This window comes from Zeus faber (assembly GCF_960531495.2).
Source record: "Zeus faber genome assembly, chromosome: 14".
Lineage (NCBI taxonomy): Eukaryota > Metazoa > Chordata > Actinopteri > Zeiformes > Zeidae > Zeus > Zeus faber.
The window spans coordinates 15,433,683-15,501,182 of record NC_137200.1 but is presented as its reverse complement, the minus strand read 5'-3'; the positions used below and the strand labels follow the sequence as shown (position 1 = coordinate 15,501,182).

The window sequence follows — 67,500 nt, the reverse complement described above, 5'->3', positions numbered from 1 at the left end:
AGCTCTGCAGAGCCTGAAACGGGAAGCATGGGGCTTTTCTGCATCTAAAATACATCTGAAATAATTCTATTGAGAAAGGGGAAACGCGGACGCGCAGCAGCGCAAAGATCGCGCCCTCTCTATAACGCATTGACGCCACTGCTCTACACCTGCCTGTTTTATGAATTATCAGTCCTAATACATTTTAAACTAAAAATAATTGTCTTACAGGATTTAAAGTGTTCGATATTATTGCAAAATTGTAAAAGAAAAGGAAATCCTTGGCGGGGGCTGCGCCGGTGCTCTGCAAAATCTTGACGGGGCTGTAGCACAGGCAAGCCCCGGCGTAGTGCCACTGCTGCAGATGCCTTACCACGAGGCAAAAGAATAGAATTACCGTAGTTTAAATTCTTTTCCCAATGTGTTGTCACGTATGAAAAGACCCAAAATGAACCCTGTTAGCGCATTATCTAAACAGCATTTGTATAGGAATGATTCTGTCCCAAGCTTTTTGATCCATATGAGCTGTTGATCAGTGTAACGTGATCATTATAAGCGCTTTCCACTGTACAGTGATTTATGCAACTTCAGCCGATCCCCACATTATTTGAGAGACCTTGCAATTTTGCCCAGTCCCCGCAATTGTCCAAAAAAGAAAGATGGCCAATTTTGCCAATTGCCACTTACTAAACTATTACTATGTGAGTAATATGTTATTACTCAGTTATTAGAGTCTGCAATGTTAACAGTTTTTTTACACTATTGTTATCATGCAAAAACAATTTCCCAATGTTTTTCATTAGAGCGAGGGTACGCCACTGTTTTGTGTCCCCAACAATATTGCCATGGAACACAAATGAAAAGCCTCAACTCAGCTGACCTGCAATTTTCAAACATTGAAAATGCTTGTCTTGCAAAGAAATAACCGCAATTTGCGTCGCAAATTTTGATAAAAAAAAAAAAAAAAAAAAAAAAAAAATCAGTCATTGGGCCACAACAATGTAAAACAAAATGGGATTGGATTGATTGTGATTGGGGCTCAGGTTTAGGTCAAAGATGAAATTATGGCCTCGGGTTCAGTGATGGTTAAATTCAAGGTGAAGGGGTTATTAAGGATAGTGGTTAGGTTTCGGTAAGGTTTTAATTCATGGTTGGGTGTTGGGTGACGGTTGAAACTCATCTGAGCCCTAGGGTTAGGGAGCATCGATAGGGACTGAAGAAACAAAGAGTGTACTCATATTGTGTCTAACAAGCTCCCTGCGTTCGCAGACGCCCTGGGCATGGACGGCCTGCAGCCCCTGTCCTCCGACTCGGCCACGCTGGCCATGCAGCAAGCCATGCTGGGAGCCGACGACTCCATGGACGGCACCGAGGAGGACGAGGACGAGGAAGAGGATGAGGAGGAGGAGGAGGAGGAGGAGGAGGAGGAAGGGATGGGGGAGGAAGACGAGGAGGAGGAGGATGGAGACGAAGGCAACGACAGAGGGAGACAGTTGGCCAGCGGGGGAGGAGAACGAGGGGGGAGGAGAGATCTGAGCATGGAGCACAGAGAAGAAATGGAGTAGGAAAACAAAAAAAGAAAGAGAGGGAGGGAGCGGCAGGTCGGGAGAAAAAAGGACAACTGGCAATGAACTTCGACCTCCGCTCACCCTCCACAACAAGCGTCCGATCGGAGCCGTCGGGGTGGACTCGGACCGGCGACGCTTCAGAACGTCGGAGGGCACAAACGGGTTTCTGCGGATGGACTCGGAGACTCTGGGGAAGAGCCGTTACGTAGACCCAACGACCCGGAACAGATCTCAAAAATCTATATGTTTGATGGTGAATACTGTCACTATATCGTACTCTGCCAACACAGTGAGAGCCATAGATGTTTGGTTGGTGAGCATTTCATGAAGGCTGTGGGATGCTTGCTCGGTTTGTTTTGACTCTCGCAGTGTCTTGGGGGGTTGAAGTACACACGGAAATACTGCACTCGTACCCATGAAAAAAAAATAAAAGAAAAAAAAGACACCCTAAAGCCGATACCAACGTAATGTTTATGTAGCTGCATCAAGTTCCTGTTCCACGGTTTATGTTGGGACGTCAGTGGCGGTTTTCATGTCGGTGAAGCCAAGCGGCCAACCTTCATTTTGCTGAATCGGATGAACACGCGGGGCCTCCAAAGTCAGTAAAATCACCACAACAATCCGTCTGTTTTGCCAAACTGGCATTGTGAGATACACTGACGGCAACGAAAACCCGTCCAGCTGTGGGATGCAGCCTCCTAGTGGGGTGTCGGGTGAACTGCATCTAAAGGTTTGGTATCGCGCTGACTTTCAAACTCTTCTTGCATTGTTTTTTTTTTTTTTTTTCATCTTTTTCCAAAACATGTCTTTGCCATTTTCACTGAATGAAAGGGTGAAAATAAAACACCCTTTATATAGTGTTTGAAACGAACCCGATTAAACTTTTCTTTTTTTCCTTTTAACACACAACATGCATTCATAGAATACTAGATTTATTGATGGTGAATGTGGCAACATCCGACATATATCGTTTTATCAAAAAACAGAACTTAATCTAAAAACAATGGTATTGCTCATTTACGTTGTTGGCCATCTTGGGGAGTTAAAAAACGAAGTAAAGTTAGGTGACTTGCTATTTTATCCGTCTTCTTACATGTTGTTCTCAAAAGCGTTTAATACATTATGTGACGTCACACAAGGGGTACGAGAAAGAAACCCTAAAAGGCGCTTTGTGATACACTAAAGGATGGAAAAACAATCCAATCGAAGCCAAAAGACCGGCCAGACCACCCTGACCAAGTACTTTTAATCTTCCTCACATTCATTATTTGAGTCATGTCACCCGATGTCAATGCGCCGAGCGCTCCTCTCCGTGACAGCACGCCAAGAATGTTTACCTGCATGAGACGACTCGTGTCTCGAATGTAGTCTCGACCTCTCTGTGCCAAAACCGTCCCCCGAGAAGGGCTGGAGCTTGTCGCCCGTACGCCCAAGATGGCGCACGACAACGGCGACGCCGCTGAGACTGTCGGACGTCGAGGCACGGTTTGCATCCCAAACAGAGCCAAAGCCAAAACACCCAGAGTCCAAATATCTATGGTTCTCACTTCCATTGCTCACGCGTTTCAGACGACTCAGAGGTTCTCAGGTTGAACGACGCTGCGTTCCGTTCGTTTCAAGCATGACTATTAGGATACTTTTTTCATTTTGGGTCGTTTTTCTTTCTTCTTTTTTTTGTTGTTGTTTTTGTTTTTTGTTTTTTTTTTTTCATTTTTTTCCTTCCTCAAGCAAAGAGCCGTAGTGAACCAGTGAATGCTGACCGCACAGTGTATGTATATTGGAGTTTTCATTTTGCCGCTATTGAAGGCTGTTCATGTATATTTATTCGGTTTATTTTTCCCTCGATCTCGACTTTAGCGGCAAAGGCGATGACAGTCGCTGCCCCAGAGAAGGAAGTTCCTGAATGAGGAAAATGTGTTTGGTTAATGAGCTGGCAACCACACGTATACTTGACTTCAGCCATTTATTGTTATTATTGATATTATTATTATTATGAACTGACATCACAAAAAGGCGAGTGGGCTTTTTGCGATTTTTTTTTTTTTTGCAACTTTGTCACCCAGAAAGTCACTGACAAACTCATCTCAACAATGAAAAGCGTCACACCATCATAGAGAGGATCAATGGCAGCGTAGACAAAAGTGAGACAATTTGGAGGGAACGGGACAACTGGACTCGAGCCCTCGCTTCTCTTTCAATTTTTACGCAAAGGATTTTGAGGGAACTGTGGAATCTGTTCAGTTTCCCCCTGAAACCATGACTCCAGCTCAAACATGGAATCACTCATTTTTTAAATGTGAAAGATTGTCTAGAAGAAGAAGAAGAAAATCATGTTGTTGAATGTTTTGATTGTTCATCGTGAAGTATGTCCCTCGACCCCCCCCCCTCATTAATATCCCTCTTTTTTAATGGATCTTCCAGAGCAAGTGATAATAGGGAATATTTTTATTTTGTTTGTACACTTTGTTGTCATAATCTATTGTGTTTCAATAGACCAATTTTAATAATTAAAACATGTAAAGGTACCGATTTGGCTTTCGTTTTCATGACCGTGCCGTGCTGTTTGTTTAACAGAAGCCCGGACAGACATTCCAGACGAGTGGAAAAGAAGAAGCGGGTTTGAATTGAAAATGAACCCACGAGCATTAACTGCAAGCCACGTCTCGGACATGGAACTCCAAGAATAATGTACTTTGGTTTGCACATTTTAGCAAAGTTTATCGTGGATCTTTGACGCTCTGACTCTCTCCCTCCCAGGGCTCGGCCTCCGTGTAAAAATGCAGCGTTTCCAGATTACAGAGCCTGCCGTCTTAATATCGGCCCAACTTCCCTTATTTTCTGTCATGTGGCGGGTCTCCCCACCCACTGGTGAGTGCTCACTTCTGATTTTAGCTTTCTGGAGGACGCCGCCTTAAATGCCCACCTACCTTTCCTTTTCACCCTGGCAGGATAAATCGCATGAATCTAGGACACAACTCTCCCATGGAGCTTTTCCACCGACCTGTCCTGTCTATTATGTTCTATAATTCAGTTCCATCCGAGAGTGGCGCTTGGGATTTGTCGGGACTCAGTAGGTATTGGATAAAGAAATATATAATACATTCATATATATGTGAGGGTTTATTGAGTGTTTATTGATTGAATTATTGTGCGGTACCGACCAGCACTGTGACATTGGATGGTCAAGAGTTTTTATCTCCTTTCATTATGCCCCGAAGAGCCGCTGCGGTTTCTAACTTTTTGAATGTGCGACTCGTGGGTGTTGGCAAAGTACAATTCAATGAATTATATATTTTTTTATTATTGTTATTGTTGGAATGTGTGTAAAGTAGTTAATTTTTAGTGACCACAACACAGAACAACAATCCAGTCATAACCACATTCATATTAATAATAACAAATATATCATGATAATTAGATGCGGTAGATGTACCCACACATAACCACATTACATACACCAGTCAGCCACAACATTAAAACCACCTGCCTAATATTGTGTAGCTCTCCCTCGTGCCGCCAAAGCAGCTCTGACCCGTGGAGGCATGGACTCCACAAGACCTCTGAAGGTGCCCTGTGGTATCTGGCACCAAGACGTTAGCAGCAGATCCTTTAAGTCCTGTAAGTTGTGAGGTGGGGCCCCCATGGATCGGACTTGTTGTTCCAGCACATCCCACAGATGCTTGATCGGATTGAGATCTGGGGAATTTGGAGGCCAAGTCAACACCTTGAACTCTTCGTCACGTTCCTCAAACCATTCCTGAACAGTTGTTGCAGAGTGGTAGGGCGCATTGCCCTGCTGAAAGAGGCCACTGCCATCAGGGAATACTGTTGCCATGAAGGGTTGTACTTGGTCTGCAATAAATGTCTATGTAGGTGGTACGTGTCAAAGTAACGTCCACTTGAAAGCCAGGACCCAAGGTTTCCAAGCAGAACATTGCCCTGAGCATCACACTGCCTCTGCCGGCTTGCCTTCTTCCCATAGTGCATCCTGGTGCCATCTCTTCCCATCCACACAATGTCAAAGAAAACATGGTTCATCAAACCTGGCCACCTTCTTCCATTTCTCCATGGTCCAGTTCTGACCCTCATGTTTCCATTGTAGGAACATTTAGTGGTGGACAGGGAGCAGCATGGGCACACTGACCGGTCTGTGGCTACACAGCCCCATACTAAACAAACTGTGATGCACTGTGTGTTCTGACACCTTTCTGTCATAGCAGCATTAACTTTTTCACCAATTTGTGCTGCAGTAGCTCTATTGTGGGATCAGATCAGACTGCCAGCCTGCTCCCCATGCACATCAATGAGCCCATGGGTGCCCATGACCTTGTCGCTGGTTCCCTGGTTGTCCTTCCTTGGACCACTTTTGGAAGGTACTGACCACTGCATACGGAGATGCTCTGACCCGGTCGTCTAGCCGGCACAATTTGGCCCTTGTCAAAGTCACCTAGATCCTTATACTTGCCCATTTTTCCTGCTTCCAACACATCAACTTCAACAACTGACTGTTCACTTGCTGCCTCATATATCCCACCCCTTGACAGGTGCCATTGGAACGAGATCAGCAATGTTATTCACTTCACCTGTCAGTGGTTTTAATGTTGTGGTTGATCGGTGTATAAAGATATAGAGTGGGACTTGCGACTCTCTATAAAACTTCTAAAAGTCCTTAATATCTATCTTCATTTTCAGCACACAGTCCAATAACATGCATATTTAACACTACTCTTTTTAAAATGGTCTGTGTTGGTTTACACTAAAAGTCTTAAGAATTCAGTTCAAAACCGCAACTTTTTTTTTTTTCCAACATCCGGGTTTACGATCAAGTTATTTTCTCTAAAGTTTGTCTTCTTCTGATCAATTGTCACTTATGGTGGTGGGGATATTCATTTATTTTACCTTTATTTTACCAGGAAAATCTCTCTGTAAAAGTGTCTTTTACAGAGAGAGACCTGGCCATGGTAGCAGCTGTACAAAATTCCAAAATATTCAAATGAAACATGGTCATTGCATCATCATTATCATCGACATGTTCATCCATATCGATAGTTTACTGAACAAACCAAGCTATGCCACTTTATATTCTTATATTCTTGCCGCATGTAGAGGAGCCACATGCCATTCCATTCAATGGCTGTTTCTTATAAAGTTTCCAGCTCAAATAAAGTATGAAATCTAGGATTTTTTTTTTTTTTTTTTTTTAATTTACAAAATAATCTTATGGATTACCTCTTTAATATTGATTGTTGACTATGAACTGTATGTCACCATTAAGCTTCTGTGATATCGTTGCGGTTCTCCGCATATGGAGTGGTGTGTTGAATCGGCTCAAACCAAATGGGAGATTTGGAAGTTTGAACATGACTGAAAAGGTCAAGCCGATTTTTCATCACTGGTGTAGGACAGCATCCAGCAGATCTGAGACCGGAGCGCAGTAAAAATAGTCTTGGAATAACAGAGGCAGCATAAGCCACTGCCGTTGGTTTGCTTGTTTGAACTGGGCCACAGCCACAGTGCTCCGCAGCATGGTAGACCAAGGACACACACACACACGCATACACACACACACGCGCACACACACACACACATATAAACGCACACATAAACACACAATTCTCAGAGCTCAGTGCTGGAGGTCTGCTGGTGCTGCCATCTGGGCGCCTACATGGGCCCAGATGTCCTCTCTTTAATTACAGGCGAGCTTGGCCCGGCTCGGTCCAGCCAAGATCCACCCTCTCATTTAGCAGAACCCACCCTGAATACTTAAAGCGCTCTCCAACGGCACCCGGGCCTTTGGAGGAACTCGCGGAACGGAACATTTCCCACTTTGAATCACAGAGAACTGGTAGACTTTCCGGTAAGTATGTTACACCTAATACCCATTATCTACAGGTATTTTAGCAATATTCCTCTTCTTATTGTTTGTTTTATGTTGTGTGTATTATTATTATTATTATATATATATTATTTATTTATTTTTTTTAAATTATTATTATATAATAATAATAATAACCTTGATTTGTACAGAACCTTTTATACATCACGATCATTCAGGGCCCCCTTTTCAATGGATTCAATGGAGTAGATGAGATTGCACACGTGCAGGGAACTGGGGAAGGGGAGGGTTGGGCGCGTGAAAGGTCAGAATTACATTTCCAGCTCATCATCAACGTGACTGACGGTCGAAACCTCAATGTTTCCCTTGTCGCGTGTCGCAGTCGGCCAAACATGTCCATCGCCAAAGAGGCCGCCAAGGCCATGCTGTCGGACGCACTGCTGCAGGACGACTACGGCACCAACCGCCTGGGCCGCCTGGAGCTGGAGCTGCCGCTGGACAAGCTCATCAAGTTTGTGTCGGTGGGTCTGCCACTACTGCTGGTCTCCATGGCCTTCGCACGGGAGGTCTCCCTCGGTGAGCAGCCGGGTCTTTATCGATAGCGTTGCAAATATTATGTTTAGGCTTTTAATTACATGCCGGTTTAATCAGTTTTGGTTTGGTGGTGACATGTCTGGTGCTCCTCCCTAAGTATGCAATTATTCACTTGCTCATGGATTCATTACACCTCGTACATGCGACTGCAACTTGTTTATTTATGGAACCGGATTCAATTGAGTCTCTACTAAAGGTTAATGCTACATGAGCTACAAACGCGAGGATATAATTTATTCCTGAGGCTAAGTGTAGCTGTATTAATATTCATGAACACAGAGGACACTAAAGGCAGGAGAAAATTGGACAGTTTCATCTGTGCCGCTTCGGGATGAACAAGCTGGCGCAGCTTTGAAAATGTGGAGTTTAGTGGTTGGACAGTTTGGAAGTTGAACGCATAACCACAGCTGGTTGGGTTGGTTTCCACGACAGTTGGTTTTTGGCGACACGTTCCCTGATGCAAACAGGGGTCTAAAATTCGGAGTTCACGAAAGTCAAAAGTCCTGCCAGGTTTTTGCTCTGATCCAGCCGATTCCGCTCCAGAGCTGGACTTCTGGGTTGACGCTAATAAGCAAATACGCACGGTCAACTCATAATCCTGGGGTGGAATTTAACTTTCTGTACCCAAATTGTCCAGCGCTGCACAAACAATATCTAAACAATATAACGGACAGTTACTATTGTATAAATGCCGGTCACCCCATTTAAAATAAGTGCAAGTGGCGGGAAACTTTTGTACAAATGGCCATTCCAAAATAAATAGGTTTGAACTTGGAAAAGTACACAAATTAATACCCGAGATAGCTGACTCCCATGACTCGGGAGTTATTGTCTCTCGGCGGCGCTGGTCTGCAATCAGCGCGCTCCTGATGTTAATTGCCATGGGGATGATTGAGAGTGGCGTTCCGCTAACACCGGTACGGCTGTAATTACAGCCGCGCCAAGGCGGAGCTGGCTTGCTCCATTCCAGTCGAACTAGAGGATGTGTTGATTAACCATGGGGGCGTAGAACATGGAGAACATGACAGAAGCGATGGATCTTGGCCGCCTGTCTCCGGGGGTTGTCAAGTTTAACAACAGTTCCTGATTGCGCTGTCTGGAGTCTGGCTCGCTCGCACCTGGAGCCGGAGCCAAGATTCCCTCGCACGACGCTCGCATACGCCGAGGAGACGCCGGTGTTAATTGGGAGTGGGTGTGCGAGAGAGGAGCCGCGCCGGAGACTCGGGCACACTCTTTGCTTTTGCCAAATTGCTTGCAGGAATGATCACTTGTTGGGAGGAAAATATTTCACAAGATATGACCGGTGGAAAGCCAGATGGAAGGGGAAAACGGGGGGGTGGAAGAGATTCATCAGTATCCACACTGCCTTTTTTGTTTTTGTTTTTGACTCGTCGACTCCGATGAACGTGCCAGCGCGTGGGCTTTGCCACGCACGCCCACGCAGAATAGGAAAAAGGACGACGAGCTCAGATCGATATTAAGAGGGACAAAGTCAAATTAGAACCTTTATGATTAACACTTACATTTATATACACACACTGTTGTCCGAGCTTCAGTTGGGTTTTACCACACAGCGTTTAAACAGACGAGCCGGCTCAGTCGCCCCACGGCATCCTAATAAACCTCTAATCAGCAGCAACACGGCTCCCATCACTGCCTTTACCGGGGATAGTGAGAGCGGATGACATCCGAGTCAACAAACGATAAACACAGTATCTACAGCCACACGGATACCTTCTCTGTGGTTGGTATGAAGGACTTGACGTGTTGTCTGGACTTCACCAAAGCTCCGGCCCGGTGCCCTCACCTGACGCCATGGCCTGGGTGCCGCCGTTAAAAAACCAGCGTAGCTCCGGATTAGAAACGACCCTCAAAAGAAAGACCCTGTCCGCTGCATAGCGTATAGAGTTCTGCCTTTTATGTGCCCGCGCTGTACAGTGAACGAGCCGGATTTACGGGGAGTTCCTTTGCTCTCGTGTAAGCGTTCTTGGTCCTCCGATTCTATGCGACGTATTGATGCCAGCGACTGCTCGGCCAAATCATCAGTAGATATTTAGCAGTGTCAAAATGTCCAAAATCTATGACCATTGGATTTAATTGACGTATGTATTTATATAGGATAAGGGAGTGCTTTATTGATTCGCTGTATTGGCGCTGCAGCAGCTCAGTGGGGAACATGAAGTACAGAGTGACAAAATTCACAAAATATACATGAAAAAAATAAGTGATAAACAGCTCAACAAAGTAAGTCAGTCATAAAGTAATAATAAACAACCGACGAATATGCAGTGTAGTTTCAGTAAAACAGAATATTTTCCCTGGCTTCAAAGTTTAAAGTAGAGCGAGAGAGAGAGACACGCGCACACACGCACACACAAGCATAGACGCATAATGCCATGTACAGTGTGGTTGTCTGTAATGAGGGAAACCAGCTGGAGGCAGTAGATCGGTGCGTCTCTACTTTTAGAGCTCCTGGCGAATGTGGAAAATGATCAAATTAGAAGCCCCACTTTGCAGAGGGGCCCACACCCTCCAGGCTCCAGCCTCTGGTTCCTCCTCCACCCATGAGAGCTGAGCGGAGGGATGGGTGTGGAGCGCCGGTCTCGGCGGTTTGGACCACATGTGACCTAAACCAAGGTGAACTAAATATACAGATTTAAAAATGACTTGTACAGTATAATGGCAGGTTCCCACTAGCAAACAACATATGATTTGTGTGGAAGAAAGACTGTTGAAAGAAATGAAAAGACATGAGCTACCAGCACTGGCCTCTGGTGTAGATGGACTGATGCTTTATTCATCCCATGAGGGAAATCACAGCTTCAGAGCAGCTCACATCAAATGGGCAACAGGAGTAAAGCAATGGGATAAAAGATATAACAAGGAAAATATGAATATTAAAATATTATCAATATTCTGGTTGGAAAAATGTGAAAATATACAATAAAACCAGTTAACTGTGTTAAATATACACTAAACCTAATGACAAACAAATATGTACAAAAACAATAAAACATTTAATATTGGTCATCTACAATAACTTGCTGCAGGCAGCAATACACAGAGTCCACTTTAGTCGGGCTGGACCCCTAATAAACCTGACACTGAACCAGAAAGAAAAGATTGGTATTGGTAATGTATAATTCTCGTAATGTTAAGCATTAAAAATAAGCAAACAAATCTGACACAGTGGGAAAAGGGCAAAAACACTGTAAACCTAAACAGTGAACGGAACAAACCTTAAAAAATGAGCAGTGAACGTTTGTGCAATGGGGTTTTTTTTGTGTGTCGTGTTTCCAAAATGTGTCCGTATGTGTGCGCGCGCGTGTGTGTGTGTGTGTGTGTGTGTGTACGTGCGTGCGAGTTAGAGAGGTACACGCCTGCCCGTGGTTAATTTGGAGTTGCAGACGCCGCCAATCTCGCAATCTCCGTCCCCCGTGCATACGGGGGGGGGGGGGTGTAACAGAAACACATTTGTTGACTCTCCAGGGCCGCAGATCAGCTGCTTCCCCCCCAGCAACTTCACGGTGAAGCAGGCCAGCTACATCGACACGTACTGCTGGGACTCCCTCATGCACCACGAGTTTGACAGCAACGGAAACTTTGAGGAACGTTCTCTCTGGGTGCACAAAGTAGGTTTAGACATTTGGTTTTTGACTCTGTATTTATTTATTTTTTCCTGGGGCTCCATTTTGACACTTTCAGCTTTTGTCGATTTTATTTCATTATTTTTTTCTCCAGCTTGTAGCCGGGGAAGTGGTAGTAGTTGTTATTGTTTTCCTTAAAACGTACTTACAGCGCCAACAAACTGCTTCTGCAGCGTGGCTGATGGAGGCTGGAACAAAGATTCAAAACGTCAAGATTTTTCTTTGGTAAAGAAAAATAGACGCTCTCTCGCTTCAAACGCTCCTTTTAAATCGTGCAATAACAAACCCTGACATCCTCAACCCACTTATTAAACACTGTAATGAGTATGTCCACAAGCAGAACTTGAGGATGATGGTGTGTAATAATAGTTATGAAAGCCTGTGTTTTAGAATCCTTAGCTCATGTTTTTCATTCCCCGTTTCTTCCCCGTCTCCCCTCCGCCCGTCCAACCCAGATGTTCCCCTACTCTCTGCTGGCCATGGCCGTGCTCATGTACCTGCCGGCTCTGATCTGGCGGCAGCTGGTCATGCCCACGCTGGCGTCCGACCTGCTCTTCATTGTCGACGAGCTGGATAAGTCGTACAACCGCTCGGTCCGCCTGGCCCAGAGCATCCTGGACATGCGGCAGACCACCAAAAACCCGCTCACCTTCCAGGCCGAGCTGGACAGGTGAGGAAGCGCCCGGATCGCCGGGCGCGCAGCGCTCATGTCCAACTGCCCGATGTTTGCCATACGGTGCTCCCGCGTGAGCTCGTTCTGTCGGACAACTCGACGGCGCCACACGCCTCCGTGCCCGTGATATCGGCCGGCCTATTTGAGCAGCCAATCCCTCCTGCCCCACCTGCTTTGCTGCTCCCCCCACATCCCATGTTGTTGGGCTCTCTTCTATCCAATGGAGGGATTCAAGCTCATCATTCCCATATGTCTAAGAGTTAAGATTTATATAGTTATATAAATATATTTTATTTATATATTTAAATATTTTCCTTATTTTTTTTGCTATAATTATTTTACTCCCAACAAGTGAATATGTATATATATATATATGTGTGTGTGTGTGTGTGTGTGTGTGTGTGTGTGTGTGTGTGTGTGTATATATATATACTGTACATATATATATAGTGTGTATATATACATATATACACACTACACATATAGACACACACACATACTGTATGTACAGTGTAATTATATATACAGTATATATATGTGTGTGTGTGTCAAATCATCTTCTTTTTCTCTCGGCTAATCTGCTCAAATTTGTCCCTCGCTGTCAGTTAAACTTTGATCTGTTCAATTAATTTAACGTTTTTTGTTTTTGCAGCGGTATATTCTCTTTGACGTGGAAGACTGATCAACATAGCGATCCACCAGTCTGTGCTTAGCAAAATGTCACTATGTGCAGTTTCCTCCGATAAAACTGAAAATTACGATAAAAACGTAATAATAATAATAATAATTATAATTATAATAATTATAATAATAATTACAATCTTCAGCGTCTAGGCAATATTCTTCAGCTGGATTGTGGAAAAATTAAGGGGGGCAGGACAGTCAAATCCAAAGCCAATAACACTAATTTTGTTGTTTTTCCCAAATGCCTCGTGTTCATTGAGCCTCTGTCTGTTCCAGGGCTAAGAAGAAGCGTTACTTTGAGTACCCCCTGCTGGAGAGGTACCTGCAGTGCAAGCACAACTCCTACTTCCTGGTTAGCATGCTGTTCCTGCGCGGCTTCCTGCTGCTCACCTTCATGACGGCCGCCTGCCTCTACCTGGCGTACTTCCACCTCTCCGCCTTCCTGCAGGACGAGTTCAGCTGCTTCGTCCGCACGGGGATGCTGCGGGACCAGAACTGGATCCCCGAGCTGGTCCAGTGCAAGATGACCGGCCAGCTGGTGTTCCAGGTGATCAGCGTGGCCAACGGCGCCATCTACGTGCTGCTGGCTCCCATCGTGCTCTTCAGCATGGTGCGGCTCTTCGTCTGGGACACCGCCTTCCTGTCGGTGTACGAGGTCCTCCCGGCGCTGGGCCTCATCAGCGGCCGCAAGCTGGGCTGCCCGCTCAACGACCTCAACGTGCTGCTGCTCTTCCTGCGTGCCAACGTGGCCCACCTGCGCTCCTTCGGGAACGTGCGGGCGCTGTGCTCGCTGGCGCCGCCGCAGGTGGGCAGCGGCGCGGGCGGCCAGGGCCTGGGCGCCATGCTGACCCAGGAACAGATGGAGGAGCGCGAGGAGGGGGCCATGGAGCTGAAGGAGGAGCTGGAGGAGGCCAAGGAGGAAGGGAAGCTCAACCTGGTGGATATCATGACCATCCTGGGCGCGGCTCAGGGCAAGGTGGTGAACTGCGACGAGCAGAGGCCTCTGGTGGAGCAGGGTATGACTCTCGGTACCGTCACTCTTATCTACATTCTCAAACGCATTCTCCTCGTGGCTATTTTCGTCTACATCATTTGGGACGTCCAGAAAATAATCAAGTGAGCGGCTCTCGGCCGCGCGTGCGCTGGGAAATGAACAGCGGGGTTCTCAGGTGCTGGAAGGGGTTCTTATTAGGGGAGGACCGTGTCTGAATTACTGAATGAAGTCGGGAGAAGCGAGGGATACATTTTAAAGAGGGAGGGGAAAAAAAACCAAAAAAAAACCCCCGTGGTGAACAAATCCAAGGGTGATACTTTATAACGTTCTAATGTTGTATGGATGTTGTACAGGCGAGCCGCGTCCTTCGCGTAACCGTCCGTCGAACTTCTTTTGCTATTTGACCGCTTTTCTTTCTTCCCCCCGCGTTTGGAAATCAAAGGGAGCGGGCGGTTTCTCCTCAACGGCCTTTTTGAGAGCCGTGGGGCTTAACGCGGCAGAGCAGAGTGATTTCGTGGTACTTCCAACCCCCCCTAACTGCCCTCTCCGTCTCTTCACAGAGCCAAACCACCAGGGGTACCATGAGTTGAAGGAGACGCCACCGTTTAGTCGTTACTAGGCCACCTATGGACCGAATCAATGTGAGAGCAGTAGGGGCGGTTCTGGAAGAGTACTGTAGTCACTGTAGTCACGAAGACTTTGGAAAGCAATCCATTTCATTTTCTTCCTTTTTTTTTTTTTTTTTTTTTTTTTGTTTGTTTTCTTTCCTTTTTGTTCGTGGCACGAAGACAAAAAGCCTCTTTTTTAGAATTACACAGCGAAGGCTTTGCGGGAGCAGAGCGTCAAATCACTTTGACGCGTTAACGTCGGCGCCTCCACCCGCCCCTGCAGTCGCGAAGCCCAAGTCTCGACGTCGTATCTACTTCTTAGTTATTCCCTCACGCAGGTTTTGTTTTTTTTCGTTCTTTTTGTTTGTTTTTCAAACAACTCTCTTCACAACTTTACCTCTCGCAATGAGAAAAGACTGTGACGTGGAGCCTTATTTTCGGGCCTGTCCAACCGGGCATAGAAACGGGACCGAACGGGTAAAACAGAGCATCGGTTGGTGCAAAGTGACCAAATCCCAAATGCAAAATCCAAAATGTTATGAGCTGCAGTTGTTGTCGTCGTCTGGCCGGAGATGTGCGACGCTTTCCCCGATCATTATCACACGACTTTTCATAACCGTGGCGCTGCGGATGCTTGATGGTTGTGCTCCTCCCGTCCGTGGCCTTGGTGTGGAATGGTTGCTGCAATAGCATAAAATGTAAATCTATACATTTCAAAATAGCTTCGGATCGATTTTTTTCTTTTGTTTGTTTTTGTTTTTCTAAGTCAGCATCATTGTCTCTCTTCCTTTTTGCCCCGGTGGGATTCTCAGTTTGTGTCACGTCGTATCAGAGGTTTTGGGGTTTCGTGTTGACATTGTCTTTGTCTCGCCATGGAATTCAAACCCCGAGACTCTTGTATTGAGTTCACAAACATTTTCTTTCATGCAATATTTGTATTTTATTATTATTATTTTTTTAATTCATATTTTGTTTTTTAAGTGTATTATTTTAACCTCTGTTTCTTTTTTTTTTATGTCGCAATGGCCTCATATTGTGACATTTTATTTATTTCAACTCTGTACACTCTGTCTTCCAACTGCTTTATTAAAATAAAGATGATGATGATGATGATGATGATTATTATTATTATTATTATTGTTTTTATCATTGTTGTTATTATTAGGGGTCCAGCCCGCAGGGGGTTTATGATTATTATTCTCCTTGGCATTTTTCAGGCTAAAAGTGTCTGGCCCACGACAACCGCTGGACCCATGGACATGGCTGAGGTCTTGATCGAACCGGGTCGTCCCCGACATCCCATGGTTCAAGTTTGATTCATATCCATCTACATTTGGACCAGGGATAAGTGAAGAAACGGCGATAAAAATATACCAGAAGCTGCAGGACGTTCGCGCATTGCTGACACGCCGACTTTCTAAAACGTCCAGTCGGTGGTGGAGCCAGATGAGTTTTGTTGAGCAGGACGCTCTGTGACATCATCATTCCTTATATGTGTGCAAAATGTGGCTCTGGCCGCGCATTTGCATCGTGCAAGGTGCGTGATGTGGACTCTCTGTGGCTGAGTATGAGTGTGTGTGTGTGTGTGTAAGTGTGTGTGCATGAGCATGTGTGTCTGAGCTGCTTGACGTCGGCAGGGCTTTTCGTTTGATATTTATCTCTTTTGCCCTTTTTGTAAATAAACGCATTCTGTAGGCTGTGTAGACCGCGTAGTGGTTGCTCCTGGTTGCTCCGTAAGACGAGCAGCCAGGAGATGACAGACAGAGGGAGCCGATGCGCGGTGCAATGTAAACTCTGAATATTGCGCTGCGTTTCAGAGAACTCGTGAAACTGTATTATGTACCTAACGTGACTAAACTGGAACCTGTGTATCGCTGCCTGCAGCTATATTTATAATAATAATAATTATTATTATTATTATTATTATTAGTGGTAGTAGAAGTAATATTGCTATTATATTGTGATTCAGTATTCAAATAACAATAATTGAGGGCCCTTCTGAAGTTATTCAGCCGTCTTTGGGCATCTGTGACAAATTAGCTCCTCTGTGGCATGAGCACATTTTGTTTCCTTAAAAAAAAAAGAGAATTCAATACGCACACACACACACACACACACTTGCTGCTCCTCCTAAATGACCAACACGTCCGACATTAATTTGCTTTCCACGGAGCAGCCGGAGCCAGGGCGAGCGGAGGCCTCGACAGACGCAAATTAGACGCCGCGCAGAAACGCAGCCAGCCAAGATGTCCGTCCATCTGACGCGCCGCCACTTGATGAACCAACACGTTTTCAAGGAGCTGCTTCATTTACGCCGACGAGCCTCGCTCGTTTCAAAGCGCTGCGAAAGCCCAGGCCCACACACCCACACACACGTAGCAAATATGCTGCAATTATTTTGATGCATGGCGAGACTAAACGAGCCAGAGACGTTCCCCCAAAGGGAACGCTCGCCGGGCTTTGTGATGGAAATGCTCGATCTAAGCGAAGGCCCTTGTGGGCTTTATCAATTGCCATTTGCGAGTCAAATGATGATGGATAGATGGATGGATACATGGATGGATGGATGGATGGACAGATCCGATAAAGGACAAAAGAAGGACAACCCATGTCATTACGTCGTCTTTCTTCGCTGCAGTTCTAGTTTTGGGCCGCGTGAGGGCACCAGAGCGTCACAGTCCAGGGCTCAGTGGGCTCCGTCTGAGCACAGGCTGAGGTGGAGCAGCGTCATATTCACTCATAACCCAATTCAAACACCTCCTGACCCAGATGCTTGCATTCCTCAATTGTTCCGTCACACTGTTACTGTTGGTCCCACACTGTCCATCCCAAGGCCTGGGTTGACCCCGACTGAAAAGGAAAATGATTAAAATAATAAATATGTTATAATTTATATAATTAATGTAATTTTTTTGCCGTCTTTTTCGTAGTTTATATATGTGCCTCTTCTGATCCCTTGATTTCTTTTTTGGGGTTTTTTTTTTTTTTCTTTCTTGGTCACTTGAGAAGGTCGGGATATTTTGAGTGATTTTTTATTTTATTTTTTTTTGTGAATATTCATCCACGTCGAACAAGCATTCAGTATGGAGGAGCGCATGCGTAACTCAAAGATATCGAACGGCTGTTTCTTTCCAGCTAAAGAAATAGATACGGAATAGATATCAAATGTGGTTTTTTTTTTGGTTGTTTTTTTTTTTTATAATCTGTAACAAAATAATGTTACGGATCACCACTTTCACACAAGTTTGAAATATTGGAGCTGATTCTTCACATCCGTTATACTGTATATCACCCCACGCCTTTGCGCGGTGCATGTATAAAATTCAAAGATTCAGGAGTCTTGTCATATGCTCATACAAATGCCATGTGCGGGGAGTAGCACCGCCCAGCGAGTCATTCCTGCCTCATCCTCCTTTTCATCCCGCGTCTCGATGTGACTCGGCCTTGCTCGACACATCTACTTGAGGGCAAACGGGCAGCGCTCTCCAATTAATTTGCTCTCACGCTCTGTTTCTTTCGCGCTCCTCGGTAGCCGGAGCTTCCAGGGCGCTGCATTGTGACGGGCTACACCACGACACTGCACCTCCTTTTTCACACAGCTCTCACGTCTTCCAGAGGGCGGGAAATGGCCAGCGACGGTCTAGCGAGGCAAGACGGGCGCCACGATTGCGCTCGTTCATTCCAGAGACATAAACATGAACAACGCCAAACAATAACCACGAACGCAGGCGGCGCTCTCCCTCCTCGGAGCTCGATGCTCATTTTCACTTTGCTGGCTGAGCAGGCGCTGCAGCGGACGCGTCGTGTAACCCAGGTCACGGATGGCGATGCCAAAAATTTAATTAGTGTAACAGGGCAGAAGCTTGAATTCCCATGGAGGAAGATCTCTCGCGGTGCAACGGGGAGCCAATCAGAGATGGCTCGGGGTGAAAGGTAGCTGAGGCTGGGCAGTGGCTGGAAATGCGGTGCGACCGCCGGGGAAAAGAGCTGCTGCAGATGTCCACCCCCGTTACGTGAAACCTCCAGATGCCCCAGTAGGCCAGTTTTTGGGGTTTTTTTCCTCGAATAAAATTCAAGAAAAAACCCGGCCGACGAAGAACTTTGGTGGCGAGCCATTCCAACTGAGAGCCGGGGCCCAATCTTCAAGAAACGAGGATCAAGCTCGGCGATGATTATCGGTTTTCCCCCGCCGGGGCGGCAGGACACGCTGCAGCCAGAGAATCAGCGTGCACTCAAATCCCCAAGTCGCACGTTGCCCAGCACATCCCACATCCCCAGCTGACTTAATGGAATAATTGCTTGGACTTGGGTTCCTTGCTTTTCCCCGGTGCTGGTGAACAAACTAAGCAACTGTGTTGTGTAGCGAAGGGGGGGGGGGGCACGAGTGAATGTCTCAATATTTTCCTATTTTTGGATCCAAATCACCTAAAGCACCTAACCTTACACCAAACCAATCAAATTTCAAATGGCCATCGTGGTTTGCCGTGCTTCGTTTGTTGTTCCTTCCGATCCTCCTAGACTCGGCGGCTGCAGGCCGGACGCACAGGAGGAGGTGAGACTCCACTGGAAGGAAGAAGAGCCGAGCGCCCCGAGTCAAGAGTCACGCATGGACCCAAGGCCACGAAGCAAATCTTCGAGGAAATGGTGATCAGGTTGTGATTTGTGAATTCCACCCCCCGACTCAGAGGCGAACCGGCTCCTCCGACGCGTTACACCGTCTGAATCAAACAAACAACGAGCCGGACAAATTGAACGGCTCTTTTTTACAGAGTCACTGGTAAAGAGCCGGATCTCCACGAAGAGCCGAGCTTTTCATCACTAGATTGAATGCGGAGAACGGAGCTGGGTCTTGAGTGCGGCGCCAGGGCCCTGGGAAACCGACCAAACGCCTAATGGCGAATTAATGGGTGTTAGGCTGTAAGTCCTCGTCATGTTGATGGTCCATAGCCTAGCATGTCTGTCTGTCTGCCTGTTTAAAATCAAACAGGTTCCGCCATGCTTAGCGGCGTCCGGAGGGATATTTCAAAAATGAAAACCGAAAGCTCCGTTTGGTTTGGTTTGTAATTCGACAGATAAATATGATAAATAGCGACGGCTGATGCAGCGGCTGCGTAAACGTTTCATCGGATTTGGGGAGAAAGGGGAGCGGGACGTCCAGGACAGAAACGGACGTTAAGGGAAACTGAAGGCGCCATCTGCGTCGGCTCCGTCCGTCTCCATCCTGCGTGTGTGTGTATTTGCGCACATATTATCATATTTCCATGAACGTTCCAATGTTTGAGGCGTTTAGCCAAAATGTTTCAGTGGGATGAATGGCCCATAATAGGAATAATATTAGGTTTAGCACTAATCATTGATTAGATTAAAACCACCACTAAAAACCACTAATACTGTGTAGCTCCCCCTTGTGCCACCAAAGCAGCTCTGACCCGTGGAGGCATGGACGCCACAAGAGCTCTGAAGGTGTCCTGGCACCAAGACGTGCGCAGCAGATCCTTCCAAGTTCTGTGATACCTCTTTTCCAAAAAACCCGGTAACACCCGCCAACATCTGACATTCGTCATCAGTGGGGAAAGGTTTCACCCGGGTTTCAGTCACGGGACAAATGACCCGGCAATAGACGCAGGTTTTTTATCGGCTCCAGCATCCGAACGGCTCCGATGGAATCGGGACACCCGGGTCGACCCGCTCATTTTGGCCACTTTACCGGCGCGATGCGATGCGCGTTGAAGTTCCGTACGTTGCCGCGTGAATAGAAAGGAATATCGGTGCATCATTCCATCACCTCGCGTCACATTTAGAATCCAAAATCCCAAGTGAATGACGTTTTTCCTGCATGGGGGACGATGAAACGTCGTGAGTGTGGGGATCACCCCGTGGCGAGCACAGCAGAGAACCCCCACGCTCCCCCTCCGGCACCGCACCCAAGCTGGTCTCCAAACCGGAGGAGCGTCCCCTTCCCCGCCGCCGAAGGACCGCATGGATACTCCATTCTGCTTCTACTGTGGTGCGAGGCCTTTCCGTGAACGATCAGATTCTTTTGAACGGCTCAAAATACTCCCCCCCCCACAAGTTTTACAGTTTTATGTTTGTTTAAGTTGCCGATTTCTCTACTGTTTTGTTCCCAATTACGCTGGAACATGACACGTGCCCATTGTAGGCGCTTTTAGCGGCGGACAGGGGTCAGCATGGGCAGATGTTCGACACTTACATCTTCAGGTCCTGCTGGAAAAGCCAAATAAAGAGGAGCCAGGCAAGTGACAGTAATAGCCGATTTTCAGCGTCATTTCTGAAAAGGGTTGCGAGTGGGTTAAGAAAGGGTTCAGAAAAAGCACTTGGCCAGGCGTGAGTAGGGACTAAAGCAAAGAGCTGTTTACAGCTTCCGTCTGCTCCACAAAGCATAATTGTAAGTTATTACCAGCAGCTAATTTCAATACATTAAATTACATTAGCTCAATTTTAATATAGTATAATGGAGGTTGTTTTTTTTGTTTTTTTTACATCGAACTGACAATTTGGATGATTTTTTTATTATTTTCTTATTGTTCAACGATGAACTCAATTACTGGTTGTCACCGCAAACCAACAACATCCAATTTCTAAATATTGCAAAATTTAACATTGTGTATATATATGTAAAATACTTATAGAGACATAATGATGATAATGAATGTTTTCAAAAAAAATTATAAATACAGCTGCAGGCAGCAACACGCAGGGTCCAGAGTAGTCGGCCCTTCGTTAAAGTTCAGACAAGTGTCCTCTGGCTCACTGCATTAAATGTTGTCAGCGATTTTGCAGCAACTTTTGTAGCCGTTTTTCCAGTCCTTCTTTTTTTTTTTCAGAGTTTTCAAAGTTTTGTTCAGAGGTTTCGGAAAGTATTTTAGGCTTTTTTTAAGAGGGGAGAGTGGCTGACCTCTAAAGCAGCACAGACCATTCTCTTTTTGCTGCCTTGGAATTTGGGCTTCTATGAGCAACTGGAAGGGAACCCAAAAACACAAAAATAATGGAAATATTTCAAGACACATACACAATTAATACATGTTCCTTGTATTATGTAATGTGTATGTGTATGAATGTGTATTATGTAACTGCTGTTGTTGTTACTGTTGCTGCTGCTGTTGTTTTTGCTGTTGTCATTGTTGTTTCTGTTGCTGCTGCCGATGTTGCTGCTGCTGTGGTTGTCGCTGTTGTTGTTGTTTCTGTTTCTGTTGCTGTTGTTGCTGCTGTTGTTTCTGTTGTGAGATTACAGTGAGAGGATCATAAGAAGGATGTGTTTCTCAGAGAGAGAGAGAGAGAGAGAGAGATCGAGGGAGAGAGAGAGAGAGAGAGTCAAAAGGATCTCTCTCCCAAGGTTTGAATGAAATCTTGACCCGTAATTTACGGACTTTAATTCAAGTCCCGTGACTGGATTGAGATGAGACTCAGTACAGACGAGGAGATTCCCGGTTCCAGTGAACAACTTCCAACTTTACCTGATTTTGGATTACAGATTTCAGATTGTTCGCACTGTGATATCCTTACTATCTCCCAGCTTTGACTCTCGCCTGAACTGTTTTTCAGACTTGGGAAGGTGGATTGTGGCACTAGCACTCCACTAGCGCTAGTTGCTCCTGCTGTTGTTGCTACTGCTATTGCGGTTGTTTTTGTTGTTGTTGCAGCTGCTGTTGTTGTTGCTGCTGGGGTTGTTGTTGTTTCAGTTGTTGCTGCTGTTGGTTTTGCTGCTGTTTCTGTTGTTTCTGTTGTTGCTGCTGTTTCTGTTGTTGCTGTTGTTGCTGCTATTTCTGTTATTGTTTCTGTTGTTGCTGTGGTTGCTGTTGTTGTTGTTGTTGTTTCTGTTGTTATTGCTGCTGTTGTTGTTTCTGCTGCTGCTGCTGTTGTTGTTGTTGTTGTTGTTGTTGTTGTTGCTGCTGCTGCTGCTGCTGCTGCTGCTGTTGTTGTTGTGTCTGTTGTTGCTGCTGCTGTTGCTGCTGTTGTTTCTGCCCCTGATGCTGTTGTAGTTGTTTTTGTTGTTGTTTTTTGTTTTTGTTGCTGCCTGTGTTAATGTTGTTTCTGTTGTCGCTGCTGCTGTTGCTGCTGCTGTTGCTGCTGCAGTTGTAGTTGTTTGTGTTGTTGTTTTTGTCGTTTTTGCTGCTGGTGTTGATGTTGCTCCGGCTGCTGTTGAATTGTGCTCTATAAATAAAGTGACTTGACTTGACTTTATATACGGGACTCACTTACTTAGTTTTAATCCCAATTCCAATAAAAAAAAAAACAACTGAAAAACTTGAACGTATCCCAGAGCCACGGAAGAAATCCAAAATCCTAGAAATGAATGTACTTCCGGTTTGTTCTTACCGTTTGTCCTATTTGGTGTGAAGTGGGATTACCCGCTGCCATTCTGTTCTGGCCTACACCTGAATTTCCCTAACAGAGATTAATAAAGTTTTATCTGATCTGATCTTATCAACTCACTCAGACTTTCCTACTTTTCAGTTTGAACTTTCATGTCCTCAGGGAATGTCAACAAGTTAATAATAAATAATGTTCAACGCAGACGTTCACTCCCAGCCACGGGAAAGGGTTTTTTTTGTTTTTGTTTTTTTTAGATTATCAATTACCCGAGGTAATAGGTTATTGTTTTATGGCTCGTTCCCATAAGCTTGGACATTAATCTAAGTCAACTGCCCTGGAGCGTGTCTCGCAGGTATATGCAAATTATCTGCTCTTTTTATTATTTTCTTTGTCACTTTCTGGAAGCGGCTTTAGACTTTTTTTTTTCCAGGGTTTCTTTTTAGCCTTCTCCTGACGTTAAACATCCCATAATGTTTGAAAGTGAACCGGACCCGGAAATCCCAGAATGGCTTAAAAACTTTGAGGGCGAGAGACAGAGAGGGAAATAGAGGGGAGGGAGAGAAGGAGGAGAGCGCGTGTGAGAGAGAGAGGAAGAGGCAAAGAGAGAGGGAAATAGAGGGGGAGAGAGAGGGTGGGGAGAGAGGAGAGAAATGAAGAGAGAGAGAGGTAGAGAGGCGAGAGAGGCGCACAAATCACACACTGTGCGTCAGGGTCCTGGAAAGTGATATTGCCGAACTGTTACTAAATGTAAGAGGCATATTGGATATTATACAAAATTATACAACATAATAATTAAAAATATTAACACCCACCTAATTCAACATCTATCATTTATCTTCTTTATGTAAGAAATGTGTTTTGTGTGTGTATTCTCAAATTAACTCTGTTGTATGTGCAGTTGTTTAACTTTAAACACTGTGGATATAAAGGATCCATATTTATCTCCGAGCAGGTGTTACAATGGCACATTTAGCTTTAAAATATTTATAGATATTGCTGGATGTTCACCAGGATATTTTAACTGAGTGATCAACACTGTACCCGATCGATCGGTTTCCGCTGGCAAGAGAAGCCGCTGTTCTTTTATTATTAATTATTCATATTTACGTCTGTATTCCAGTGGTGACTGGCGATGCCCCTAAGCAAGGCATCAAGGCTTTAAATCACTGGCGTAATAAATCTCTACTGGCATCAATGGTCGAACCAGACCCTAACCCCTTCATTTCATTTCTTCATCGTTTTTTAAAATTTTGGATGTCTTTATTTGCCTCTGTTTTCAAATTGAACGAAACAAAAATAGTCCTGGCCGCAGAGCCCCCACTCCAACACACACACACACACACACACACACACACACACACACACACACACACACCTCAGTATCCTAGAATACTAGGATACTGAGGTGATGGGGCATGCAGTAGAAAAGCTGCAGGAGGAAGGAAGAGGCGGGAGGCGGAAGACCCCTCTGGTAATTATGAGCCGCGCTGTTTCCTCTGAAGAAAAACCTGGAGAATGCAGACTAATGCAATTTGCGAGTGGGAGTGGAGGTGGGGGCGGGCGCGGGGTCCGCCTTGTGGGACTGGAAGCCACGGTACATTAGGCCCCCGCTGCAGCCGGGCGCTGCCATAGACGGCTGGCGGAAAAATCTATTAGGAACGCTGAAATCTTGGCGGGAACAAACGAAAGCTTTTCGCCGTCATTGTGCGATCTGCTATTGTGGCGCGCGAAGCACAATACTGCGGCTCCTTTGATTCGCCTAAATATCTAGTCGGAAAAAAAAATAGCGCTCTGCAGCTCTTCTGCTTTGTCGCTTTAATTGCTTGTTTCTCGGCTGTAGCAAAAGCTTATTTATGAACAAAATAACTAAAACAAAACACAGAGCGGCTCTTTGTGGCGGGAAAAAAAACCCCCACTGGTTTGTCAATCGTATAAAAATAAACCCAAGATCTGTTTGTTTAATGCGTATCGACTGGATGCGAGAGCCGCCGTCACCACCATCAAAAGCATTTGCGTGTTTTTCCGTGATACTCAACCACAGCTGCGACGGACAGACGGAGCTGCACCAAGCCTCTCGTGGCCACACCCACGCCAATGGAGCCCAAACGAAATTATTTGACGGGATTTGCTTCAGTAAAAAATTGTGAAGTGAGTAGGGGTGTCAAGATGTCGATTCAAAATCGCAAATCGAATCGTGACCTTAAAATCAAAAGTCCAATTGAATGGTGACACCCCTAGCAGTGAGTGACGTCATCAGGATGAGCAGAGCAGCGACGGGGACGTCCAACCAGATAAAGCCTGGACCAGGGTGAACAAGATATTCTTAAAATTGACTTAGCTCACCGGTCGTATTAAGCAAGGGCCATGTTACGAGATTTCCGAGGCCCATTTGGCAACGATTTGAGATCGGGCGGAGTCGTGGTAGCCCGGGGTAGTCACGCCGTACAGTTGTAGCAGTCATTCATATGTGTGTGTGAGTGAAAGACTCAAATGTGTCTCAATACAATCCAAAATCGGCCGGATGTCGATTCAATGAAAGATGTCCGATTTTATCGGGGCTGGTCTTTCCAAAATCCTTTGGTGTGTGGGCGCGTTAAAGCCTCAGATCGCAACAGCACTTTTCGACCGGAATATTCGGTCGAAATGTTCGGTTCAAGAACGGGAACGCCGGTTTCATCAACTCAAACGATTCTTCAACTTCTCCTCAACGGCCGCAACGTTCGCCGCTTATTTGCGATGAACCGTGAAATACGACGAGTGTAATTCACCGAATCTTAACCCCCAGTCAGACGGGACAGCGCTTGCATTGCCAGGATATCGGACAAGTGTCCCTGTCGCCAGACCACCGGAAGGGGAAAATGAGGAAAACGAGACCTATTGCGGAGATTTCTTTTGGATCGTTATGCGCGACCTCACGTCGCCCTTGTGATGAGAGTGACGCAACAAGCAGAACCCCGTTGCGTGGGGGTTGCACTTGTGATTCACATGGGTTTGCTGTCATCCAGGCTTTGCCTCTTGTAATCTGGGCTCGGTGAGAAGGCCGAACCGCTCCGTACCTTTGAGGCCTTCGAGACATATGAAGATCAGTGGGGTCGACGACGGCGTGAGAGGCCTCTTCCCTCGGTGCTTAGCCCGGCGCATGTATCAGCAATGCCTTGAAGCCATCAGAGCCTAAATGGCGTAGCTGATGGGAGTCATGTTATTTTAACTAGGGTTACATAACCATAAGCAGAGTCTTTAGAAAAGCCCACAGGCGAGCGGGCAGACGGAAAGCACCTATGGTTATATTTAAATAAGGCAATTGTATTGAATGTCAATGACTTACACTTTGCGTTCTTCCTGAATCATTTTGACAGAATGAAATGATTGTGGTGAGAATTCTGTTCCCAAGCTCAGAGCCCATCGAATGGACTCTCGTCTGACTCGTTACACCGACTGAATCGAGCCAGCAAGGTGTCGGCTCAATCGAACAAAACTTTCTTAACTGAGTCGCTCGTCAGGAGCCAAATCTCCAAAAAGAGACAAACTTTTAGTCACTAATCAGCTGCATCCTGGTTGGCTGATGGAACTTATAAATCAGAACATGATAAAGACTTCTATGAACACGTTCAGAAAACAGAAAGTTGAAATAATCACTAGCGCTTCAACTTCAACACAATAGACTCCCATACTCTCTAGTTCACCATAATATTATATATACATATAGACTGTATACAGTAAATGATAAGACTTATACGACGTATAAATAGTTTAAACGCATTTATTATAACGTTAAAATTTGTTTTATCAAGTTATTTATTATGGGGAAATTTACAAACAAATGTTTGAGTTTAAAAGACGAAAGGACTAAATTCCCTCCATAGCGACAAAGCGTTTGTTTGAATGTCATTTTGTGATTTTGAAAGTTGGAGAGGTCGGCCTAGATAGAGGAAGGCACGTTTATCATCATGGAACGAGAGAGAGCCGACTGAAAAACTGTATCCTAAATAAAAAAAATGAGATAGAGGATGGATCAGGAGAATGCGATTGATTAGGTTTTTCTTTCCTTGTGATTTCTGACTCCTTTAGCCACTTCTTTATTCATTTCTATCCATGTGTATCCATTTATTTATGCATGGGTTTATTTAAATTGACTTCATATTTGGGCACACGCTAAACCAGAAGCTGTCAATCAAATGTCTGACATAGTGTCAGTTAATATGGCGTCCCATCATTGCAGGTCAGCCTCTGTGAGGAAGGATGCAGGAGGGAGCCTGTTTAATATTAGGGACGCACTTGGATAATGTACCAGACAGAATGAGATGGGCGACTTTCGATATTTGCCGAATCCATTTCATCATTTCGAACCTCATTTGGCATTGAAACAGATATTCGTATTAAAGGCTGGCCTACAAAAAAGGCCGTGGGAGGACAATGAGGCTCCGCCCATGGCAGGTACATGCACGGGAGGGATGAAAGTTGAATTGCAGTTTTATTCAACCAAGGTGCGTATTTTCCAATCGACCGTGGAAGCAAAACCGGGACAATGTCATAGTGCAGGGGTTGTTGCTAGGATGCAAAGACTTCGGGGGCTTAGCCCGACTACGCTCTAGCCAAGACAGTGACGGAGAAGGTGTCCCCATTACACTCGGTGCTCTAAATACACGGTGCTGTGAATAGCCGCCAATCAAAAATGGTGGGCAGAGTCGGTACCGTCAGAGAGGGAGCGATCGGGGTGCAGAGCACGTCCTGCGGGGCTATTTTAGATTGGGGGCTATTCAGAAAACATTGGGGGCAAAAGCCCCAAATGCCCACCCCTAACGACCCCACTGGCATATTACAAAATATGAACAGGTGACCGTCCAGACGTTTCCCTCAAGGTCAGATGTTTTTCTTAAACAGGCTTTACACCGAATCCGAAAACGTATTCCGACGGTTGATTCCCGCCCCTGGTAAATGTTAAGCTGAGCAAACTACTCGGTGTTATAATGGGAAAAAAACAGAAAAATTTTCCCCGACATATTATGGGAAGCGAAAACCAGACGCAGTTCATCCAATGGACACTAGGTGGAGGATCCGACGGAATACTCTTTACTGTATTTCAGTATTTTACCATCTATTCATAGTAACATTTATTGTACATTTCTTTATGTATATGTATTATGTATTGATTATATTTTTTTATATATAATTTCAGAGTTTCACGGGGGGCACGCACAAAAACATTTGACTGCAATTTTACTTGTAAAAGTCTGGCGTGCATGTGATGAATAAACTTTGTAATTTGAACTTCACCAACACTGCTCACCATGATCCGCAATGATGCTTTTGTTTATTTAAGGTTTAATCACGGTAAACACAACAACGCAACGCTCGTCTCCCAATCCCGTTCTGAATTCATGAAATAATCCCCTTTTAATATGAAGGAGTGTGGCTGTTGTGGCAGAAAACACTTGGCTTCTTTTGAAAACCCTCATTGATTTAAGAGGGACAAAGATGAGCATTCGAGAACCGCAATAGAGTTGGAGAGAACTGGGACAGGAGAAAGGATTTACCCAATTTCATCCTTGAGTGAAGGGACCCGAATGACAACAGCGCTATTGATCCACCCCCGTTGGGGCCCCCCCCACGACTCTTGCTTTCGTGCATTGATCGTAAAAGCCTTCTTCATGTGAAGGACAATTTAGCGACCGACTTCACATTTTCTTCACATATTTCTTTGCATATTCTTGGAAGCTAAAGAGAGTGGGTAACGTTTGAATAATGATCAACACCTTGGAGTTGAAGTCGGTTTTCGAAATACAGTCGCGATATCACCCACTTTTCTTCTCGGGAGGCTGTTTTCATGGACAAAACAGTGTTTCTTTTGTCTGTGGTTTTTATTGTGTGTCATTTATTGAATTTATCCGTTGGACTCTCATTAATATACCACTGACATATCCGACGCCTGAACTTGTGGGGAAAGAAGGTCATAATAGTGACTATTAATGACAATAGAATGAAAGTTTTGCTGTTCTCAAGCCCTGGAAACGCCACTTGGGTTGTGTGGTGGGAGGAACTACCACACATGTCAAGACGGTCTTCAGATATTGTGATTTTTCAAGCACTGTGCATGCTCTTAGGGGCACGCTCACCAGGTGTGATGTGAACATTTTCCAATCCCCCCACAAAATAAAGAATGGCAATTAGTGAATGTGTTGCAAGATCCAAATAGCAAGGCCGCACTAATTAATCCTTAACCTGATTTTCCTTACAAGTTAATTTAGTCCTCAAATATTTTCAGTTTTTCGAGTGATTGGCTCACTGTTTTTATTTTTTAAAAGAGGGTTAGGATTTAGGTATGAGGTTGGCGATGGTTAAGGTTAGAGAGGGTTAGGGTGTCGTCCATATCCAATGGGACATTTTTATGGGCTTTCGGAATAATGGGCCGGTAACAATGGCGTGGCACTGTTTGGGCTTCTGGGCTGTACTGGTCATCACGCCTGGTGTGGTGCATCGAAAACACAGCCATGTGTGGAGTTTGCATGTTCTCCCCGTGTTCACATGGGGTTTCCTCCACGTCAGTAAGGACCCCCACCAAAAACATGCACCCATCATCGTCTGACCAGCGATGGACACTTATCACCTGGTCCCCGGGCGCGTCCACGTATGCTGCCCACTGCTCCTGGCTGTGCCCCCGGAGGAAGGACAAGCCAGGATGGGTCAAAAGCAGAGGAGCCATTTCACCGGCCACCATCAAGCATGTGCATGTGTGTGTGTGTGTGCAAGCATGTGTTGTGGAGTGTCGTGTGACGATTAAAGACTCTTTCTTCTTCTTCTTCAGGGGAGGTGGGGCAAGAGGGATTGGCTCCTTAAATAGGCCATAAGGGGGCGGAAGCTTGCGGTGCTGTCGAGTTGTCAGAAGTAGCTATGCAAGCGCCGCCTCATATATATATTTTTTTCATGTTATTTTTTAAACATGATTATTGTTCTATTTGAACAGCCTGAAGAGCGGATATCTGAACAGAACCTAGAGGACGTGACAACGTTTACTTTCAAAAGGCCTTTTGTTTTTGCTGGGTTTAGTATTGTAAATACAGAAATAACTGTTCAATTGTTCAATGCAATGTTTTGCGTTCCATTGTATTCCATTCCTGTTCATTAACGCCCTCTACAAACCTATCCATGGCCTTAAATAGATATATTTGCATAGCATTCAACATGTGTGATTATGTGGATTGCTTTAAGTGCAAAACTGTTTCAAAGAAGTTAGTCATTTTGATTTGAAACAAAATAGCCTCAAGTAGATGTATTTGACTAATAATACTTTCGGCGCTTAATGACTTTACTTTGTTAGTCATTTTGATTTTAAACAAAATAGCTTTGGGTCAGACAAGAATGTTTTCAAGGTTTGAATTCTGACTCACATCGGCGATAACCTGAGAACACTGCTATCAATGTCGATTAGCGGACGACACCATGAGCAAACTGAAGTGCAGGACGGCAAACCTCAACCTTGGGAGAATCTGTCTACTCCGTTCCGTCGTGTCTTTGGTTTGGGTCTCATAGTGCTTGCATTTTGGCATATTGCAGCATGTTCGTTGCATTGTGTACACAAAGCGCTGACTTTTCAACCACTGGCAGCCGGGTGGACCTTACCCCGGCGCTTCTGTTTGTTCCACACCACATTTTCCCCATTGAATCGGTGATTTGCTGTTTGGAGGTGGCGGCAACCTTCCATTCACCTTGTCATCCATGGCACTACAAGCTCTTTGGCCAGCTCTGTGATGAATGGCCGCCGTGTACGGGTGTGCTGCCGCCGCTGTTTGGGGGCTTGTGTTGGCCAGCCTCAAAGGGAGACTTAAAGTGTGTTGCCTGCCACTGGCTAAATGTTTCTTTTGGAGTGGGATTTCCCCTTCGATTTGAATAGCGGCACAAGAAATAATTTTACCGACAATAACAAAAACCTTATTTGGGATCAGACAGTTTTGTGGATTTATTTGATTGCCGATGTAAAAACCCAGCGCATCAAGCCAATTGACTTCCCATATTGATTTCCTTTGACCTGGAATTTTAAAGTTAACATTCTGCGGCCAACGAAGGTACTTTACAGAACAACTTAAAGTTTTATGTCCTGCTTTTGCTTCCGAGACTTTTTTAAGACGCCGTCATATTTCTAGAGTTGTGCCATCATTCAACCCCTTGTAAACGTACAAACGTACAAATACTTTCAGAGCTTAAAGCAGGCCGTGGCCTTGCATGGCTGAGAAAGGTTACCAGCAAAATAACCAGTGCTCTGCTATGACTACGAGTGAGTGGCATTTGAGAGTTCACGTACGGTGACGGGAAGAGAAACTGAAAGTGTGTGTGAGCGTTAAAATGAATCACCCCGACAGAATGGATTTTGCATACGAAGCAGGTCACGTGACAACTTCGGACTAATTATTTAGAAAGCACAGCCCCTGCCCAGCACTTGCGTTCTAACGACCGTCATCTGGATAATAAACAGCGGGGCCGGCTGTAATATTGCCTCAGATAAAGGCCGCGAAGGGCCCTTCAGAGGCGGCGCCGCGTTGCTTCTAATCTCCTCAGGTCTGCCCGGATCGCTCTTGACGCGTTGCAACTGGGGCGCGGTCCACGTCTGATTGCGGCCGCCTGTCCGTCCACGCAGCCAGCTAATTGTACACGGCTGATATTTGCAGCACAAAAGGCGATTGTTCTCCGTGAACTGCCTTTCTTCGCCCGATCGTACCCGTGGCATGTCGGCGCCCACGCCAGCCCCACGCTGCCAAGCTCTCCGTCACGCCACCTTTTGTCACTGCCTCTCATCTGTCACAATTTGGCAGTCTTTTCCAAACACCGGCGAACTGCGACATTCGCACGCAGCTGCAGATGTTTCATCCAAATAGGTCATATCCCAACAGCCAGCAGTCGCCCTTAATTAGACAATTGTTGTACAAGCGGGGGTGGGGGTGGGGGGGTTGTGTATTATTAACAAACCATTACATTAAGCGCCTTTCATCCGTCATAAAAGCCGGCTCTAATTGGGTTTGTAGGCTTTTGTTGATCCGATCAGCCAGGATGGTCATTATTTTCTCACTTCAAAGCATAATAGATCTTATTAGTGTGATTGTCGATGTGGCCCCGTCTTCATTTGGAACTGGATTCAGGTTGAAAGCTGATAGAGACCTGGAACTTTCTGCCTCCATTGAGATAACGCCGCATTTGGCGGAGCAGTGCTGTGAGGAGCGTGATTTGGATTAATTCAACCTGCGGCCACCCCCTGCTGTTAAATTAGGTCTCCTAAACAGATAAAACGCCCCGCAAAGCCACCCCTACAGCTGTGACACCTGTAGTATCAGGATCTTTTTTTTAACATCCAAATATCACAAATAATTTTAAAGGCCCATGGGGTAATGGTCATTATATCCCCGTTAAGCGATATCAGGAAAATCAATTAAGCCAGGAGAATTGGTCATTGTTATCAACCCTTATCCATATGCATATTTTTCAATTTGAAGATAAATTGAGCTTTGTCGATGCCCACCTACATCACACTGTACACCGCTCAGCCACAATATTAAAGCCACTGACAGGTGAAGTGAATAACATTGCTCATCTCGTTCCTATGGCACCTGTCAAGGGGTGGGATACATGAGGCAGCGAGTGAACAGTCAGTTGTTGACGTCGATGTGTTGGAAGCAGGAAAAATGGGCAAGCGTCAGGATCTGAGCCACTTTGACAAGGGCCAAATTGTGATGGCTAGACGACTGGGGCAGAGCACCTCCAAAACGACAGGTCCTGTGGGGTGTTCCTGGTACGCAGTGGTTAGTACCGACCAAAAGTGGTCCAAGGAAGGACAACTGGGTAACCGGCGCCCAAGGCTCATTGATGCACGTGGGGAGCGAAGTCTAGCCCGTCTGGTCCAATCCCAGAAAGAGCTACTGTCGCAAAAATTTACATCATACATTACAGTATGTACGTATATACATGCTTGGCATCATACATACTGTATATTCGGTGGAGAAGTGAATCAGACCATGCCAAAAGGACAGATTTCAGTAGATTATACCACATAGATTCACGTTAATACGCTACAATGGATTGGAAATATGACGGAATATCAACCTTTATTATTTTAACGTGATTGAAAAATCCTCTAACCTTGCCTCCGGGCCGAGATGGACAGCAGTTCAAAATAAAAAGACGCAATCAAAAATAATGACAGAACAAACATTTGATTAAATCAATTTGGTAAGTTAAAAAAAAAAACAGTCAAACTCTTCCAGTAAGAGGGTAGAGAGTGCTTAATTTACCTTTTTGTCCAGTACTTTGCTTAAACCTGAATGTATTCCAATTTCAAGAAGAGGTTTTCATCCAAAGTGACTCGGTCAGTGGAGGTGTAGTCCAGGTGGAGGTGTGCCTCTCCGTGTATAGTAAAGATAAAGTTTCACAGGTCGACGCAAACGTTGTCGAGACCAAAAGAGATTCATTGCCAACGGGTTAAATTCCTCTGAACATTCTGCTGTTTTCACCGCCCCACAATTACTCGCTTCACCGACCACTCATTCTGGATCCAAATTAATAACAGCTAGTGGAGGATTTCCTATTGCCATTCACTGTTTCGAAAACCATGTTCCATTTTCGAAGGATTCCCTCAAATGCACTCCAACAAACAGGTATTTCTCTCAGACTGTGTTAAACATGGAGATTGGCCCCGATGCCCGTTTCGCCAGCAGGGTAAATTACATGCTGCAGTGGTTCAAATGTCGGATTAATAGCACGAGGGCGTCATTGAACGTTGCCTTTTAATGGACAAACACAGCGTTTATTTTCTGTTTAACAGAAGGCAAATGCTCTTGCTTAGTGAGTTTCAAAGTGGGCAGCATGGGAGGCAAGAGGGGGGCAAGCCTCAGTAATGTGCTGTGAAAGATAAACTCAAGATAAATTAAATTCATTTAAATTTAACATAGCGCAAAGGCTCGTGTTTACCCATTTTAAAATTCTGCCTATTTGCCTCATAATGTCACAAATTTGGGCCTGTTAAGAATCAGATTTAATTTGGTCTTTCTAAATTGGATATGAGACCATGACCTTTAGAGAGGTAAAAGCCCATTCTTGTTCAGGAAAGCTGTGTTGGAGAAATATCAAAATAAATGTGATTTGAAGCTGGTTTAATAGTGCCCGACCTTGTTCAAACGAAAATGCCTTCACGACTGAATCCTCAACGAATTGTGAAATAAAGTTGACAGAAAGATCTGATTTTACTTGAACTTGTTTTAACCTTTGTCCCCCCCCCCCCCCTTTTTTTTTTTTTATTATTATTAATATTTGTGGCAGTTTCAAATCACCAAATGGCCTTGAACTACTCCTTCAAATCTGTGCTGTTTTAAATTGTGTTTACTTTTATTCCTAATACCCAAGGTCTGTCTATTCCAGCCTGCACATGGGTGACAAGTTATTTAGTTTTGATAGTTTTTTTAGTAATGTTATTATAGTTATGTTGTTCCAATCCCATTGCCATTGCAGGACTATTTTTAATTAAAGAACAAACAAAACAGCCCTGGGCCATTGTTGGGTTTTCGGTTCACCCACCACAACAAAAATCTACAACCAAAAGGTCACTGTTGACAGGGAGTGGCAGTACATCTCCTCCGGGGTCGTCCAGTCTCAGCACCTTTGACTCAAATGTGGGCCTTTACTCAGAGCTTTTGTCCAGTGTTTTTTACTTGGTAGATATTTGTTTTGCAAAGCAACACAATCGAACAGGGCCATGTCTGAAGCTGTAAAAAAAAAATGTAGCGCCCCCAACGCGAGGATTGGAGTGTTTGGGTTCGGTTTCCAAGGTAACTACCACGAAGGTTTACCTACGTTTGGTGAAACTTACAATACCCTACTGATAAACAAAGCGAATGCAAAACTTCACAGTCTCTATCCACATTGGCTAGACGCTTGTTTAAATAACTGACCCGGACCACTCTTTTGAATGAAAATAAGTAACAGTAATAACTACCCTTATAATTGGAAAAAAAAGGCCGCTTTTAGTTAGAAAAACCAACAATACACTCCCCTAGTTCCCAATATCAAACAGGTCAATTGAACTACTTCGCCCGACATTAACCACAATTGTGGGCCCACACACACGCGCGTACGCACGCACGCACTCGCGCTGTGTACTGTTGCAGGCCAGTGCGTCGCTCGGGTGCGGTGCCGCCGAAAAAAACAGTCGTAGAGTGGGGGAGAAAAAACAAGTCCAACTCACAAGTCCAAAGTAAACCTTGTAAAACATAAACATGGTCCGAAAAAATAAAACAGTGGCGTCGGTGAAATCCTCGTCGATCAAACCATATTGCTTAGAACTGTTTATTTTAATTACTTATTTACCGATTTACATTCTACCCTATTTATGATTAAATTGTCTCTCTCTTTCATTTAAACATTTTCTATCTTTATGAAACTAAATCAATTTAAGTTGAATTGCCTTTTAACTTTGAGGAACTAACTTGTTTTAATCCCTTTCATTTACACCAGGGTACACAAATAAAATAAATAAACCTCCTTTTGGAAAACAGGGAAGCTTGCGTTTTAGTCCCATGTGTCTTACTGACAGTAACACCAATATCAGATATAATTTCATTTCAAACTATTTTTTCCAGTTGCTGCTGTACATCCCAAGCACAATGGTGGTGTCAGTTGCCAGCAGAAGGTGGCGTGACTTCCTGTTTCCGTTTTTTTTTTTTTTTGGTATATAACATGAAAACAGTGGTGTAAGTTTTTCCGTAGTAAAGCGTTCAGTAGAATAGAGGCAGAGAAGATGTAGAGTAGAGATAGAGTTGCTGTAGAGTAGAGGTATAGTAGAGGCAGGGTTGGTTTTCTGATTAAGGGGGACTGTGTCTAGTTGAGGTGGTATTTTCCTCCTGTTAAGGGAGGAATAATCTCCTCTCCCTAGAGTTTGTGCTCGCAGCGGGTGTAAATGATGGGACCCAACATTTTAATAAAGCCTGCGTTGGGAACACAGGGAACCTGTCCTTTAATGACCACAGGTGGTAGAAACCAATGCCTTTTTGACCCTCGTCATTTAATGACAAAATATACAAACGTGACTGCTCAAACCATCCCCAAAGGCACTCAAATCACCAATTATAATAATATAATAATATAACTATTAACCAGTAGATACAAATAAAATGTCTAGTCACTTTTATAGTCCTGTATTGAGCCTGTGTTATATAACATTACATCACATATTATAGTACTGTACTGTAGAAGAGTGGAAGTGGTGATTCTCTGTGTTTACCCTATAGCATATTTTATTAACTGATTTACTCTTCCAGCTATCTTTCCATCACAATGTATTTGTTTACACTCATATTAGCGTTGATACCCACCATTCATCTGTATTATGAGGTAATATCTGCTGAGAAATGTCCTTCCCACTTTCTGCTCATTCTCACAGGATGACTTTTGTGTCATAAAAGTGGAACAGATCTGCTTCTTCTTTGCCTGTCGGTGACATAGTTCTTGCCACAGGGAATATTTGTATCACAATAAGAAAGCTATTTGTGTCCGCACACAGTTTTACGATACCCAAATAATTTTGCCAGCATAAAGACAATAAACCAAAAGACAAGGCGTGAGAAGCCGCAATTGCGTCTAAACATCACTGTGGCCGGCTGACTATGAAATGGGAAGAATTGAGCATGAAAATAAATTATTTGATCAAAGAAATCATTTAATATTGAATGATTTATTTGAATTCTTTTATCTTTATTCTTATAGATTTTCAATTACGATTATTTTTGGCCCCATTTTGGCTCCTCATTGGTGTCTCCCATCTCCTTTTTTGACTTATTAGGTGGCAAGTGGTAGCTCTAGAGCATCCCAGTCTGGTCCTTGTGGCTGTTTTTAGTAGGGCTTAACTTCAGATGAAGAATAATGTCTGTCTGACGGTCCGGTGACGATCGAACTGTAGTGGTGCACATATGCTGCCAAGGCTACGATGGATAATGAATTCATTTTTTGATGAAGTCCTGTGAGTCAACCCATGTGGTGGAACATTTGATCTTTATCTTTTGTGTCTGTAGCAAAACCCACGAGTGTTGTGGGTAAAACGTGGGACTTGACACGTGTGATGTGGTGTCTTGCATATGCATGAATATGCCATCTTTCACTCAGATGAAACGTTAAGAAGCTAGGAAACGTTGCACACACACACCGTGAATATTGGGCGTACGGATGAGAAACTAAAAATTTCATGGAGGTGAATCGGCTCCTGTCCGTTTAAAGGTATAATAGGAAATTGTATTGGCCTGTTGTGCAAATTGACCAAGGATTTATAAGTGGGGGTTAAATAAGGCGAAGAGCAATTATGTCGGACATTGACGGTGAACCGTAGGTTCTATGGCTTTTGTCCAATGTTACTGATTGCGCGTTTACGTTGAAACAAATAGTTCATAAGTATTCCTTTTGAGTAAAGAGTAGTACCGATGAAAATGCAAACTCCCCATGTCCCATTTTAAAGTGGATCACCATAGATGAATACACATACAATCATCGTCGTGTGTCATTATGCTCAATCATGGCAAACCATAATGGATTGTCAAGCTAATGAATGAAAATTATGGCAACAATTATGAACTGCATGCTGAGAGACAGAGAAAAGTGTCAGTGAAGTGTCGTGAAGTACTGCCACCGCCGTGCTGCAGTCACTCTGCCATATCTCTCAGTTATTAGGCTTGGAATTTGCTGTGTGCATCATCCATATCTAATATTTTCTTTAGCTTAAAAGCCCTAAATCTAAAATGATGATGAATGTGAACTGACAATACTGATTTTTATTTATCTATGGTAAAAATTAAGATATTGAAGGCGGGCGGTTGAGGTAAGGGAGGTAAGGAAGATGCGCAGAACAGAAGGTATTGGAGGCAGATGATCCGCTGTGGCGACCACTAACCGGAGCCGCCCAAAGAAGATTAATGATAATAATAATAATAATTATTATTATTATTGTTATTATTATTAATATTAATCTATTATTATTATTATTATTATTATTATTAAGTATTCAATTAGAACCTCACCTGGCTCTAGATTACTCTAAGGAGAGAAAAATAAACTTTCGAACATCACTGTTTTTCAAGGGAACTTCAACTTGAACGGCTTTGTGTGTTTCTTCTATTTACATTTTCTCATTGTGTCCTCCTTAATCCAAAGACTTTTCTCTGATGGTGATCCTTGTAGTGATTCTTTATCTCCCTTCATTCTGTTGCCAGCTTGTAATATCTTGCTGGGAGATGCATCTCACACGGAAAACAATTAGCATTTGTCAGAAATTCTAAATTTGGCTCACGAGACCGGCAATTACACCACCGTAACGAGTGGAGTATCACACATCCAGATGGAGTGGCTAGCATGAAATCCTGCTGCTCCAGCATGATAGATACACTCGTGACAATAGCCTATGTTGGCCATCTCTAGGCGTTAATCAATCCCTTCCTTTGGAGACCTTCCCAGTACGGGCGAAGGAATTTGTTATATTGCCTGTGGCAGCAAAAGGCTAGTCTTTCTCTCAGTGCTTCCGTGTCTTCCCATTTATTTTTGGTTGTCCTCCGTCTTTCTCTGTGGCCAAATGAAGAATGAAGTGCACGCTACCATCTGCGCAGCATGAGGAGCTGGAAGCTAATCGCTCCACATACCGTAAGGGATAAAAAAAAAAAAATCTCATCACATTTAACCCTGCCAGGAAAGCCGGCCCTCTCCAAGCGGCCTTCTCAGTGTGACAAACCTTTTGCTTCTAATGTGTGTGTTTCATTTGTTTTGATTTTTTCATGTCAATGTTCTCCCAGAGCTAGCCGTGGAAAAAAAGAAGATCTAATGACAGGCCATTCATGGTGGCGCCTGCTCGTGGGGGGGGGCGGGGCTCCTAGGGGATGCCTGCGGCAGGCGCCCGTGTGTTGGTTTGAGGGGTGGTTGGGGGTTTGGGGCCCGGGTCGTGGGCGGGGGTTTGGTTCTTGGCCCTGTGGTCGCCTGCCCAGTGGGCGGGGTGGTGGGGCTCAAAATACTTTGTTTTGGCTTTTGATTACTCATTTAAAGCTCACATTGAAGAGACTGTTCTTCAACTATAATACTGTATTGTCACAAGACCAGACCACATTCCCTCTTCACTCAACCTTGTGTGGCGATGAGGACAACCTCAGGGGGCTTGGCAGAGTATTGTGGTTTGTTTTATAGCAGAATAAGATTGTATCTGTGACCAGAGTTTGACTGTTAAATCATTGTATGAGGGAAACACCAGGGGATATGATTGGGGGGCATAATCTTGGAAATTACACCTGACCAATGGCACACAACCTCTCATCAGTATAAAACCCTCTTCTCTAGGAGGAAGGGCAGACTGAAGAATGCATCTGTGTCTTTCTCTTTATTCTGCAGAATAAATATCTCTAATATTCTAAGTTTGTTTACCTGTAGCAAACAGGTTAACCTCACCAACCACACAGGGTGTCACGATCCTCTCCTGCCTCCCTCTGTCCCTCTCTAGCTCCCTCTGTCTCTAGGTCCCTCTCTGGCTCCCTCTGTCCCTCTCTAGCTCCCTCTGTCTGTGTTTGGTGTCACGTCACATGCCTGTTACTGCACACCTGTCCCCAGTCAGTAATCTCACAACCTGCCTCCACCTTCCTTGTCACTCCTTTTGTATTTAACTTGGTTCCATTCACTCTGTCGGTGTCGGTTCGCTGCATGTGTCTCTGCACGTGTCCACGCATGTCTTCTAGCATGTCTTTAATGTTGCTGTTCCTTCAAGTCTCTCCGGGTGTATACCCTGAACTCTCGGTCCAGCCGGTTCCAGTCCCCGAGCCGCCAGCCGCCTCACGCGAGGTCCAACCCATCCTTGCCTCTGAGTAATCCGCTGCCTCACCCTATGTCCAGCCCTCCCTGCCCCCGAGTTGTCAGCTGCCTCTCTAGAGGTCCAGCCCATTCCTGCCCTGAGGCTGGGTCAACCCCCCCCTACATGCCCTGTTGGCCCGGGCAGCGTTCCAGCTCCCCAGCCATCCGCCTGAGGGGCGCCTACTCCATATAGCCAGTCTTGTCCTCTGCAGAGACAAACTCAGATCTTTTTTGTATTAAAGGATCTTAGAATAAAGAAATTCTTCTCCTAGGTGATTTTTCCACCACATATTTGGCGTCACAAACAGGATTGGAAAAAGAGCATAAAGGAGGACATTTCTGAGCCTCCAGGCACAGGTGTTGTTGGGGCGGGTGGCCCCGGGAAAAAAAAAGGCCATGGTAAGCGTTTTGCTTATGTTGTTTTTCCCCTCATGATACGGGTAACACCAGAATCAATTTGCCTCTCCAAACAAATAACTAATGCAGTGGAGAAGAGGTACTAACAAAATAAAATATAAAAAATAGACAAAGGGAAAAGAAAAAAAAATTGAAACCAAAATAACCTAGGGGAAAGACAGGCACTCAAAAAAAGTTTTTACTGGTCTGCACGAATAGCAAACGGATTTAGGACTTAAGAAGTTTTGCTGTGGGATTTTGATGTGAGAGAAATAAGACTAGTGGTTATTGTAATGTCTGCCACTAAAAAGATTAACCTCAGGCCTGTTTGAGCCTGGAAATAAATAGGTACTTGGTTCTTGAACTTACACGTTTTTTGTCCTGGAAATGTGGTCTGGTTGTACCACTATAGCTAGAGAGCTATCAAATCCTTGGTGAATAACAAGTTAGTCAAAAGCAAAAGGACTATAAAAGCATAACTAAAATTATGAGCAGAGTTGAGAAACTCGAGTCATAAAACAAAGTTCCATTTCTAAAAAGCAGACTCATATTAGAGCAGCCAATACTGACCTAAAAATAAACTACGGGAGGGAGTGAGAAAAACTGGGCAGCTGCCAAAAAAGAGGAGAGATAAGAGTACACAGAAGATTCATGCCTCAGAAACTGGGATATCCCATAGAACAAGATATTTTTCAGAAACAAACAAGGAAAGGGTTCGCCAATTGCATGTGTTTGTTTTAAACAGTATTTCTGTTATTTTTTGCTGGTATAATTTCGAGAATGATAGAAAGAGTATGGCAAGAATAATAACTATATAAATTCTGAAGAGATGTAGGGTGGGGAGGAGGAGCGCACCCTCTCTGGATCTCCACATTTGTTACAGACGTGTGGCAAGCGTGGCCAGTAGGAATGGACACTTCTCATCCTGCATTTTGGTATCTTAGACGAATTAGTTTGTTTTACAGGAGACCTGATCTTCTGGGGAACAAATTAACTACTATATGAGTCTTTGAAGCCATACCAGGGATAAATAGAGATAAAGGTAGCGGACCCTTGGGAAAGCTGAAAAATAACAAAATAAGGTGGGCTTGTTAGGGTGAGCATCAGATCTGTTTGAACCAACCGAAGCACAAATAAAATCATACAATAAATAAAGGGAGAGTAAAAATTGGTGAAAAGCAATAAAAAGTACCTAATGGGAGTAGTAGGGTTAAGAACAAATACAAAGAACAAATAAAATAAAGTGACCTTGAAGTCACCTTTAATAAGGTTAATTGGAAAAAAAAATATTTTACTCAGAATATGTAAAAATGGAGAAAAAAAAGGCGGCGGCTTTTGATTCTGTGAGAATTCCGAAGCGGAGATTGTAGACCAAACAAATTCTGGGAATGATGCCAGTAAGCAGAAGCTCTAAATACTCTTTTAGATCATTGCATAAGCAGGAGAGGCACAGTTCAGAGAATAGAGAATGGACAATTGTTAAGCGCTGAATATATAATGGGAACAAAAACAGTGTCAACTGCTGTCCGGATGTTAACAAAACAACACCCCCTATTATCAAAAGAGATCCAAGAATGCTCCAAAAAAATGGAATAAAAGGACAAAGAATAACTCTACATCATGGCCAGTGGAACAAACATTTGATATTGATGTGGATGCAGAGATGGACATCCTGATAAAGATAACATTATTGAAGACAAAATAAAAAAATGCCCATAAAATGTTTAACCGTGTGAGGCTACAAATTACACTCAGAAAAACAAACAGGAAGTCTGTACCCTAGCAAAGAAGGGTAAAGGGAACAATTTGAAAAGTTTAGGGGGCAGGCTTGAGGGAAATACATTTAATCTGAGGAATGGAGAAACATTACATTTAGCAGACGCTTTTATCCAAAGCGACTTACAATTGTTCAAACACCAACGGACGCAGCCATCAGGAGCAATTGGGGGGTTAAGTGTCTTGCTCAAGGACACTACGGCATGCTAGCAGAAGGAGCCTGGGATTGAACCAGCAACCTTTAGATTACAAGACTTCCAGCTCTACCTCCTGAGCTACCATCCCCCAGTTCGTAGCGTACAAACTGCTGCCAAAACGTAGAAAACAAAACCAAAAGTAATAAAAGGTGGGGCAACAGGATACCACAGACATGTCAAGGAACAAATTAAGGAGGGAGAAGGAGGAGAAGGCGATGAAAGTGTTATAGAGAATCTAGAAAGCGCTGAAGAAGGGAACAGACAATATTTTGGAGAAGAAAAACAGGAATGGAAACAAGAGGCAAAGAAACAGTTCAAAATTCATCTCAGAGAGGTGGAGATGGAATTAAATGAGACCTTCACGCAGATGTGTGACCTCAAGAGGCGGATTAAAGGCACAGCAACAAAGGAGCGACAAAATGAACAGAGAAGGGGGGAGGAAGTGAGGCAGCTGACATGATCTCTGCCAACATTGAATATGGGAGCAGAGGAAGCGAGTGGTCCATGCAACATCAGTCCTGACGAACCTACCTAGAGATTCAGGCTTGCCTGCCTCAAGACACCTGCTCTCCCTACTGGCGAAAGGACAAAATCTCAATTATATTAGATGGGGATATGCTCTATGGAAACTGGGCTGTACAATTCGATGTACCTCTTAAGGTCTTCTGGTGGATACGCAGCATCCTATGGGAGGCATAATGCCTATTAGAAAAGATGAAGAGGACATTGGGGATTGGTTGGGGAACATACATCAACAATTTACTGAGGATATACACAAATGGGACAGGTTTATACAAGCAAGTCTCCCTCAAACAAACAGCGATCCTCTTCACTGCACTCTATGGTATTTCAAAAATGAAAGCGAGGACCAACCAGAACTGTGGTGAGCAAACCGACCCAAGCTAGTGAGCAGCTCCATTATAATGGGTAAACAAGGAGCAGCCATGGTGGTAGAAAACTCTCCATATTTGACAAAGGAATTCCACATCAAGAATAGATTCAAGATTCAAGATGTTTATTTATCATATACATATACAAATAAACATCTTGAATCTATTCTTTATGTGGAATTCATAGTCCACACATTACTCATTACGTGAGCCCATGACACCGAACCAAAACATTTGGGCCCAGTGATAAAAGATAAAGCCTCTCAGACTACATACGGTAAAACCCAACACAGAATAAACAAGTACGGCACAGCGTGGATGGGAATTATATGAAGTTAATGTTGTACTGGGCCTGATTTCTGCATCAGGCCCAGTACAACCCCACGTGGTAAGGCTTCCACAAGTCTCTGACTGTTCAAACCAATGATGACTTGTGACAAATATTGATGATGATTTTGATATTTTATGACTCTCGAATTTATTCTTTATTTTCATTGTAATTTTTTTTTTTTTTTTTTTTTTACGTCTGAAGCCCTTAGCCTCTCTTTCTTAAGCTCCTTTCACACATTTAGCAAAAAAACTGAGATTGTCTGTGTCAGACGCATTTACACCACCTGGAAATAATCTTGTTTGGTTTAGGCAAGGGGCTGAGCCTCGGTAGAGCATGCAGGATTCAGGACGTAACGCAATGACGATGCAAAGTTTCACTGCCCACACTACTATTCACTGTCCGTGTATTTGGATCTATCCACAATATAAACGACAGAGTGGAAAGGTGCACATGCGCTATATGTGCTATGTGCTATTCAGAGCTATATCTCCTGATAAATAATCTGTTTTCTTCTAATTGAATGTTCCTTTAAGGTGATTTGCTATGTAAACGTCATCTCAATGTTTTTTGAATTGAGCAAGGTTTTTTTTAATTGAATTAGGCAAATAGGGTTGCGACCTGCTGTGCTCAGAGGCAGCTTTTTAATTGATTTATATTCATCTTCCATTAAGCTGTAGCAGAGTTCAATTGTTTTACTTCCTCTTGTAGCACCAGTTCTATTCTGATGGTGTTAAGGCAGAGTTTTATCAAGGCACCATCAGACATTTCAAATATAAATGATAATTAACTTATAACACTCAAATGGCATAAAATTATACAATTTGCAGCATTACTGTTATCTAAGGGTTGGAACAAGGAAAGCTTTGCCCAAACTCAGTAACTGTAGCATGAACCATTTTCACTGCTTAAGGTCACCACTTCTTGCTTACAAAAGCAGTCATCTTAAATAAAAATCTAAGAAAAATAGCAACAGGCTCTTTCAGATTTCATGCTCAGGTTCAAACCATTGGTTGCATGTGCCAAACAGTGCCCTGTTTCCCATTGATTAAAGCCATTACACTGCACCGTTGCATAGTATAGTTTAAGAGACATGATGGCCTTTGATTTTGTTGCATTTTATGGTCCTCTGACTTTGTTTAGGATTCACAAGTGGACCTTTGATAAAAAAAAAAAACAGCTTGAGAAACACCCTCAGTATCATGGGTAACTGCACTATAGTGCAAATTGATGTGAAATACATCAGTCTATCTTGGATCACTGCATTTAGGGTCCTCTCTTTGTGCTTTAATTCCCTCATTGTTTAAGTGATTCTTGCTATGTCCATTTTATTTGTTCCTTTAGGACTTTTGCACTCTGAAATTCATACCGTTGAAACACCTTTTGCTGGGCTCACATATTTGGTCCGCAGACCGGTCAGTATGTAAATTACATAAATGGATTTACAGTTGAGGCATTGATTGTATTGCTGGTGAAGGGATGTCTGAATGACCGTGTGTTCTCGTACACAATCCCACATTTGTGACTTGCAGTAGCTGAAAGAAAATGGGTTTATCCTGGCTCATCTTTCCGTGTATTACAAATATTTCACTGTGGGAGCAAAATTAGAACAATGTGATATGTCTTGAAGAGAGGGCACCATCTGACATAAGACATGGCAATGTTTGTCAGATTGTTGGTTTTGGTTTGTCGGTTTTTGAGTTGTTATCCAAGTGCTCAGATCTGAGAGCTATCGTTGCATGCTTTTAAACATGCAACAATGGATGGCGAGGAATATAATCTATTGGCATTAGGGAGGCAACGGTACACGGTATTTTATCGAACCGCTCAGTACTCCAGTTATTGTTCAATACGCACACGTGAACCGCGGTATTACGGCATCACGGTAGAAGTCCGCTGGACTTGCTGGTGCGGCGTACTGGCACGGCGCTGCATGCAGTAAGTGGTGCCTCCTATTGAAACCACTGTTGGAGCTCCACCGGCCACGTCAGCCGTGCAGAGCCGTGCAGCATTTCTCTATTTTTGCGTAGCAGGTCGTGATTTGTTTTTTCAACTGGGCACGGCTGCACAGCCTTTTCCATAGAAACACAAGATATCAATCAATGTGTCCAGTCGGACAATGACCCCCTGGGATGGCCGTGTCCCTCTTTATTACGGACTTCACTTCAGACACTCGCTTCTACCTGCATTAGTTGTTTTTTGTTGTTGTCAAGTTTGCAGTTTTATGTTGTGTTGTTTGTTTAAGTTGCTGTCTCCTGCCACCGTCAAATGTTTCCGCCTCTATGTAAGAGATAGCTGATGCTCCTCCCTGGCCGGGAGGTGCCCTGGCTGAAAAGGAACGCATCCACTGTCATTTCAGGTTCACAAAGTGAAGGCACACAAGCTATGGTCTGACTGAGGTTTTATTTTAATTTGTTATTTTACGATTACAGTGGTACCTCGACTAACAACTGTAATTCGTTCTATAAGAACGGTCGTATGTTAAAACAGTCGTATGTCGAAGCAATTTCTCCCATATGAAATCATGAAGGGTGAAAATAAACAAACTACACAGCACAAACACAGTAAATATGAAAAAAATATCGATAAGCCCCGAACTACGTGCACACACCATGTAGGTCGCCCGCTGACTGACTGCTGGCTGACTGCTGACTGACTGCTGGCTGACTGCTGACTGACTGCTGACTGACTGCTGACTGACTGCTGACTGGCCGCCGACGCGCCAACTGCAAATTTCCACGGTTGTATCTTGGAGCAGTCGGTCGCAAGTCGATACAAATTTTCGTGGCTATCGCTGCTCGTATCTTGGATTAGTCGTAAGTTGATGCAGTCGTAAGTCGAGGTGCCACTGTATTATTTATTTATGAAAAATACTGTTTATACCTGTTCTACTCAAAAATAACTATAGTACCGGTTCTATAAATGTTTCACTGTGAAACATTTTTTAAGTATTATATACTGTATATATGTATATATATATATATATATATATATATATATATATATATATATATTTGAATTATCCACTATCCTTCACCTTCCCTCAAATCAGATGAATTTATGAAAATTATAACAAGCCACCAATGAACTGGAACCCTGTCTCCCTCCTCCCCACAAAATCGTACACACAGAGCATTACACTGGTTATTTGAGGCAGGCTACTATAAAAATGTTTTTTACACCTTTTAATTAAAAAAAACATGTACATTTCTTTTTTAAATATGAAGATACTGAAACCGTACCGCTGTGGCCCCAAAACAGTACATACCGACCCATGAGCCACTGTACCGTTGGCCTGGTGTATTGTATTATATAATAGGGTATATTGGCCATATACATTATTTTCAAGTCTTGCTTTGACGTTTAGCTCATCTTGTGCGCCAACCCAAAATAAACAGCAATGCACTATTTGTGGAATTTAGCAAAATGGGGATTGCTGAGGAAATTAAGCACATCTTTAGTATATCTGATTTAGGAGGGTAAAGTACTGACTTTGGATAGCAGTTCGGTGATGGAACAAATTCCTGATAATATTGATCTGAGCTCGGAGTCGGTTTGTCTGATTAAGAAGAGGGACTATGGGATGGATGGATTTGAGGTTGCATGAAACATAATTTTTCGGTTTCATGTTTCAGATTAGGTTATCTCCCAAGCTCTATTGGAAAGAGAATTGTAACCACTTTAAGGTTCAAGGCGTTCAACTTATTTGTCATGAGCGAAGGTACAGGTACTTATTCAGGAGAAATACACAAGCATCATTAAGTGTAGATTCATGAGAAGTTCATACGTATTTATGTTTTGGATCCTGTGGAAATCTCAGCGGGTTGCTATTCCACCGTCTAGTCTAGAAAAATATATGCTTGATTAATTCTCCCTTCTGTATAGTCAGAGATCACGGTGCTAGTCCTGCCAGGAAACTGGAAAAGTGTAGAATCGGAATGTTTGGAGAGCTTTCATCAGTTCCGGCCCAATTACCCAATTTCTTTTTGGCAGTTAACACTTCAGGGTTTAATGAGCATTTATTTAAGATCTGTTCCCACTCTCTTATGAGGTCAGGATCATCTTTGCCGAAGGATGGTATTTTGTTGTCTCAGAAACCTCTGAGAGACAAGCAGTGTACCTCGAATGATTTCTGATGTAGTGTAATGGGTAATGATGATCAAAATACTGCTATAATGAACCTTTGAGTCCAATTACTGTGATAATGTGATATTTTCTACATCTTCTTCAGTGTAAAAGAAAGTCTCTGACCTTGCTTTAATCAATTGATTCAGTTCCTCAGAGCCAGAGTTGTATTGTTTGTTGAATTCTGTATTTTATAAATGCGACTCTCCATCTGCCGAGGAAAAACGAATATTTCTTTCAAAGGACTAAACTTTTTAAATTCTTAAGTTTTTGCCTAGGAATGCATTGAAAGGGTTCAATAATTGATAGCGACAGCTGCAACCAAGGATACTCCTTTCTGGTTTTTCCTCTGCGACCGTCTCTCTCGCTGTGCCGCCACTTCAAGCAGCACTGCTACTTTCATTCTCCGGGTCTCGCTCCTCTCCTTGCTTCCATTGGCAGCAGTGTCGATCTCCTCCTTCGCCCAAAGTTGTCTCCGGTCTCAATCCTTTTCGCGGCATAGGGAGCTTTCAGTGCCCAACACCGCGCCGTCACTTGAGATTTACCGGAATCAGGTTTCACCGGAGGGACAAATTCGATAACTGCTCAGAACCGCGAGCATAGCGGTAAGAAAGGCGGCGATCTGAACTACACACCGCATGGTGTAGGCAGTCCGGGCGTATGCGCCGTGAGGACGGTCAATTGCGGTACAATTACAACAGACGGTCAAGTTTACGGTACACTTTCAGTGAGGTTTAATGTTTCAATATACCTTTTGTATATACCCTCTTTACACTACACTTAGAGCATATTCACGAGTTAAAGGCCACACCACAATAGATAGAGCAAGTTATAATTGACTGAAGACAATATCCAAAATGCAAAGTCATGGAGGATACAAGATGATGGTGACAATGGATGAGAGAAGCGATGGTGCGGTTACGGTGTTGGCGGCTTCAGCGTGCTGAGGGTTGGGGTGACGGGTGGCGAGCCTGATGAAGGATGGGAACGCCAGGAGCCGCGACTCGGGATTGAGGAAAAGAGCCCGAGGGCATCAGGCCCCAGCCACGCCTTCAGATCCCCCCCCCCCCCCGCGGTTCCTAAGGGATGGAAAGAGGGAGAGCGAGCGATGGAGAGAAAGAGGTGGAGACGGGTGGTTCTGGCGGGTATATGTATGTAAAGTTGATGGGTAGTAGGTGCGGTTGGGGTGTGGTCTCCACTCCCGAACCCTCAGTTAATTCTAACCCCATTTAATGACGAGGGAGGACGTGCAGGCGCTTGGTTGTAAGGGAGGAAGATGCGCAGAGCAGAAGGAATTGGAGGCAGATGATCCACTCTGGCGACCCCGAACGGGAGCAGCCCGAAGAAGAAGAAGAAGAAGAAGAAGAAGAACAAGAAGAAGAAGATACTAAAGCTGTACTTCAAAGTTCAAAGTGTTTCATTTGTCAAGCGTATAGTACGACACAAGGTCATTCGGTACAATGAAATTCCTAGGGCACGACAGGCAACAACTACGTAGTGGGCATAAAAAGTCAAAATAACAAGGCAAAGATAAGGAGGAAAGAACATTTTTTAAATAGAATAAGAGTTGAATATAAAAAAGTAAAATGAGTCGAGTTACAATTACGGGCAAGAGGTCGCAGTGTGATGTACATAAAATTAAAATAAGAAAATAATCCTAAAACGGATATAAAAAATTGGACATACTTAAAATGCTTAAAATTTGGTACTTTATCATCTTAAAATTTGTACATACTTAAAATTTGTGGATAAAAAAAATTGTAAATGAGAGATGCCAAAAATACACGTCAAGTATATTAACAAAAGAAGGTAGAAATATACTTTGAATACACGTTATATACTTATAATTTCAGGATGGAACAATATACCTTTTTTTTAAATTGGGCCACAGTGGGTAAAACACATTTTTCACGTGGGAAAAATTCACCAACTTGAAGCAAGTCATAAAAAAATGAACCTATAAAAGCAGCTTCCTTTAGGTGCGGTCCCTCACTGAAAATCGAAATCATTGAGTCATTCTTCTAATTCTATGAAGAGTTTGACTCGTGGCTCGTCATCAGGCGCCATGCAGAATCTGAAAGGAGCAGTTTGCTCCCAAGAATCACTCTGTTCTGCTCCGTCACTCCGCCCTGTGTGTGCAAAGTGGGCAAAGATAGAAGTGGGAGTCAGGCCTAACATTAAATCTCCCTCCAGCGACGTCTGCCTCCCGGTGCCTACTCATTTGCAAAAGTAGGTCATTGTTATTATAGTGAGGTTTTTTTGTAATTACGCTGAATCTCATTAGAGCTTGTGCATCTTCGAGGGCTTCTGATGCTTGTCTATCGCCCTTTGAGAATCTAGGTATTTAAAAAGCTTCATAGCCGATCGGGCATCTACAGGGACAGCTACAGGGAGAGATGGGCAACTTATTCTGATTACACATGCTAAATTCCTTATGAGGATCGTGTAATTGGCAGTGAGCTCTTTGTGGAAACACAAAGAATATGAAAGCGATCATGTTTAATCGACGGTAGGACCGGAACCTCATCCAACCTATCTCTGGTAAAATATCCTGCAATAAATTATACATTACCTCATCTGCAAAAATCAAAAACGACCACAACACTCTACTTACTAATATCCTCATCTACTTTTTTTATTTTATTTTTTTCAACATTTGAAACCATCATTAGGTTGAACCTACTTCTAACGAGAAGTAACTTAAATACAGGTACTCCTCACTTGACGACCGAGTTCCGTTCCTAGCACCAGATCGTGGAGTGAATTGGTGGATAAGCGAGGACGAGTGTTATTTCAAGGTAAGGGGGCGTGGCCATTGCCACGAGACTGAGAACAATGATGAGATGTATAAAGTGTATATAGTGTATATAGTGAATATAGTATGTATAGTGTATATAGTATATAAAGGATGATGCCCGATGAGATGCTTGACGCTGAGACACAGCGGTACTGTACACAGCGTACAATAGCGTCTGGTCAGAGAGCTGGTCGTAAGTCCGAACGGTCGTTAAACAGGTAGGTCGTTCACTGAGGAGTACCTGTGCATATTATTACGCCGTGACTCCGTCAATTGCGGCAATCAGTTGTCGGTTATTTGACCACTGTCTGTTATTAATGACCGTTGTCGCCGGCAGCCACTTCTCCATCAGTGTTCACATTCTCTGTATCGCTCCACCTAGAGAAGAAGAACAATCTTTATTTGTCACACAGCACACCACACTACAACACATGCTTGCACACACACACACACATGCTTTGGATGGTGGCCGGTGAGATGGCTCCTCTGCATTTAACCCATCTTGGCTTGTCCTTCCTGGTCCACGTCCACGCGTCCTCCGGGGCCACAGCCCTGGCCCCGGAGGACGCAGTGGACATGGACGCGCCCGGGGACCAGGTGATAAGTGTCCATCGCTGAAGAGATCGATGCGGAAATGTCCAATTTCACATTCAATTACAATAAATAGGTTCCTCTTATATAGAAAGAGGTTTATTGTAGGGTGAATAGTTCACTATTTTGTCGCAGTGTTCTGTTTTTCTGAGCACATGTTCTTCAACTAGACATATCAAAACAAAAAACAATTTGTCCAAATATATTCTGTCTTAATGTATTATTTTATTTGTTAAGTAGGCATATGAAGAGTGACACAGGACTGATCATTCTGCCAGGGGCTTATTTTGCAATAATAATCGGCTAGCAGCACATAATCCCTTACTCTCAAAACCCTAAAATACTGCTGAATAAAAACAACAATCGGGAACTTGATTTATCGGCTCTGGGAATTTGTCTGATTGGGGTGACAGAGAATCAACATTCATCCAGTCAGTGCGATTGTTTTCCCATTGGTGGCGGACATAATAAAAATAAATGTTCCCCATTCCAAAACCTTTCCCAGTTGGCAAAATACCAGATAACGTGGCAAGATGGTAAATCAGATCGCTGTTTTAACCCTAATTAACCCCATTCGCCGCCTGAAATATATTAAACTTGTTGTATGTATACACATAATTTCCAGTCGGTGGGGATTATTCACAGGGTTTTGAATAAATCACTGGATCGGATCTTCTTGTGCTGGGCCACAGTGGGAAAATCAGCTTCATTGCTCAATAAGATCATTAATCTTTCCACATTTGCCTCAGTGGGTTCATCTACAGCAAGCTGAGGCTTACTTATGAGGATAACTCATAAATAACAAAATTTGGCTGTGTGTGTGTGTGTGTGCGTGTGTGTGTGTGTGTGTGTGTGTGTGTGTGTGTTGATTCATTTTTTTATTTTCCAAAGGCGAATCCTTAAGCTGGTTTTACACTGGCCCCAAGCGCAAGGGCACAGGGGAGTGCTTGACGCAAATGACGTCACCAGGGGGGAGCGATGTCACGGCGCGAGGTCCGAGATCTTTCGAGCAAAAAAAAAAAAAAAAAAAAAAAAACGGAAACAAAAAAAAAAGCCAAAAAACACTCACGCAGGCGCTCAGGCCTTATAATGTGGCGAGCGAGGGCACCTTCCCAACAACGAGGCACATCAAGCAAAAAGAGAGGAACGACGGATGAAACTCTGCTCCAGCTCTTGCAGGTTGGCTGCACAAACATTGACATTGGCATCCAGTCTATTGTGCGAGAGGCCACAAGTCTCTCAAAGACAGAAGTTTTTTTCTGATTCACCTGTGGGTGAGGGTCAATGGCTTTTGAGATGAAGGCATGCTTATTTGAAACACGTCATGGATTGGGAGAGCAGAGTAGAAATGCACTACAAACATGAAGATCAGTTGTTGCACTTAGTGTCTGTGTTTACTTTTTGTACCGTTATTGGGTGATTATTTTGAGACCCCACTGCACTGAAATTATGGTAAATCACTCGGGAATGTGGACATTTTGTTTCTGTGCTACGCTCGTTAAATGAATAGAAAAATGACGAAATGCCTTTGGTTCAAATGTTCAATTTTCAAATGATTTGAATATGAAAAATAGAAATGTTGGTATAATAAACGTTGATGACCGGTATATATTTTGTTATTTTCATTCAATTTGTACCCATAATTGGCTACGCCACAATCTGGCCCTCTGGTAGTGAGGATAACATTTTTGTGGCCCTCTCGATCATAAAAGTTGCCCATCCCTGTTGTAGGGGACGATATGCTGGCGCCACATTTCTGTTTGCTCAGCGGAGGACGTAAACACATCTTCAGGGAGACTGTCAAAGTAACTCAACAAAAATCCAACGTTTAATTGTACCATTTGCCTTTGGTCCAGAATCAAAGTGACAAAGAAGCCAATTTTGTCTCTCTCTGCTCTCAGATACAGTAGAAATGGCTTAATAAGTCGTACATGTACAGGGTTCACACTAGTCACATCATAAATCATATCACTTATTACATTAACTGCACAGTAATAGTTGTAGGATGTATAATTCAGCAGCTCTACCACAGCTGCATTATCTAACCAGCCTTTAGCATCAGGCTAGTGCAGAAAAACATCACTTGGCATTTCGTCTTAGAAAAATAAATTCACTCAAACTGTAATTGAATGGTAAATGACTGTTTTTGATGACAATAAATGGATGAAATAGTTAGCCATAAAATCTCTTCATATAAAAAATACACAATGTGGATTATGGAGCAAAGCCAGTATTTTCTAACTGCTGGAGAAGAAGCAATTGTTAATGCACTTAAGTGCAGGCAATGCTACACAATAAGCATTGAGAATTCTAACTACTCTGTATGAAATTAGGAAAATATGATATGAAACTGAGCCTCCAGATAAATTCAGCCCCTCTGTGGGGGCAATGCTTTACTGTTTGCAACCTTCCCTGAGTTCAGTGTATTGTCTCACCCCAATGACAGAGCAGTTTATTGAACCAGTAGGATGTTGTTGAAAGGTGCCCTAAAGATGGTAAATTATAGACTCCATCAAATCGAAAATATAGACAATGCTATTTTTAGACTACCGTTTTGATATTTATGATACCATTTCTTACTTTTCCTCAGTTAATCCCTGAAATATCAATTCCATTAAAGCTCCACACAGTCCGCTTGCCTCCCTTTTCTCCCAGTTTCTCACCTTTTGGCCATACCGCAAAATTGATACTCATTGTAGGATAATCATCCAATTATGGCTGCTAACCTGCTTGTCACTTTATGAAAGCACCAAAACTGACTACGCCACGAGAACAAAGGTGCAGCAGTTATTTCTTTCGATAGACAAACTGTTTAGTCATTTCACTCTCCTACACGGGGCTTATTCAAAATTGTTCCAAATTGGTTTTACTGATGCTATTCACTTCTATGGGGTTATTTGTCTTATGGTTAGCCATGAATACAAATTCAATGATATTTAGCAATATCAAAAAACGTATTATTCCTGCCACTTTTGCTGAGCCCAACTCTGACCCCTCCATATGGCAATGATTCACTGTCCATGGTGCTGAATAGCAACAGAGAAACTAAGCCTGTTGATGTGGCTCTCACAACCAATACAATACTAATTGTTTTTGCTGAAACGATCTTGCCCTGATTGGGTCCAGCCACAACACTGTTGTGCATATCATATCATACCATAATAACCATCAAACAGTGTTGTTGACCAGCTACTACGTAGACCTGTGTGATTCCGTCACACAGCCTGTGCGCCGATCACCGGCCACTGGCACTGATCATATTCATCAACTAGACAAGCCATGAAACGACTTGACAGGAAAATAGTAAATAGCTCCCACGTCGCTGACTATGGCCCTCCCCAGTGTTGTAAAACAGCATTCCTGTTTGTGGTCCAGGCCTTAAGGAAGAAGGGGCATTGAGGGGAGGGAAACCCCAATGCCCGCTATGCCGGCTGTTTTAAACTGTCCACAATGTCAGAGAACACGAATCGTCTTTAGCCTTCTGGATAGAAGCCAGTAGGATCCCCTCAAGAACAGAAGTCCCCATTGCTGTGGGGCTAGAGAAGGAATAGGGATCACAGTCCTGCTGCAGGCCTTACCTATTAGGGCTCAGAAGTCCTCCATTTTGTTAGAAACTGAGCTGGAAGCTGCTAGCCAGCAACATGTAGGCAGTGGTGCAATGCTTCAGTTACTTTTGTAAGGCATCCTGGGGAGATCACCATTGGGATTTCCAGTGAGACGTAATGCCCCACCATAATGGTGGATTGCTGGAGTATGGCCAAGTTCGTCCATCTCACAGCAGCTGCCCAGCTCAGCCTGCTGCTCTCCCTTTTGCAGCACTAGCAACTGGTATTGCGCCATTCACCGTCTGTTGCTGGGTAAGGTGCACAACTCCAGACAGAGTGAACAGACCCTAAGGAGAACCTTGAGGCTCAAAGCAGCTGCACCGCAGTTAAGCCATGCAAATAAATCAATTCTCCATCAGACACCTTCCTTGTTGATGATATCACGGTGTTTGCAGGCTTAGCTCGCTGAAAGAATGGGAGCAGAGTAATACGCTGAGATATATTTCAAGAAAAATTTGAGAACCAGGCTAGAATGAGCCCATTGATGATGTTGGTTCATCTTCATTGGCTGAGGTGTGCACTTCTGCAATTCTACACTAAAGTGCAGAATCTGAGCTTCAAAACGAGGTATCACATTTGGGTGTCAAGCAACTATTTTGGAAGCTATGACTTATTGAACATTACGTTTTTGAAAAGAGAAGTTCTGAGAAATCCGCCTTTAAAGTTTTGGAAGCATTTCCAGACTTTTGCACAAAAGACACGTTGAGAAACGAAATCAGCACTTTAAATGGTTACATCTGGATAGTGCTGTAGTCCTTCAATGAGATGATGTTGCATGTGTTTTTCTGAAATAATATTTGAATCATTAACTTATAATGATATTGTAAAATGCATAATTCTAATTATTGTGGTGTGGGGATGGTGTGGTTTGAGCAGCCACACCTGTCCTGGGTCTAGGTAATTGGGGCCCAGGATCAGAGTGGCTGCCTACCTGTTGCTCATCGATTGGTCTAACGAGCAGAAAGTAATACCCCCATCCCCACACAAACACAGCAGAGGAGCCCTTGTCATGACATGCTGTCCACCTGCTCCACGCTTGTTCCAACTAGCCCACTCGCTACAATAAACTGGTGTGTCGGCAACCCGATCGCCTGTGTCTCTGTGCCAGAGGGCCCTGAAAAACGCCACTTGGGTGGCGCGTGGCAGGCAAAACGATACGCTCATTCACGCTTTGATACACTTTATAACCTTTTTTTTCATCAAAATGGGATCAATTTCCGACTTTACATCACTCGGAATATCGAAGGATGATCTTGGTGTGAATGTTTGAACTGTGAGATTGCTGTGTGTTCAACAACTTGTTGGAGAGCAACTCAACTAATGCTGGTGGATTTGTCTGATATTTAGAAATCCAATTCAGTTTTAAAAATACGTTGAGAGATAACATAAATCTGCTGTAATCTCATTTTGGACTAAAAAATACATTTCCGATGTCTTTCACGCACAGCCAAAAGAACAGCGATGTGAAATGCGCCGGGTTAGGACGTGGTGGGTCACATATATACTGCATCAGCGCCTGTCATTCTTCCTCTGACATATTCAGCTCTTGAGGTAGCTGGTCAGTGAGGCCACCTGAAAGAACTTTCGCTCTTCATTCGTAAAACCAGGGTTGTAGCACAACCAAAACGTTTTACTTCATTTCAAACTTGAGTTCTTACTGTGCCATATTATATATCCACCACCCTCACTGACCGCAAGGTTAGAACGGATGTGTCCTATGTAAGCCACCAAAGGCAGAGACATAGAACCCAGGGTCCGGGTACTCCATTCCAAGGATCAGCTAACAGGGAGGATCAAACCCAAATTCCAGCGTATAAGTACACATGCAAAGGGTCGGGAGGTAATTATATTACCACCCCATCACATCCACTGCAATGCTCGTGGATGGGGATTCCGCATTCAGCTGAGCTTGTATCACCTGACCGTTACCATTCTCAACCACATAGCTTAACTCGGTACGCAGGCTAACACTTGGCAGCTGTTAAAACAGCCTATGCCAGTGCTGACGCCGTCTTGTTGAGACTGTGAATGTGTGTGGGGGGGCCCAGGGAGCAGCACCTGCTCGAGCGAAGCCACTCGTAACAGCGCCCATGAGGTAGCCACACCCCCAGTATAAGGCGTTTTAAGACCCTCTGGGGGTTCCTGCCCCAACACGTGTAGTGTACACTGCCGGACTGTCTTCATCAACCCTCTTCTCCTCAGAGATGCACAGCAGGAGGTGCGAATCTTGATGAGATCACAGGATCTGCTAACTCTTATCTGCATTCAATTCATAAATAAACAATGGACATGCCCATTTGAGATGCTCTCCAAGCAGGGAGATGGACACTCGACCCAGGAGACTGAACGAAGAAAGACAGACATGGAGCCATTTTGGCCCCGTTGTTATCTCAGGCCGAGATTAAACAACTCCCCCCTCTTTTTCTCTCTCGTCACCCATAACCCCTGGTTCCCTTGATCAAGTCAGACCCCCTATGGAGAGCCAGCCTCCAAGAACCGGCAGGAAGGAGGTAACCCACCAGGAGTCCCTCCTCTGTTAAGAAGTCGGAAATCATGTGAACTAATGTCAAATTTGCCAGTAATTGAAGAAACATTATTTCTGCAGATGTTTCTATGATGAAAGATCCAGCTCTCATCACGGTACAACGTCAATTTGAAAAGTTACCATTCATACTACAGGTACTCACTTAACGACTTACCTTTTTAACGACCGTTCGGACTTGAGACCAGCTCTCTGACCGCTCGGTATTGCAATATAATGCGACGCTCAACCACGACCAACGAAGCACACAGAAGTCATCACTATTCAACCCAGAAGGCGTCAAAGAGTCGAACCAGTTCGCCTAGACCGACTCTGTGAGAGTGAAATCCCGGCCCTTGAAGTGCGCCGCCTCTGGGAGCCATTCCGGTCTGCCCAAACCGTTTATTTATCGTTTTTTTAATTTTTATTTTAATGAGAGTCATATAACTTCTGATTGCCACTATAGTTTCTAAGTTAAAGTGTGTCACCATTTTAAAATCCTGCATTAATTTGTTTATTTTCTTCATCATTTATTTTATTTTCATTTTCATGGGTTTACTATTATTTCATTTATTCAAGTAGATTAGCATGTCAAAATAAATGTATTTATTGGTAAAAGGTTGCCTGTTAGTATTGCTTAAGTGGTAAGTCCAGTAGTCAATGTAAATGGAACTCCCCCAATCCCTTCTTAGACTGATTATTTATGCTGAATGATTGATTGACTCAAATAAAACCTCTCCGTTTCTCCCAACTAAAACAACATGGGAGTGGTACCCTGACGGACAATTATTCATTACTTAATAATAAAGTAGAGGTGTTTGCGCTACAGAGGAGTAGACCAATGAGATTGTTTCCACTGTCCGGTGAGTGAGACTATCTTTGGACAAGGGTTTCCAGATTGTCTGAGAACCATGAGAGTATATATGCATATACAGTGCATACAGTGGGCGTATGCTCCACATAGATCAATAGCGCCCGGACAGGGCACTTAGGCTGAAAGGCCGGATTGGGTTCCAACATAACCCTCTGATTGTCTGCGGAAAACACCAAGCAGGACTGGACATACATTGTAGCCAGATTTCCCACATGTTTTGCCAAGCGGGTGCTCGAAGCAGCGGTGACTTCAATGACCCCGAAGATCGAATGGGGGTCTCGTTAAGGCAATACCAAAACCAAATTCCATTTCGGAGTCAGCGCCGGCACCTGCGGGCATAACCGGCCGGTGCCCTGCATGAACCTGGATGCTAAAATGTGACTTGCCATCCACTCCATTATGACAAGCCGATATAGCGGTTAAGAACACCTTGAGGGTGGGCTGTGGCAGGCCAATTACATGCAGGCCTTGGAAGAAACTGAGTATGACCCCAACATTACAGCGTAATGGGTCATCTCCACGTGCCACATATCTGTGCTCAAAGGCTAGCTGAGTGTATAAAGCGCCCTCGTTGGCGGCACTCTAAATTATTTCCACCAACTCCATGGGTAAACCTTCGTTTAATAGCCGGTCCCAGGGGCCAGTCGACCAGTTTGCACTTGTGGAGAGCGGGACGGAAGATTTCCCCCGTTGTCTGCACAAGGAGGTCGCGCCGAAGCGGGAGTAGCTACGGTGTACCGACGATGAGCGGATGGATGCCTAGGGAGCGGACGCCACCCTAACGAGTGATATAAGCAATCATCGCGGTGTTGTCTGAACTTATTAGGACGTGGTGTCACCTCACCCGTAGAGTGAAGTGTAACAGGGCCCACAGGACTGCCTCCAACTCCAACACATTGATGCGCCGGGTATCGTACCCCCAAACCCCGGCGCCCGCTGAGCATCCGGCCCTAACAAACAGCGCCCCCAGCTGTAAGGGGAGGCATCGGTTTCAAACACCACATGCAGTGTCACCAGACCCAGAGGTTGGAGGGGGTTAGCCAAAACCTCAGGCCGTCTCACCCAGGACCGCAGGAATATTTGAAACTTTAAAAGAATTTAAGATCACTATTCGAATGTTGAAATTGCCATTCAATTGTGTATTTTTTTTTAATTAATAAATGATTGACTATAGTTGTTTTGGCTTACGTTAGTGAATCAATTCACATGTGATGAGCAGTAATGTTCAATATAAGTTCATCCAGTTTGTTGCGCATCGAAGGCAAGTTCCCGCAAACGGGGCGCGAAGTCCGCGTCAGCGGAGACCGACGCACCGATGCGTTTCCCTCTCCTGTGGTGTTTCACTGTGTGTAAGAGAGTGCGTCTTTGACCAGAATGTCCAGTAATTCCACAGATGTTCCGATGAAAGTGGAAAATAAACCCAACCATCACCGACGGAATGTCCTCTAGTGCAGAGGTTCCCAAATACCAGCTCGCCGACAGTGCCGGGCCGTGGGGCATTTGCCACCAGGCCGCGAGAACACGATCGGGATTTTTTCAGGAGGGATCTGCGATCTGCAGCAGTAAATCCGAATACATTCAGAATTTTTATTTGCTTTGTTTAGAGAAAAGATCGCTCTGATGGGAGCTGCGGAACTGTGCGTAGAGGAATGTAGAGGAATATCTACGGCCCCAGTCTCGACACTCCTGCATAATGATCATTACCCTGGAGAGGTCTCTGGATGGTTGCTGTTTTATAAACCAGTGTTGCAGGGGTTTCATCCTTCCATCCAGCCCCCATCAAGCCCAGCAGGGCTTGTGTGCTAACCTGACATGCCCTGGTGACCTGGCGCAGGGACAGCATGCGAGCTGCAATGACCACAGCCAAGCCTCCTTGTCGGAGTCGCATACACCGTGAGTCCAGATCGAGACTGCGTGGAAGTCCCGCCCACTCTGTCTCTGTCAAGGATGCTGTGGGAGATCCAGAGAGGCACAAGGCCAGAGGAGGGGGGAGCCCATTCCTCCTCTTCATCCTCCCCCAAAACGCTCGTAGGCCTTTTGTCAGTACTGGGGGGACGAGGGAGGGAACCGAAGATGTTGGCCCGATGGCAAATGACTGCGAACGGCAGGCCTGAGCAGTCAAGGCAGAAGGACGTGACTGATAATGTCGCTTACGCATGTGCCTGGCCGAGACAGAGGACACACAGCGGGTGAGTATCCCTGCGGGTCATGTGTGCGTAGCAGCCCGCACATGTCTTAGGTCCACAGCCAACGTAATTAATCCTTCTTCTTTTCTTTATAGAGGGCTCGCTTCCAACACCGGAGAGCTGAATAAGCAAAGAGGAAGGCGGTGACCCAGTATATATAGTGGGGGGTGGGCCTTATGATGGGTGCCCAAGTGGCCCAAACACAACCTGTCAAGGCCAAGTTGAGACTTGGTTGGTTTAAAGGCGCGTACAGCTTTATTCAGTGGAGCTGTCCGGACATAGCGTAAGGCATAGTAAGAACTCGAGTTCGAAATGAAGAAAAACATAACTTTCGATAACAATTCAAATCCAGAACCTAAGTATGTGGTTGATGGCTCAATGGCCTCCACACAAACAATGAAAAGATAAATGTATGAAGTTCAATTCCAGGAAATATAACTGGTTCTCTCAGGGGTTTCAACTTGTGTAAATTGGTTGCATTCAATACAGTACATCAAGTTTCCACCAAATAATTACAATTGGAGAGAACATAGATGAGACAATGAGGACACTGAACAAAAAAAATTAGTTCAGTGTCCTCAAAGTCTATTGCATGTTCTAAAACTCTCTCAACTCTTTAGAGTTGAAAATGAACGTTGATTTGTTGACTACTGGCAGATTAAGAGGTGTGCAGATGTTTGCAGTGTACAAATCTGCAATTTACAGCATGTATACAGGGTCTGCGACGATGAATTGATGGCTTTCCACAATGACAGATCCATAACACAGATGTGCAACTGTCAAATCCACTGCAGCGACTTCAAAATGGATGCACTCTGTAAAGAAGCATTAATCAGTAAACAGTCACAGTATGTGACAGTCCAAGTGTCTTATCTCCTGTGGTGATGGAATAAAACACTAATCCGTCCCCTGACACTTACAACTTAAATATGGAAGACAAAAGTGGTACATCTGGGAATATGTGTTATGTAAATTCCTATGTATGCATAATTTTTGTCAAAACATCATATAGTGTTGATTTGAAGGTTACATTACGACTGCAAACCCTCTTGACACATGGTGAAAACAGATAATGGTTGCCAGATGCTGGCGAATAAGTATCCCAATGCAATGGCAACTAATATTTTTGGCTTTGCTTTACTCTGACCCTATTTGCCCCATCCCACAAATACAAATATATCGTCAAAATGGCAGAGCACTATAACGATGATGACAGGACTGCCAGCAAACAAACCCGGCCATGTCTTAGTGCATCGTAGCAGCTGTTGGCTTACTGACAATGGCCACTGCTGGGAAATCCACGTCTGCTTGGCTGATTGATAAAGCTCGAAATATTGATTTAAAATGTTTCAAGCTTGGCAGTCAATTGCCTCCGCTTGAGAGAGCTGCCGAAAATCAAGTGTAACCCGTTGAGCACCGCTAAAAAAAAAAAAAAGAGAAAAATATTTTTGCCAAAAATGTTATAGAGCAGCTGACCCCTCCACTCATGGAGAGTCCCCTTTACATTTCAGCCTCCATTGAATGTCTGTCCCTTTTGCTGCCTTTTCTAATCCTGCTCCAGTTCTGTCAGAGAGCGTGGACGGGGCAAAAAAGAAAAAGGAAAAAAGAAAAAAAGGAATAGAGAAGCGGAGGAACGATTCAAAGCGGCAAAAATACGGAGGGGAGAAGCGGAGACCTCAGCCAATGCAAGCGGCGCAGAGGCGTACCCCCACCCCTCCTCTCCTCTCACCCCTCCATCCCCACCTCCGCCACCGCCACCGCCACCACCCCCCACAGTCTTGCTGAGCGTTGTCCGCTCAGAGAGCGAGAGAGATCCAATCCTGCGTTCAGCGTGCAGCCGCAACTTGCACTGGATTTTAAGTGCAAACAACACTGTTTGGAAGAATGTATAACTCGGTATGTTTCTTCATGCTCTCATGGGTGTTTGCGGTGCTTATTTTCCCAGGTAAGACTTCCTCTCTTCCAGTATTCCAGTTTGTATTTATCTGTTTATTTTCTCCTTTCCATGCCTTGTTTGTCTTTAACTCACTGTGGCTTTCCTTTGGTTGCCGTTAACGCCGAGCAGCCAGCTGGAAACAGAGTTAATGGGGAGAAATTTTGCGCGCGCGCGCACACGCACACGCACACACACACACACACACACACACACACACACACACACACACACACACACACACACACACACACACACACACAGCAAAACACTCAGATGATTGAACACGTTCCACGTTCACCTTCATGCAGAAACCCGCATTTTGCAGGAATCGTCGTTTTCCCCCGACCACACGGTCTGCCCAACTTAAGCAACTTCTCATCTGATCAACATGAAAGATTTGGATTTGTCCGTTTTGTTTTTTTTACTAGTTCTGTATGTTTGTGTATTCTGCTCGTTATTGTCCCCGTTCCAATGTACCGTCTCCTACTCTTCAATAACCGAAAAAAAATTATTCCCACGAACTGTATGCAAGTCCTAAGCCTTTGATTTTCTCTGTGTTTTGTCTTGCAACTATTGTTCCTCACTCTCGTTCTCTCTCTCTCTCTCTCTCTCTCTCTCTCTGGACATGGTGGCTGTGTGAAGCTGTTGGGAAAAGCTGATGATGACATGATTTCAAGCATTGTTGGTTCAATTGAATGCCTTTTTTTTTTTTGTTTGTTTGTTTGTTTGGTTTTTCTTTTCTTTTCTGTCTTCCGGCCGCTGGTTCGGCCCCTGCGAAGATCCTGGGCAGAAGTTCCCTCTGCCTCTCAAACAAATTGAAATGGGAAGCTCGAGAAAGACGACAACATCATGTTTTCACACTGCAGGGATGGGAAAAAAAAAATAAAAATAGAACTTTCATACAAACCCAATGAAAGACAGATAAAATGGCAACAGAGCGAGCCATCCTATCGCCGGACGAGTGATAGAACGACTCCAGTCCTTATGAACAAATGGTAAATGGAGTTGTATTTACTGTATATAGCACTTCTCTAGTCATACGACTCAAAGCGCTTTACAGTGCGTACCCATTCATACTTTAATGGCAACATCACCCATGCAAGGCGCATACCTGCTCAGCAGTAAGGCGTTCAGCACCTTGCTCAAGGACACTTCGATGTGCTACCTGGAGGAGCTGGGGAATCGAACCACAAACCCTCTGCTTACTGGACGCCCCGCCCTTCCTCGCCCCAAATGAGGGAGATTGATACGGGATGCCAGTTCTACTGAGGTGGAGCTTCTCTTTGAGGTTTAGAGCCAGTCAGTCAAGGGTCTGAGGTGTCGCGCTGGAAGTGTCACAGATCTGCTGATCGATAGGGCGCAGCGCTGATGAGATTCCTCCGTGGATGGGTGGGGGAGTTGCATCAATTCGGTTTTGATTCTGGCGCTTGTCATGCGGAAACAAATCGATTAAAAAAAAAACAAAAAAAACATCAAGGAATATGATAAGGTGTAGACAAGGTCAAGACAAAGCAAGAGATTTCAAGTGAGTGGCTGAACTGAGGCAAGGTGTTGATTGGTTTAACCCAATTTTTAAGTCAGTGTGGGGTGCGCCCCCTAGGTGGGCTGCGGTGTTACTGCAGGGAGGGTCAGTTACGTGTGGAATTAAAATTGATGACTGAATAAATCCTAGTTTATGCATTTTTTTATTGAATTAACTCATATATTGTACTTTTTTTTTACGCCCACAAAGGCTTAACGGTGCTTACAGAATTGTTTAAGTTGAAGCGAGCAGAGTTTGACTAACAGAAAAAAACATTTTTTATTGCTCATGCATGATAAAGCTAAATCAAAACATAGACGTTCACGTTCAAAGGAAGTTCTCTACGACTCGCTTTGTCACAGTCATTACCTAATCGCCTGATCGCAATTACTTGAGATCCTTATTCCTTATTATTTGGGATTTTTATAAAATTGTGTTATAGATCATATTTTTCCATCCAAATGTCAAGGGCTGACAAAAATAAACTCTGACAGACAACAGGTCTAAACGATGACTTTACACAAGCGCCTTTCGCCCTTACCTCCCCAACAGCTGTACGCACTGTGTTTGTTATGTGGGACTGTGATGTCTGGTACACAGGTATTTCATTATCATTGACACGATCGATCATACCTTTCCTCAGCTCATCTGTCGATCTCACACATGATCGACCGATGGCCGCAAATTGTGGTGGTGCGTGTGGTGAGTACGGTGCGTCTTCTAAGGTGTCAATCATACGACACCCAAGGTTTTGTGAAACAGGGGTGGAAGAAGTAGTCAGACCTTTAACTTTAAAGAAAAAGTACAACTACCTTAGCACAAAGTTTCTCTACTCAAAGTGAAAGTACCAGATTGACATTTCTACTAAAGGCGTAGAAGTGCTTTCTGTTAAATGACCTTAAAGTACTTGTCATATTAAGTGTCCTAATATAACAGCCTTTTTTTCTTTGTTAGTTCTTAGAAACCAGTTTGCAATTACACTTTTTTTACATTGTCAAACTGGTTTACACGAAGGACGGCAACAACATTTTATCCTTGCATATTCACTTATTTTAGCCCACTTCTCAAATAATCTAGGGAATTTTTCTTTTTTATGCTGAGCTGACTCAGCTGGTTTCTTTTTTTGGTATCGCCCCACTTGGCGTACACACTTGGGAGCTGACCAGTATCCCCAGCGACTCTCGTGTAACGGTGACGTTTCTACTGACTAAGCAGTGAGCGCGCCGAAGGTACCTTGCTCAAGGGCGCCATGACAGCAGTTGCAGCGCGGATCTTCTTTTGACCGACTTGCTGAGAAAAACCTATTCAAATGACTCATGCGTGGGTGCGAGAGGGGGCTGAATCTGAATTAAACACTCGTGAAGCTGTGAAACTACAGCTCTGTGTCGATGAGTAACCACGCTGCGCAGGTTTCGCGCCGACAGTCTTTCGATGAACTCATCTATAGTTTGATTTTGTTGCGGGGGGGGGGGGGGGTTCTGGCAAGTGAGTCGAAATTATGGAGGAAAAACATGAGATAAAAGTGAGGTGATGATGTGGAATGAGTGTACGTTCCGTCGCTCGAGGATCTTTGAAATAAAATGAGACGCCGCTTTGAATCAATTTCATCTCTCCCTTTGGAGCGTGGAAAACCACCTCTTCGCTCCATTTTTAGGAGCCAGTAGTGTATATGCATTTAATACTCAATTGGGTTGTTACACTGTAAAGGAGCCATTGCTGTCAGTCTATTAAAAGGAGCAATTTTACAGTCAACGTCGCCATAACTGTTATTAGCGCGGGAATACTGTAGCAGTACTGTATCTCTAAAATTTAGAATCTTGAGCTCAATTGAATAGATAACCCCAGGTCATTCCTATTCCTCACGTACTTAATAAATTATGTTTAAACACTTATTAAAACAATCACGTTTTTCAGACAGTTGGTCTGTTTCTCAACACTCAAATTCCCCTTTTCCCCCTGTGGGCTGTACAGTTTATTTATTACACCGATAATGGTTGGAGAGAAAAGATGTGGGCAAAAGCTCCTTAAAGTTTTCCACACCGTGTAAGAGTCTTGCAGCACACCGCGCCCCCCAAAAAACAGCGAGCCGATGAGCCATTTATCACAGTGACGCCACCCAAAGCTGGCCATAGACAACTTCACAGGTTGGTTCTGCCAAGTGATCCCCAAATCCCAACATGATGGATTGCAATTATCAGCCAATCAAGTTTGTTGTACAAAACGAAGACTCACTTTATTAGCTGGTGATTATCAGCATGGATCTGCTTTCGCTTTATCTTTGACGCCGTTGAACGTCAATTAGTCTCTTATTTCATTGTGGCCATAACGACCACCTTCTTTTTTGTTTATCTCTCAATGTTTGATTTTTCTGTTTATACCACAACAACTTTTTGATTTTCACCCGCAACGTATGTACCGCCTTGATGCAATTTATAGCATTCGATTTCTCACAGCCGACGGAGCAGGTGTTTTGAAAAGGAGAAGCGAAGCGTGACCGTTCATTGATTCAATGTCCCATCGCTCACAGCCGCTACCTGAGCCGCAGTCAGCGCCACCGCCGACAACCTCAAAACGCACCCGAGTTATGGAGTCATACCGTCGTGCTTTATTGCATGTACTGTAAGGAACAATGTGCACATTTTGTCACGCTTTTAACAGTGCTATTTACTGAATAAAATGAGATGTTGAGACGGAAGATTGATTTGAAATGCTTTGAGAACTAGTATGTCTCGTTTAAGAGCGCCCGCTGAGAAAGAATAGTTCCGCCACAAGGGAGTGAACTATTCAACCTACCAAACAAAGTTTGCGTTCTCAACTGAGAAGTATGATATCCAGAATCTACTGACTGTTTTTATTATTATTATTATTATTATTATTATTATTATTTATTATTGTTCTGTGTGTTACCAGGGCTCCATTCATGTAAACTTGCATTAAGGCTCAAATAAAAATGGGAAGTGTATTAAATGACAGCCTGGCAACCAGCCTAACTCTGTCGGTTTCAGCCCCTCGGAAGCGCCCGAGGGTACAAACGGAACAAAACGGCGCAATGAGTCGCCCCTTACATGCAGCTACAATAAACACTAACGTTCATTGTAAGGGTAAAGATAATCCCTTTTTATTAGCCACCACCACACACACGCATTTGTGTGGAGAGAATGTCCCTGGGCGTCTCCAAAGCTCTTCCCAGAAAGCGCTGAATGTCGGCGGAAAACAGCGGGGTGGTTTAGGAATAGATGTGATGTGATGTGTCCACACTGAACGGGGACTAAGTGCTGATCTGTGTGTGTGTGTGTGTGTGTGTGTGTGTGTGTGTGTGTGTGTGTGTGTGTGTGTGTGTGTGTGTGTGTGTGTGTGTGTGTGTGTGTGTGTGTGTGTGTGTGTGTGTGTGTGTGTTGGAATACAAGACCTTGTGTTGGTTCCAATCAGTGCGAGTGCGATGGCAGTGTTCCTCTCGCATACAAACTCCCTCCGTTTCATCCCTCTCTGGGTTTCACGAGGCGCGAGGCTTCATTCGTTCCCTCATAACTTCACTCGCTCGTTCCTTCATTTGCTCGTTGACGTTTCCTGTGAGTTCACCATAAGCCACTGAGTGAAACGAGAAAAACATTGCATGAGGTCCTCTCTGCGTGAGGGTCATTGGTCATCGTGTTGTTGTTGAGCTGATTCACATCTGAGGGCTCTGTTTTGTCTCGGTCGCTGCGGCAGAATAACTGAAACTAGGTACGTTTTTGATCGGGTCGCCAAATCAGTCTTCTAAAAATGTGTGTCCACGCTAAACCTTCAAGCCACATGAGGGGGCTCATGTAGGCATAGGCTATTTTTTTTACACTTAATCTATGTATGTGAGTAAATGCTGGTGAAAATACAGCAATTATTTTACTTATGATAAGGAGAAAAAAATAGATCATCATAATATGAATAATATGATGATCTAATTATTTTAATAATTATTTAAAATAATTAATTATTAAACTAAAAACTACTAAAACTACTA

The 67,500-nt window shown here is 44.1% G+C and overlaps 2 protein-coding genes across 5 annotated transcripts in view; both read left to right on the top strand.

The window, feature by feature from the left end:
- LOC307240075 (homeobox protein PKNOX2-like) overlaps positions 1-4,072 on the top strand; it is an 82,988-nt gene extending 78,916 nt beyond the window's left edge. For all 3 annotated transcript variants that reach the window (XM_080013681.1, XM_080013683.1, XM_080013682.1), the window contains one exon: positions 1,249-4,072. In XM_080013681.1, the coding sequence (XP_079869807.1) occupies positions 1,249-1,544 (296 nt within the window). In that variant the 3' untranslated portion in view covers positions 1,545-4,072. The remainder of the gene's footprint in view (positions 1-1,248) is intronic.
- Positions 4,073-7,305: 3,233 nt separating this feature from the next.
- Positions 7,306-15,700, top strand: LOC307240401 (pannexin-3-like). 2 transcript variants are annotated; one of them, XM_080014185.1, is made up of 6 exons: positions 7,306-7,404; positions 7,766-7,959; positions 11,467-11,609; positions 12,080-12,294; positions 13,258-13,997; positions 14,536-15,700. In XM_080014185.1, the coding sequence occupies exons 2-6, from the start codon at positions 7,776-7,778 to the stop codon at positions 14,592-14,594; spliced, it is 1,341 nt and encodes a 446-aa protein (XP_079870311.1). In that variant the 5' UTR covers positions 7,306-7,404; positions 7,766-7,775; the 3' UTR covers positions 14,595-15,700. The 2 variants fall into 2 exon arrangements, with proteins under 2 accessions (XP_079870311.1, XP_079870310.1); XM_080014184.1 differs by lacking the exon at positions 14,536-15,700 and having other exon boundaries at positions 13,258-14,232.
- The last annotated feature ends 51,800 nt before the right edge of the window (positions 15,701-67,500 follow it).

Bases quoted from the DNA above. Each gene is read 5' to 3' on its own strand.
- LOC307240401 (XM_080014184.1), top strand. From the start codon at position 7,776: ATGTCCATCGCCAAAGAGGCCGCCAAGGCCATGCTGTCGGACGCACTG. The intron at 7,960-11,466 runs GTGAGCAGCCGG...TTGACTCTCCAG, and splicing joins CGCACGGGAGGTCTCCCTCG to GGCCGCAGATCAGCTGCTTC. The intron at 12,295-13,257 runs GTGAGGAAGCGC...TGTCTGTTCCAG, and splicing joins TTCCAGGCCGAGCTGGACAG to GGCTAAGAAGAAGCGTTACT.